The 72,089-nt window shown below is 44.1% G+C and overlaps 1 protein-coding gene across 1 annotated transcript; it reads right to left on the bottom strand.

Annotated features, from left to right (window-relative positions):
* Positions 1 to 15,022: 15,022 nt before the first annotated feature.
* Positions 15,023 to 52,751, bottom strand: RPAP1 (RNA polymerase II associated protein 1). The gene is made up of 24 exons (XM_086462409.1): positions 52,536 to 52,751; positions 51,406 to 51,554; positions 50,742 to 50,834; positions 49,197 to 49,377; positions 47,018 to 47,194; positions 43,818 to 44,024; positions 40,124 to 40,239; positions 39,597 to 39,695; positions 39,006 to 39,107; positions 38,039 to 38,206; positions 35,547 to 35,729; positions 33,687 to 33,821; positions 33,327 to 33,506; positions 31,160 to 31,317; positions 29,654 to 29,833; positions 28,677 to 28,878; positions 26,622 to 26,731; positions 24,625 to 24,820; positions 23,539 to 23,688; positions 22,867 to 23,009; positions 20,812 to 21,616; positions 18,544 to 18,720; positions 17,802 to 17,858; positions 15,023 to 17,028 (listed from the first exon to the last, which is right to left on the bottom strand). Exons 1-24 carry the CDS (start codon positions 52,723 to 52,725, stop codon positions 16,876 to 16,878), a joined length of 4,311 nt encoding a protein of 1,436 aa, XP_086318535.1. The 5' UTR covers positions 52,726 to 52,751; the 3' UTR covers positions 15,023 to 16,875.
* Between the last annotated feature and the right edge of the window lie 19,338 nt (positions 52,752 to 72,089).

Below are 72,089 nucleotides of genomic sequence, written 5' to 3'. Positions count from 1 at the left end.
ACGCAGATTGTAACGATGAACTCTTCCCCGGGCCCTGTGCTCTGGCATTGAGAGCGCACACAGAAACAGCCAGGGAACAGGACTTACTGCTCTCATGGGACAACCAAGTTATCACACAGGGGAGTGCTGAGGAGCAAGCCCTTGATCTCAGCACTGTCAGTTATTTGTGAATTTAGGCCTTTCAAACAACAAATCTAGCAAAACCCACTGGCAAATTCAGACAAGCCAACTAATGAAGATATTGTGAGAACTGCATACCTTTTTCCCATTGATTCATTATTCGCAACAAGATTCCACACAGTTGAACTCAGATCTTGGTTTATCATATACTTTCTCTCTCCTGTTCATTTTCCCTTTTGTTTTGCCTAGACCACAAGCTCTTCAGAACAAAACCCGCCTCTTCCCAGCCTTCTCCATTGTACTACATGCATTCACCACAGTTAACCCAGAATCCTGATTCTGACAAGAGGCCCCAGGCACCTCTCTAATTGAAGTAACTTTGTCAAAGCCACAGAAATTAAAAGGAAAAAAAAACAACCCCCAATCAGGCTGCAGAGGTTTGAAGACACTGAAAGAATAGATCAGAAAGATACAAAGGTGTCAAAATTCCTGTAGCAGAATGGATTCTGTGATTGCCTCTTACAATTTATATGTAAACTTCAGGTTTAATAGAAAAAGCATGGATGGGAAGCACTGCATAAGCATAAGGTTCCTTTCAAGCGTATAGGAAAGGGACAACCCTGCAACCCTGACCAGGGTTGCCCTAAGCTCAGGTGGCATTTGGAAGTGGCACACCCAGGGGATGCCTCCACTGAGTACAGCTGGCAGATGTTCAGCTCATTTTTACCTGTACTCTAAGACATTCCAAAAATCTTATAACTGCATTAGTGCAGCACTGACCTTGAATTAATTACCACAATTCTGGCTTTTAATTCAGGTTTTGCTTGGCAATACAGGAAACCTGAATTTTGGATTCCTCATGGCAGGTTAGTACTGGCACAACTACTTTTGCATAATGCAAAACACTGAGTGGTATGATATCATTCTGCTGGTTCACATTTTATACTGCTGAGACCCAGCAGGGTAGGAGGCATAGACTACTTGGTAGGGAACCACAGATTCAGGCTTATAACTGACTAACAGAGATACAATTCATTCATCTTAAAGCACAAGCAGCATGTGCTCATTTTAGTCCAAATGCTGTACAGATATTTTCCAAAGTAGCAAAATGCCTATCCTGCTTGCACTGGAAAACTTTCCTCTGCCTGGCAGGACAGTGGAACCATCCTTACAGCATCTAATGAAACTAAGAAGGGAAGGCTCCTGGCAGGAGAAAGGATTGCAAAGTCTAATCTGCAGTAATGGATTAATGCTGTCCTGAAAAAACACCCTGGGCTGAGCTTTCAGACCCTTTCCTCTTAAATATCTAGGACAGTGTTGAAAAATGCATGTGCCACCATCGCTGAGAAATGGACAACTTCTTTCCATTCCTCTTCCATTTGCCGGGTAAACAGGCCAATCGCAGAGTCAGCAGACATGGCAATTTCTGAATCAATATTTATCAAGCCCTTCTCCAACTGCTATTTCATGCCTCATTGGTCAGAGAGCATCCTCTCCAAGTAAGCCAGAAAATCCTGACCTTGCAAATGACAGGCGAGCTGCTTGAGGATCACAAAGTAGAGCAGCTCCTCTAGATTTAAAAAAAACAAAATAAATTAAAAATTTTTTTAAAAAAAATCACTGTTCATGTGAGCACCCTCATGGCATTACATTCTTCTTCTACCCCTTTTCTTTGTCCCACTCCTTTCAGTGGCAACCCTTGAAGATAAAGCTTCATTTAAGAGCCCTAAAAAACCAGCTTGTTCATTAGCAAAAATCAAGCTACGTGTAAAGGACATTAAAAGCCATGGATACCCGCAAGGGAATCTGTTTTGGAGTGGTTTTTTTATCTGTACTTTTAATAACGTAGAAGATTGATTTATTCCTGCCCCTCCCCTAGGCAAAGTAAATGAGTACACAATTATTCCATCGGACAAAAAAAAATGCAACAATTAGAGGGAAGAGTCTGACAGACAGGAAGATATTTGGGGGCACAGAGGTGCTATCTTCCATCCTAGCATTCCACAGAGGAGACTACAGAGGGCAGAGAAACCTGAGTGAGGCCGAGTGCTGTAAGATCACCTCTGGAAAACAGATTGCCAAAAATCAACCGACAGCTCAGGGGCATTTGAAAGGAAAGAAAGCATTGCCCCTCTTAGTGAAAGAAAATAACTTGTTATAAAACCAAATATGTTTATGATTCTTTGAAAAGATGAAGTGGGGTTACTTACCTCTGAAGTCTGTGGATTGCCTCCAGGAGCCATTCAGACAAATTAGCATTAACTGTGCACTTTAGTCCGGAAAGTATTCACAGTGCTGCACATCTGGTACCACAGCATGGTCCTCTGCTGCAGCTTGACATGCTTGAGGTTTTCTGGGAAAACACATGTGTACCTGAACACCCTGTCAAAATATACACTGAAGGCTGAAGATAAGGAATTGTTCCTGCCAGAAAGAGACTGAAAACAGTAAAAGCGTAAATGTGAATGATCAGAGAGGAGTCTGATCATACTTTTTTCTCAAGCAGAAGAGGAGGATGCCTCTAAACACCCAAGGAAACTGTATCTTCAAGTTTCCTCTGAGGCCCAAGCTAAGCAGAGAGTTTCTGGATCTGTGATCACTGTAGTGTAGATGCCTTAGGCCTTCTCTGTACAAGTTCATTATTCAAAACAAAACAACAAATAATAGGGATGATCTCTGAGCACATTTTCCTCCTATTAATCCCCATTACTCTTCTGGGAACACTTCTCCCAAAACAGTTTCTCTCTTTACTACTTCTCCCCCTCTTTTGCTTACAAGCTAATACAAAGCTGCTCTTTTTATTTTCATTATTTTTTGTAGGGTCTAGCAGTGACCTGCTTTGCTCTTCTCAGCTTTCCTCAACAGGTCCTCCCAATTCTTCAGTCTCCAACTCTTTTGTGAGCTCTAGTCAAAAGATTACATCACCACATGTCAAATATTACAGTGCACTCCACATTTGAAGCACACTCTACTCATTCAGAGAGTAGTCTTGTTCAGGGGAGTTTCACCATGGAAAGTCACTTGGATGTCAACTCCAAATTACATAAAATGATACAGCTTATCACCACCTTGATCCCTGGGAAGAGGCTGCTGTCTGTGCACACCCAAGCCCAATGACTCCAATTGATGCTTTGCTCCTAAGGAGCCCGAGCTGACCTCTCTCAACCCCTTTTGTACAGGTTTATTTCTCCAGTTAAGCCATGTTTCATATGATTTCCTCTGTGTGAATTCTGCTGTATTGACTTCTGTCCAGATTTCAAGGCTTTTAATTGCCTTTGTATTTATCTGGTACTCACAACACTTTCCACATTAGCAGCATCAGTGAACTAATGGGCTATTTGTTATTTCCCAGATCATTAGTCAAGGCCTTGAACAGAACAAGCCCTTCAGCAATACTCGTCTCTGCCCAGGACGCTGCTCCTCAGCTTTGCTGCCATTTATCATTTCCTCACATATACAGCCCGCCTGCTCACACACAGATCATGTGATAGCATGCGTACCCATGCAAATGCATTTTTCATCACTTCTGCTGTGTACAAAATGCTTTAATAGAATCTCAAGTGTTTGGGGTTCTTTCTTTCTGTATTTCTGCCAGACAATCAATTAGCACCATGTTTTCCTTGATATATATATATGCCACAGATATAGCAGTTACTGCAATGGAAAGAAATAATAATCAAAAAAATCTTATTCCAGAAAGAGTGGGATGGAGGAAGTCCAGTTTCTTATGCATTATCTCCTGCTACATTCTCATCCACATCTCCTAAACCTGACTTAGTAGTTTCAGGCTCCTGTGCCTTTCCCTGTTTTACAGAGTGGCACGCCAGAAGGGCAGGATGCTCCATGGCCAGTCTGGATCCACAGAGCTACTGAACAGCCTGCCAGTAGGTATGTGTTAACTGGCCAGCTGGCTCCTACCAGACTGTGCAGACATGGGCAGAAATAGCTGAGCTGTTCTCTCAGCAGAGGCATTAACAGATGGCAGCTACTCTTCTACTCAGCCACTGGTTCCCGAAAAACACACAAGGACTTGATATATTTGCTTTCTGTTCTGTTACATTGGTTTCAAACTGACCTGTGGGTTAACATGCTATCAGAGAAGGTCTGAAGGGCAGCAGGATTCCCCAGACCTCATTCCAGAAGGAACCAGCCTAAAAACATACTTGTGTTGGCCTGCACATGTGCAGACTTGCAGCAACAGTCATTTGGGAATCAGTAACGGTGCAGATGCACCTCATCAGGATCCTAAAGGCTCAGCAAGAGCAGACCCTGCCATCAAGCTCCATGCAAGGTCAGGGACCAAAGTTTGAAATTGCACTGGATAAACAATATATTTTAAAAGTTGAATGTTTGTTGAGGTGAGGTGGTACCAAAAGATCTTATTCAGGCTTCCCAGCCTGACAGTCACTGGCAATCCCAAATGCTGTGAAGTCTGAACCTCCACAAAAGCAGTGAGGGGGACTTGGTAACAGGAGAGGAAAACAGGGAAAGGCTTGCACAGGGATTACTCTCCCTCTGTCATGTACTTCCAAGTGAGACCTTGGGCAACTACCTTAGTGGCCTGCACTATATTTTCCCATCTGTAAAAGTGAGAAAGAAACAGACCATTTCAAGCAGTCATCAGGCTGCTTAGTGCATTAGTGTTTACAGGCTACTTTGAGATATACTGATGGGGGGAAAAAAAGCCCAAAAACTAGGGTTGGGGTGGGGGGCAAGCAAGTTGAGGATCAAATTTTGAGGCATTAACTTTAAAGGTGTTCCTCAGGGTTCAATTCTAGGGCCAGGGCTTTTAAATATACATATCAACGATCTGGATGCAGGACTTGAATGCACCATTGGCAAGTTTGCTGATGATACCAAACTGGGAGGTCCTGTTGACTCTCTTGAGGGACAGGAGGCCTTGCAGAGGGATCTGGACAGATTGGAGCATTGGGCTGTGATTAATGGGATGAAATTTAACAAGTTGAAATGCCAGATTCTGCACCTAGGGTGGAGCAGTGCCAGGCACAAGTATAAACTGGGAGAAGAGCAGCTGGAGAGCAGCCCTGCAGCAAAGGATCTGGGGGACTGGTCGGCAGCAGGCTCAGTAGGAGTCAGCAGTGTGCCCTGACAGGCAAGAGGGCAAACCCAATCCTGGGGTGCATTGAACACAGGACAACCAGCCGGCCGAGAGGCGATTATCCCGCTGTATCCAGCATTGGTGCGGCCTCACCTTGAGCACTGTGTGTAGTTCTGGCCCCCACAATTTAAGGATGTGAAGGTCCTTGACTGCATCCAGAGGAGAGCACAAAGCTGGTGAAAGGGCTGGAAGGAATGTCCTGTGAGGAGCAGCTGAGGACTTTGGGCTTGTCTAGTTTGGAGAAAAGGAGGCTGAGGGGCAACCTGAGGAGACAGGGAGAGGGAGGTGCTGAGCTCTTCTCCTTGGGATCTAGTGATAGGATGCATGGGAATGGTTCAAAGCTGCACCAGGGGAGGTTTAGACTGGACATTAGGAAGCATTTTTTTACTGAGAGGCTGGTCGAACACTGGAACAGTCTTCCTAGAGAGGTGGTCAATGCCCCAAGACTGTCAGGGTTTGGACAAAGCCCTTAATAACATGTTTTAACTTTGTCAGCCCTGACTCGATCAGGCAGTTGGACTAGATGATCGTTGTAGGTCCCTTCCAACTAGTCTAATCTAGTCTATTCTAACAGCAGAGTGCACAGGCAACAAAAGCATGAAGCAAGCCTTTCAAGTTTTCTGTGCCAGCTCAGAGCTCTGGGACAAGAATTTTCCTCTAGACAAGTAGGCCTTGCTGACTTTCCTTCCCCAGATGATTCAGAAACTCTGACTGATGTACAATACCACCAGTGATATTTTTGCTTTTTGTACTTGGCTTCCTTCTCCATCCACCTCTCAGAAAGGACTGATTTGGTCCTATATTTCACTACAAGCTCACACATCCCTTTTCACTGCTGGTGCCAACAAGTCCCTCAAACAAGGCTGTTGTATTTGACCTTCAGAGTCTGTGAGTCAAACAGTATGGTGTGACCACTCATGGGCACGTCAGTGACGAGGTTACTCAGACTGCCAGCCAACCATGTGACTGCAGCATCCTAACTAGCTTCCAAATCAAACCAAGGGTAATAATGTATTGGTGACTCAAGAGAGAAAAGCCTTTTGTCTCTGAACAAATTCATTTCTCTCTGAAGTTAAGACCTTCTGATTTCAATTTCATCTCCTCTGTTGCTGTTGAAATGAAGCCGCTAAAAGCACAGATGACATGTGGCAACACCCTCTTTGGGCTAAACAAAACTTCATAATAAACAGATAGAAGGACTTGGCACAGCTCGTTCCTTGGGCACCCTGAAATAGGAGAGCGTTTTCCTTTGGTCATTTTCTCCCATCTCAGATAATATCTGGCTCAGCTAGGGAGTTCTTACTGCAGAGACATGTTTCCTTGCTGCAGGCCAAACAGGCCCTTGACAGGAACCACTTGAACGCACACTTTCGTGCTATCAAACAACACTGCATCAAGTGTGCTTTTGTGGGCAACATGGAAATCATAACGGCCACATACGAACATGTGTGCAAGAGGGTAGAAATCAGATGGACACACCATATAAACAATGAATTTGTGAGCTAGGTCCATGCTCTATACCTCTGCTACAAAGAAAAACACTTGCTAAGTTACATATATGTGCTAAGAACAGTTGGGAGGGAAAGCTCCTCTAATTTCCTCACACATACCTTCTCAGAGTGGAGATACTGTACCAGAAAGGCTTTGTTTATACAATTCCTAGAGGTTTTGTAGCACGCACACACAAAACAGTTAACTGTGAAATACTTAAACCAAGACTGGTGTGGTATCAGCACCTGCTACATTTATGCAGTTTGCTATGGCTACAGTTTTACAGTAAGAGGCAGTGAGGGGCCTTACAGTGACCATGTAGACAGAAAGATGAGCTCACCCAGAAAAAGCATTGGGAACTGGATACCCTCCTGAACAACCCAGGAATTAATTGATTTTCAGGCCTAGATCAGTAAGCAGTTCTGTGCATAGCAGCAAATGACAGACAAACTGGAAAATATTCTTTGCAGTCTCCCTTTGGCCTGCTGTGAAAAGGGAAAAACAAATCAAAAAGATACATCATAACAAAAACTTGTTAGAAACCTCCTCAGGCAAGGAATATGGTAAGGACTAAAGGCTTTGATGGCATTTAGACTCTTGGCTCCACAAATCTTCTAAAACAAAGCAGTCTCTAGAATAGATAGTCAGATCAGACAATGACAGATCAGTAGTTATAAGTTCATGATCTTTCAGATGAGACACAAAACCAGGTCCTGACCTTGTGTGATCATTAAAGATCTCATAACGCTTTTTGCAAAAAGAGGGTTGTTAATCCCACTGGTCTGGAAACAATCCAATTTAGGTAACTACCTAAATCAATCTTACAGATTCAACTAAATACAGTACTCTCTTCTGTTCTCCAGGCTAAAATACTGTGTGGCATTTCTGTGTGCTGTAATACATGACTAAAAGAGTCCTCCCTATCTCCGCATTAGGCGAAGCAATCTTTGTATATGCACTCACTGCCACTCCTACCAGGGGGTTATGAACCTTAACGTCTGCTAAGGAACCTGGAGATATGTGGTACAATGGATAAGAAATTTATTATGATGTTCAACATGGTTCAGTTTTCATGAAACTCTTTCCATGCTAGAGTAGCTAGAAATTAGAGCTTCCCAAATTTTTAGGGCTAAGAGATAAACTACAAATGCAGAAGAGTAGAATGCTTATGCCTTTGCCACTGAATTTGCCACTGTCAGACAATATTCAAAGAGAGACAGGAACAAGATCAGGACAGTCCAATATTGCTCGAATTCTGGCTGCTGAACACATCAATGGTCAGCAGGTGAAACTATAGATGGTTCAAATCAGTAAATTTTCAAAACATAAGGATAGGGCTCTTTGATAGGCGGTAAAGAAAAACACACAGGTTCATCCTAAGTGCAACTTCCAGCTTCCACCCAGGATGACTCGTAAGCATGTCTCATTTTAAAAACTTCTTTACAAATAGCATCGCCAGGGCTCCCAAAACTACTTGGAGTTCATTCAGTATGGAAATCCATAGGAATGGATGAGAGACCAAAGTCAAACAACAGAAGCGTCAACTGCGCTATTCAGTAAGGAGTTAGTATCCCAACGTACTCAATTATCTCTTAGAGCAATAAAGCAGCAATAAAATCCTGAAGGCACACACAGCTTGAGCTACAGAAGACATGAAATACAGATGTAGTAAAACAGTGTGGAATTTTTACTCATAAAAATGTAAGAGGACAATCACATCTATCACCAGAAATGTTAAGCTTTGAGAGACATAGTGTCTTAACACAAGCATGCCTGCACACACATAAAAGAACGCCTGAGCCAGGGTGTGCCTCTGGATACTGACAGTGAAGGCTGACTTTGAGCTCCCCATTCACAACTATCTGTCAAGGCAAGTATGTTATTATTTTGCAGCTAGATGATAAGGAGAGCTTGTTATCAAAGCAGCACTCAGTTATGGTTACTTACAGCACTTGCCTCTTGTGATCCTTTGGCCTTACTAAACAGAGGCCGTGATTCCATTCCCATTGAAATCTAAGAATAGATTCCCTGGGGAAAAGATCAAAGCTAATCTGCAGATGATTTCAGAGAGGTTCTCACCTGCATCTTCCCAAAGCAGAACATCCAAGTTTTCTTCACCAGGAAAGTCTATTAGGTTACCATTTTCCTGCTCTTCACTATCCATTTACCTCAACAGTCACTACCTAACCAAAAGCCAAACGCTACTTATGAAAGAGGATCCAAGAACAAGTTGTTTCTCATGGTGAATCTTGCTGCTTTGTTGTGCCTGCAGAATACGAGCACAGGACAGCCTTTTGAATGCACGCAACTTCCTAGCAAAACATCATGTGCTGAAGTCAAGAGAGCGCAACCCCAGTAGGACACTCGAGCTCACGCTTTCCTGTTCCTCTCACGCTGGGAACAACACCGGCAAGCCAAAAAGGCACCAAGTGAAGTTTAGCTTACAGTATGCAGTAAGGAGACTGTGGGAACATTTTCCAGTTACTGGTTTAGTACAATTTGTTGGAACAATATGTGTTTACCAAAAAAAGAAGCCTGAACTAAACCGCAAACTACATTTACCACACCCTAAGAACCTTTTTTCCTATTACAATTAATTCTTCATAAATAGTCTGTTGAGGATGAATGGGAAAACAAGAATTCCATTTTAGGTATAACTTTGACACCATCATTTAAGTTCCCTGTAGCATGAGAAGTGGAAACATCAGAAAATTGGGAAAAACCTTTCACATTGGAGCAGCTGCTAGCTCAGTAACTGGAGTTTCCCACATCACAAAAGATTACCCTATCCTCAGGCTATTGGCTTTTCTGGGCTGTATCATATTTTCTCTCTAGCTTAGACCAGAAACTGCATTCTGGAAAATGTTCCTGGCAAATGTTTAGTATGACTATAAAACTGCATTTTCTGTTTAAATAAAAGCCAAGAATTCCATGCTAGCTGTGGGCTTATCGTTTCTTCCTTCCATCTGCAGCTAGCCGTATGAATTACCAAAATGAATAATGACAGAAAGCAGTAAGGAAAGATTGCTGGCTCAAAGGGAAAGTTAGATTGCAAAACTGAGAATAGTCTCTTAATCTTAAGACTATCTTGGTAGCAGAGGAGACTTGCAACTCATTGTCCCCAAGACAATATTGGCAATTACATACTAATTGTAGAGGAGCTCTGCAAAATGCACACGGGCACACCTGCTAAATTTTCCAACAGTGCAATGCTTGGCTTTTGTGGTACCAGTGCACACTGAGAATGACACAGTTTGACTTGTGATGCACAGACATAAGAGCAGTTATTCACTGTCACTGCTGAATACAAACACCCAAAGTTCCACACCCTATTTTTAACTCGCAAATGGTAGTGTTACAAAAATAAGCCCCACCCCCCCAATATTTGAGCTTCAGGGATGGCTATAAAATATAAAGCTTGCTGATAAGAGCTTATTGAAAAGAAGCATGGTCTGCCAGCCCGCACACTCCTCCATAAACATTTCAAGTTCACAAAACAGTACCAAAGAGTGAGGGAAAGACAGTAAAAAGTCTATTTTACAACCCCCTTCCTCCTACTCCTTTTTACAATGGGCAGACAGGAGAAGAGCAATGGCAGCTCCTGCCCAAATAATTTCATCAATCCAAACCTGATCAATCTTACAGCAGACAGTACCAAGAAGAACAAAAATGAGCCACCATCTGTGGCATCTTCTGGGTGGCAGCACAACTAACATTTTGTGAGCGAGCTGACATTCATGTCAGAGACAACAGATTCATGATGCTTTAGCAGAAACTTCTGTATCACTCTAAATTTATTTTTGATAATCTATATTGATATATTGATGCCAGGAGCAGCAAGCTGCTTTTTTTGTGAAGGATGCTAACAACATACCTTCACAGTTGCACGGCACACTTGTGTGCCTGTCGTTGTATCATTGTGGTGTGACACAAACCAACCCCTTTCCAAAACTACAACTCACTACTAGCAATGCGATACCTGAAGTTAATTCAGAGCTCTTTGCACTTCCTGATGCTCTGAAGAGATCAAAGGACCACTCTGAATGTGCATTGGGATAGAAGCTGGTAACAAAAGCCCACATGCGCTGAGGAAGCCTGGAACATTGTTTTGGAGATGTCCTCATTCATTTTGTGAGGCAAAAAACTTAACCGTGGTGGAAGCAATAACAGTGAAGAAAAGTCACTTGATACACAAGCGCCAGTCTTCCTTTCAGCAGACAGATCCGATAGATTAATTGCTAAAGTGTCGTCAAATATTTGACAGATCAGACCCAAACAGCATGGTGTGCTTACACCACCTACGCAGCAGGCAATCAGAGTCTTAAAAGTAAAGTTACAGCCTTCTTTGCTGTAAGGTTTCTAAATGGGCATGTTGTGCCTGTTATTCATGGACATCTGCCCAGACCTTCAGATGAACACCCCAAGAGACATGAGCTTCCACCTCAAACTCAGCAGCAGCATCTCAGTTCTCCAGTTTAACTATAGAATTACTGATTGCTTCTGCAAATAGTCAAAAGAGTGAAAAAAGCCAGAGATGAACTAAAAGTTACTATGATGGGGAAAATTCTAAATAGAAAAGCAGAGAAGGGGAGGGAAGGAGAGCTTAGTGACAGGGACACAAAAGGAAACACAAGGGGAGTACTGGGGCAAGGGGACACTGTGGAGAGAGAAGGGGGAGACTGCAAACCACACCTCAACGTGAGAGACCCAGAAACAATAGCACCCGAAAGCTGAGCCACACTCCGTGCTCAATCAGCTCGCTCAATCCCTCCCCATGTCCCTTCCCAAAGCCTCAGAGTGGTCACTATGGTCAGGGAGCTAGGCTGCACTGTTGCAGGACCTCCAGCACCTGCTTTTCTGATCCCCCATCCCCTCAGTTACTGCCAGGATTGGGCTTCTCCTGCCTCCACATCAAGTGGCCGAGGAGCCCAGAGCCTCCCAGTGCCCCCTCAGCGCAACCCAGGGCCCCACAAACCACCCCAAAGCAAGGCCTCAGCACAAGGCTGAGGACTCCAGCAATCCTCCCTCCTTCCCTGGGGGAAGCGTGAGGCAACCAAAACCACAGCAATAACCTCAGCTCAGCAGCCCTCAGGACAGGCTCCCAGCACCCAGATTGTTCCAGAAAACCTCCTTCCACCCTTAGCAATCAACTAATGCACCAACCTCAGATTTTAACACACACAGTGCTGCATGTGGCTGCACTTTGACATTAGTAGTATTTCTAGGTCACACCAACCCTCCTTCTGTTGTGGCCCGAACAAGCTGTTGCTTCATAACAAGCATGAACATCAGTGGTCTGGTTTGTCATCCATGCCAGACTGGGGCAGAGGGACACAGAAGGTAGATGCCCCTGGCCTTCCTCATATACCTTAGACTTTGTTATGATGTCCATATACCATCCTTTCTGGAAATATCCATCACCCAGATCGGACTTATGAGCTGGTTGCTTAATAGACAACTGCAGAAAAGTTGCGCAGCAGCAGGATAAAGGATACTGCTCTGGTCTTTGGAGCCACAGGTGTCTGCTGGTATCCGCTAGTTATGCCCCAGCAGAAAATAAAGAATTGGACCCAGCGATGGGTCAGGTGTCAGATGTTTAAGACATCCTTTGTTTGTTGGTGACCTGCACCAGGCTATTGCTCGGGGCCAGGGTTGGCTAGAGGCTCACCGCAACACTGCTGGTGCAGCTTCTCATCCTTTTGCACAATATGACCTTGTCTGGGTTGAATTGAAGCTCTTTGTGCTCTTCTTCAGGCCAGCCAGCAGTCCATATATAGCATTTTTGCAATAGCTGATTTGAGACTGACTTTTTACCACAAAAGAAGGGAGGGAGGGGAGCACACAGCAGCCATTTTACCCCTGCATACAAACACCACTGCAAAACAGCAACAGTTCTGATAACATGTCTTCACTGCACATTCTCCACTCAAAGGCAAGCGGCGGGGAAGCCAGTTTTTAAAAACTAGGGCAAAGGCCAGTAAACTACCATCAAGTTATTTACACAAGGGATATCAGAGGGCCAGCTTTGTGAATGGAGAGCTTCTATGAGCTTCTGTAAGCTGAAAGAAAACACGTTCAGCCCTGAAATTTGATTATCAGCTGGAGGCAGCACCACTTCATTGATGGGATATTTCCAAGGAGAACTTTGCAGAACTAGGAAGGAAAAAGTGAGGATTAACATGCCTTTCCGCTCTACTTTCAGTCTGGCACCAAAAGAAACACATTTGTCTGACCCATAGTATATTTATACACCCACATCTTATGGCTTATTCCATCTGTCCATGACTTCATCGGCAAACAGTATTTAGGGTTTTCCTGATATTAAGCGGCCAGACAGAATGCATTAGTCTAGAAATGGATTATTAAATTCCACTGTCAAACTAAAGTAGTCAATAAATACAGTGGAATGCAAGTGCTTCAATCATACAATGCTTCATGTGTACTTTACTGTTAAAAAGTTCCCAAACAGTGGGGTTTCATACCTATTTTGACTTCTTCCTTGCCTAACTCTTTCTCTGCCACTCTCTCAGTGTGTAGTACGGCCAGCTACTCAGCTGCTACATCTTTTTTGGAAACTGCCCCTGCTCAGCAAAGTAGGCCAAGTCACCACACAGGGAACCCTAAACCCAGGGAATTCAAACCACTCACACAGTCAAAGGAACACCAATCAACTCCATTTCTTCTCAGCAGAAAAGGACATGCTTCCAAGCTGATGGGAATACTCTCTCTCCCCTTTTAAAATGCAAAGAAAGATTCAGTAGAATGCAGAAAACTGCTGCCATTAAAGTTACAGGATGCAAAACTACGACAGCCCCACCATCTCACCTTCCAACTCAACAGCAATACTAGAAGAATTGTCCTCAACTCATGTCCAGTCCAATCAACCACTTGTTTTTAAAACCACATTGTTACTGCCTTCCAGCACAGCCCCTGCAGAATTTGTCCCAGTACAGATTCCCACCATTCCTACATGGGATAACCTGGATGAAACCAAGCATTTCCTAGCCACAAACGACAAGATGGATTTTTTTTTTTTTTTCATTCTAAGAATTAAAAGACAGCATCTGTGGGGATTTTTTTTTATTTGGTTGTTGTTGGTATTTTGTCTTCTGACCAGTTATCAGACACCATACACTGTTCTGAGTTAGGACCACTTCAACCCCAGAAACCTATTTGAGGGTCTTATTTCAGCAGAATTATTTTCTTCTCAAAGAAATTTTAAGCTTTTGAGAAGGAGTGAAGAAGTCACATCAATTTTGGGGATAATTTTACTTTTCTTCATCTCCTCACTTACTCTGATCAGGATTAAACTGGATTAACAGAACTGGCACACTTCAGTCCTGCTTCAGACTGCATTCAGTTTAAGTTTTAACCTTCCATTCACTCTACCAGGATTTTTCCAAAATGCTCCTGCTGGCAAAGCACTGAATGATTCCTAGCAACCAATCACATCAAAAAGCCGTTAATTCTCCACACTTTCTCCAAAAGTATACACAAAAATAAGAAAAAATAATGCAGAAAATTCAAACCAGGTTTAAGGCTTGGTTGTTTGGTTTGGTTTTGTTTGAAGTCCCAATTGCACTGAAGCAGAGACAGTTTGCATTTAAACTAGATACAGCAACGCCCTCTAGCGTTCTGCAGAGAAATCTGGTACAAGGCTGCCTAAAGCCTTACAAAATTCAAGTTTAGGATTGCTGTACCGTCTCAAGTGACAGCCAAAGTTTTGAAAGGTTACAGCTCACGTGCAGCAGGATGTTCTGCACCCAATTGTGGCCTGCAGAATGATCTGGGATCCTTTCCTTCCCTCCACTGCTGATGCTTGCATCAGAATTTCATGTCCAAAGATGTAGGTATTTTCTGGGCATACACCGATGGCTTGAGAAACACCTGGGAACAAGAGGGGCTTTTGAGAATCAGCTAAAAGCCTGATCCTTTCCTTTGCAGAGTTCTCAAAATAAATGAAATGCACCTCCTCTCTCATCACCTACAAATACCATCCATGGACAGTTCTTTTACTGTCTTCCCACCTGTGGCACGTGACAAATCACATAATACCCATCCTGCGCCTTCCCCAAGCATTTGGTGCCTGTGTTACTCATCACTACGCAAGCAGGATGATGCCTTTGGCTTGCAGAGCTCTCTTACAGAGCTCCAAAGCTTAGTAATTTCCCCACAGCAGTAGCATTTCCAAGATATTAATAAATTGCAAACAGAACTATCCAGATTCAAGAAAGACTTAAATAAAGGAGAGCACTCATAGTTCCAAAAAAAAAAAACACCCCCAAACCCCTGCAGAGCTATCAAAATATTTATTTACATCTTGTACACATTACAAAACTCAACCTTGTATCGCATAAAGGACTAGAAGAGTTTTTATAACTGGAGGTCTGAAAAGCAAAAGGCAAAGTCCTTGATGAAGGCTGCTCTTAAACAGGCAGCTGGGAGTCCTTAAATTTTACTGTCCATTGCTCTTGAAAGACAACTGCTGGGCTCTCACCGTCTGGACAGAATAGAAACTTGAATGCCTTTGATTAAACTTTTAATCACATCAAGTACTTTTAAAATAATTAACAACAGCAGAAAAAAAACCACAAAACATCTGCAGCAGAGAGAAACCACAGATCAAAACTGCAATAGAAAAAAAAAAAAGATTAAAATGAAACATCAGTTCCACTCATGATCCTATCTGAAATAAGGGCGAAAAAGATGAAACAGTGTATTTTCTGGCAACCTAAGGGGGACTGGTACACTTACAAAACTGCCAATGCAAAGCTAGTACCACAGCCATAAAGCTGCTAGCTGGAGTCTGTTTCTTGCCTGGAACAATGTCAACAGTTACAAGGTGGCCTATTAACAGTGTTTCACACTCCCACTAGGGCATTCACTGGAGCAAGGTTAGTCCAGGCATGGTTTCTATGGAAGGAAGCTAGCTTGGCCTGTTTGATAGGTAAAGAAAGAAGCTCAGGTCTTCAGGCTGGGCATCACCCCACACCTTCCAGGGGAATTGATTCATAAGAACAAAACAAGAGACATAATTTCAACAAATTTTGTTCATAAAAGTTCTCCAAAAACAAACAAAAAAAAAAGCCTACCAGAGTGACCGTAGCTCTGCAAAAATTACTGGATATAAACGAAAGATCCAGTGAGATCACACCTAGGGTAAATTCTGGACTTGACTTGGCACTTGCGATAAGCCTTTTAGGGCACTATATTTGTAGCCCTCATGTCTCAGGCTGCAATCAGAATTTGGATGTAGAAGTGGGATCAAATTAGGAATTTAAGCTTAGGAACTCCACTATAAGATTTGAAATAGGTTCATCTCTTCTCAGAGGGCAACCAATACATAACCTACTTAAACTAGCAGATACTATTTTTTTCCTCTAATGGGGAATGGTTACAGGCAAGCATCCTGACCTGCAAAGAAATAATTTTTGATCTTGTTATACATGTAACCAAATTAATGGAGAAAAGAAAGCAGTTTAGAGACTATCCAAAAGACAGTCAAGGCAGGATATCCAGTGTTCATACCACTGCACTAGAAACTATTCTTTCTTAGAGGTCTGACACAGCACGTCTGTGTGACCGATTGTCTGCACAGAACACTGTCCTGGAGAAATGGCTTGTATATGTATTTTTTAAAAAAAGCTCTCAGGATCAGCTTCTTCCCTGTTGTATTGTCATTTTATTTGCAAGGGATAGTGTGGGGAAAGGACTATTAAAAATTCAGGGTACAAAAAAAAGCAAGAGAAAGATCTGAGGAAGACAGACATCATCTTGAGAACCCACAGTCTCCAGGCCTTACTGAACAAAACAGCTTTTCCACTTCCTTCAGTTTATATAACAGTCCAGTGTGTTTCAGACACATTCCCACCTTCTCCAGGGAGCAGAACAACCTGAAAGACAATCCAAGAAAACGCTCCAGCATTCGTCATGGATAGGCCACGCACACATATTGTTGTATCTTGAGAAGACGTGTATTGTTCTGCAGGGCTGGCAGCATTGTACTAGTGCTTCACTTTGTGAAGAAGCCAAGAGTGTCCAGGCAGGACACTGAAACTGTTTGACGTGCACGTAGTTTCATCACTGAAGCATAAACTGAGCTCCTCCATTCTTCATCTTGGCCCTCTTCTTGCACAAGTGTTTTGCTATGAGACTAGCACTGGTGCATTCTCCTTTTCTTTCTGTGTCACCATCTGCAGGTACTTCAGTCGCATGGGAGGGAGCTGCTCATAAAGGTCAAATCCCAAAGGGCTCTCTGCATTCAGTAGTCTGTAGTACAGTAGGTGCTTTTTCAAGGTCTGAAGAAAGAAACAGCAGCCATTAAGCATGTCTGAAGAGAATCTCATCTTTTCCACCCAGTCTCCAACACAACATAGCAACCTGACAGACAGTACAATCCCATTGTGCCCAACACATTTAATTGCATTATCTTCAACAGAAGAGCTATAAAAGGTGAGTCTCTTGCAAGAAAATTCACTTTTGGTTTGCAGGAGATTTCCTCTTCTGAACACAACTCCATTGTCTCCTCAACAACCCCTCAGAACGACTTCTTGCCAGCAGCCCAAATGGGTTTCGAGTGGAATCTAACCATTTACCCTGGATGCTAAACATAAAGGGCCAAATGACCCAGCTCTGTCACACAAGGGATAGACTTTGGCAATCTCCCTGAGAAAAACAGAAACCTTATACTTGTTTTGTTCCTTCCAGGGGAAGCATCCAACTAAGAGTTAAGGGAAATCACTGCTGGCCACCTATTCATAGCCAGGCTAGGATCATCCCTCTAGGGCCTCTCACTATCCAAGTGTAATGCTGCTTGGGCAAGAGGCATGGAAATACAGTACAGGAGATTCAACTACGTTCCAATGGGCTCAGTGTTCCAAGTTTAATTACAAGAACTGGATAACAGTATTTATAGCCATCACAGGTCAAAATCCTGCTGCTAGTCTCCTCTCATTCTCAAATTAGCAAGGTAGTTAAACACAAATTTCAAAAGCCAAAGGTAAATCTGTAAGAGCACAGTGTCTGAAAAATTTAAGTCCCAGTGACACAAACTGAACCTTACAGATCCTACCTCATCCACCAACAGCCATGTCTTCCGCAGCATGCTTTTCCGAGCAGCATCAGTCTCCTGGGAACAAAGCACATACTTCGCTTACTATGGTGCAATGCTACCTTTGCCCACGGGCATACAGCACTCCAGGAGGCTGCCGCTTTGCTCATTATGATGATGCTCCAAACAGCAGCTTGTTCCAGTAGAAAGGGCTTGAGATGGCTATCGTTCAGATCCTCCCTCTCTCCTCCTTCCCTTACCTCAAACTCAGCTGAGTTCTCAACTTTCAGGTAGAACTGTAGATCAGAGGTGAAGTGTTAGCACAAGTAACCATTGCTAAAAGCCCCAAGGCCATGGGAAGGCTTCTGCTTGGTTATTCCAGCAAAGTGAAAGGAAAGAGTACTCTGCACCTTAAGATTGCCCCAGGCAGAGGCTAAATCTATTAAAAGCTCACTCCGCCTGATCAGCTCCCTCTTCCTCTCTGCTTCATTCCTCCCCCCTGCTCCATAGCCCACATAGGTGCTGACTTCAAAGGTTTATGTAGGATTGGCTACCATTAATGTAAGTGCTTTAGGGTATAATGAACAAGAGCTGCTGTCCCGGTGCATTCTCAAAAAGCTGACCAGTCCTCAAAACACTTGCTTACAATTTTCTTTTTCAAGCCCAGGGTCAGTGATTCACCCCAAGCCACAATGGATGCTCAGGAATAGCAGATGCAAAACCCAAAGCTTCCAGCCCTGAGGCTCTGCTATCCATTACCTACCTGCGTGGTGCTGTCTTGGGAGAAAATAAAGCTGTTCACATGAGCCACAGCCACCGCATAAAGAACAGGGCACCAGGTGTGGCGCAGTGCACCAGTGACCAGTGTTCGGAAGTAGAGTCGCAGGAGGTTCAGGTTACCCTCAGGAGGGGAAGTGTATCGCTCCAGAGGCACAGGAAACTGCAACAAATCCACCCAGAGGCAACATTACAATTTTTGTCAGGGTCTAGGCAGTGAGGGGAAGTTCATGACTTTAGGGTGCCCTTCCCCAGATGTTTGCGCATGCACTCCTATATAACACGATGTACCTCGGTGGCAGGACCCCCATTTGGAGCACAGCTGTTACTGCCCACACTGACTAATGTGAAATGCCTTTGACAAAACACCCTCAAGACCTCTTCAGCTTTATGGAGAGATGTTTTACTGGTTAAATCACTGCAGTTGCTTTTTGGCACAGGTAAGAAGAGGAGTTTCAAAGTGAGAAGACAGAGTGCTTCCAACAGTACCACATTCTGCAAAGGTACCAGAGGGGTTTACACTGACCTATGCATTTAGCCAGAAACATGTGCCAGAGTTAATGTTGTTAAGTGAAGTTTACAACATTTTCTGACTTCAGTGTCTAGCTTTAAAAAAATAGGTTAGGAAAGCTTTTAGTAACAATTAGGTTTTGTTTGCTTTTCCCTCTTTCCAGAAGTCCAATTTTTATTATTCTCTATTTTGAGAGATAAGTTCTCTAGAGCTAAAATTATGCATTTTCACTTTGGAGCATCTTCTTTGCACCATTAAAGACAATAATTGATTTTACTCAATTCAAAAAGCAGTCTTCCCACTAGGGTACTCCTACTGCCCACTAGGGTATTTTTAATTTGAGACAAAAAGGGAAAAAACCCAAACAAACACCACCTCCTCAAGTGGTCTTGCTCAAATTTTCCAACACATAGTTTGTTTTCAAGCAACATGGCAATGAAAACATTGTGCAAAACTATCTGGCATTTAAAAAATTTCTAAGCACATGAAAACAATCTGCTTTAAAATGTTCTCCATTGTAACATATGCCACAATCTGACAATACTGAGGGACCAAGACAAGATAAAGCACAAGATGTAGAATCAAGGCTTTCATCTCGAATACAGTGTTCAGCTCTGTTCCTACGTGTATTTGTGGAACTGGAGTAGAGATAGGGAAGGGCTACTGGGAACATCAAGAGAACAGAGAGCTCACCATATGAAGCGGCTCAGAATATCTTGGCTTACCTGGCTTAAGAAACAAAGGCTCATCTGGCCATAACGATACAGAAAAATGGCTGCAGGGCTACTACAACCAGAGCAAAAGCACTGCAACCACACAACAGAAAGCACTGATCTCACATAAACTGATGGTTCACAGTTGTTCCGAAAAAAAATTCTGAAATGTTATCTTTATATTAGCAAACTTAGGCTAGATCGGGTATTGTCTGTCAACTGACATAGAACTTAAAGCCAGCTAAATTCCATCTCTTGTGCTCTGCTCATTCAAAAGAAATACAGTCTTGCACTTGACAGATCAAGTTTTCTTGCCAAGCTACCCTGCTAAGCACAACTCCAGTATAACTAAATGTGGAAACTCAGTTGAGAGGGAAAGTGACTGTTTGCCCACGCATTGGGCAATGAAAAGATTCTCACCAAGATGAGAAAAGACTTATTTAAAGGAAATGTAATTGCTGGCAGAAGAACATGGGGTGCAGACTAGCCCTTCACACATACAGGCTATAAATTAGAAGGAGGTTCTCAACCATTAGACCAAGCAGGGTGTGGGACAGTTTCCACTGAAGACCAAACAATTTCACAGCTGCTGCTCTCCACATTTACACACCATCTGCTCTCAAAACAAAGTTCAACAGGTTTCTGAAAATGATTATGTGTCAAGGGCCTGCACCTACAAGGGCTGGACTCTGTTATTCAGACCTACAATCAATCAAACTGTTTTAAAAAAAAAAAAAGAGAAATAACAACTACCAAAAAACCCCAAAAAAGTATACACTGCAGTCACCTGCAATCAAAAGAACACTGCTCTCCATTCCTATTCTATTTTACATTCCATGCATTGGACTTTCTTCAGAGAGAATGAAAAGCTTCTAAGCAAAGAAAGCATGATTATTCTACTGGACAAGGAGGGATGAAGAAGAAGGGGAGGCACTGGGAGGATGCTCCAATCAAGGTTGGAGAAACACAGGCAAGAACCCAGTAACCCAGAAATACGCAGTGACAGTCAACTACCATAAGCCAGGATTACCTGCTGCAGTGGCACTCCCAGTGCCTTCAGGATACTTGTGTGCTCCCCAAAAACAGAGAGACGCAGATGAACACTGAAACGCTTCTGCAGAGGTAGAAGAACAAAGACTCCAAAGAGTGGATCTCCAAAGGAGACACCTTCAAACTGCTCCAGGAGACTTATATAGAGATCGTGGAAGGATGCCAAACCAGGGAGAGGAGCATCCAAGTTCAGGGAGTCCAATGCCTTGGGTTGGCAATACACAGAGAGAAGGGCAGCTGTGTAGTGGTGGACCTGTGCTTCTAGAAAGAGGTCACTGCCTGTGAGGAAGACACACATAAGCCGTGCAAGTTTGGCAGCAGTAGGGATGCTCTGAAGGGTTTTAGCACGCCAGGTTTCTAGCAACAAGACCCACTGCAGGTTCCAGGTCACAGTGTTGACGAGATCAAGTGGGAGAGAGTTCAGCACAGCCCCACGTGTCTCTGCATTAGTCACTTTGTTGTAGAGGTTGATAAGCGGAAAGAACGGCCAGTCTGAAGGCAGGATGGGCCCTTTGACCTCAGGAAGCAGCATTGATTGGATGAGGTAATTCTGTCCTTGGTAGGATGCCTTGGAACGTCTAAGGGTAGGCTGCAAGTGGACAAAGTGAGAAAGGTAGCAGGAGCGGATGAAAGGCAGATTTTGGTACGATTCTCTCAGCAGGGCACCACGAGTAGCCTTTGAAGAAAATGCTGCTGCAGAGCCAGGCTGTGCCAGTTTGGCACTGGTACCCAGATGCAGGATATCAGAGAAGTCAGCTGCTTCTGGCCCTCCAGCTTTCCCTTCACTGCAAGGTAAAGACAAACATCAGTTTAAGAAACAAAAAAACCAACACACCAAACGAACAAAACACCACAGAAATTTGTCTCTACAATCTTCCTGGATGAGGGAGAGTAGTATATGCACAGCATCTGCAACACTTTCTACAGCATTCAGCTATGACAGTACTGAGTGCCTGTAAAGCATCAGCTATCTTGGTATTTACAGGGAGTTCAGAGAACCACATTTGGAGTTAGTAACACTAAAGCCTTGCCATGAAAAACCTCCACACAATGCCAGCAGTCTGGTATGGAAGCTGCAAGCCCTTATCCAGCTAGGCAGTCTACTTACCAACACAGCTGTCAGGGTGCTGAGATGAAATACCGCATATCACATAAGGCCTACATGAATCAGTAAGAAAATTCTTGAAATAGTAGCTTTGCAGCTGGCAGTGGCAAGGTCAGGGGAACCATACAGACCAGTAGTTAGAAGTTCAGGATGGGGGGGATGTTTGTCAAATCCACATGCCATGATCTCAGAAGAGAGACTGACCATGGTCTCAGATGACTTGCCAAATTCTCACAAAACGTGAGAACTAGCATTACCTCTATAGCACGTATTTGTGAAAAAACAAACAAACATCCCAAACATCCCAAAAACCAACAAACCACTCACCCACCCATGCATAAACTTTACTTCTTTCTGGTCCAGCCTCCTACAGGGATGCACCATGGCAAATTTCAAAGAGATTGTGATGAACAAGATGAACTGCTACTATTTTCTTAGCCAGACATGGAAGGCTTCACATTTGAGATACTCATGATTTCTTCCAGTGCAAGGTAGAAGACATCACAGTTGTCAAATCAGCAAAAATTTGTGTAATAACTTGTATAATAAGGGTTGGAGGAAGATTTAATAAGCTTTTCAGGCTATGTCAAATTCCCATGTATTTTCTAGACTCACTGCTTTCAGGAGATGCGGGGCCTTAGTGGGAATCAGTTGTATCAGAAATCACAGGACTCTTGCACAGAGGAGATCAAAAGAAACTAGTCACACCTCTCAACAATGGTACATGGGAGAGAAATCTGCAACCACACTGCTGGTCTGATTAGAAGGCTCCATGACTGGAGAACACACCATTGAGCAACTCAAATTTGAATACAGGACCTATTAAAGGCCAAACACTATGACAAAATTGGAATACCAACATGTGCTTTTTCAATTTTTCCAAGTTTTCCCATGTACTAAATTACAGAAAGGAAAAAGTGCAAAGCTTACGGAAGAAACTCTGGATTAAAGGCAAGATCCAGTAGGACCTCATAAGCCAGATGCTCACTCCCTGGCAACAGACGGCTTAGCAATGCCAGGGCAACAGAGTGATGGAGTGAGGCATGCTGGGCATAATCCGGACAAGTGCCTGCCTGTACAGGAAACAAAACAACAGACAAAAACACTACATCATTTGTGGACAAGGCAATCAACAAGAACAGGAGGGTCAACAGAGACATAGCTCTTGCTGTAAAGTGAGAGATTGAGGCAGACTGCAAGAACTGTGAGCATTCATGCTGAAATCTTTCTGCTTCCCCTGATTGTCTTAGTCAGATATCTTTCTTATCAGCACACTTGAAAACTTTGTTCTCACTCTAGTCCAAAGACAAGAAAAACACCATTTTGCTATCCAAAGTACTTTGGATCTAAATCCCCACATCAGTAACTGTAAAGATATCATTTGCTAATGGAGCACAAAGGACAGCTGAAAAGTCACCAGACCTAAGTCAGATATGATCTTTGAAGTCCCTTCCAACCCAAACCATTCTATTATATGATATGATCTTATAGGAGAAAGAACATAGATGCAAAGACCAGTTGCCAGTCTGACACACTGAGTTGGAGAGGCTAGGGTGAAGTCAATTCCTCAGGTGAAAGAAATGACAGGATTAATAACGATACCATTCTCCGAGCCAACGCTAACACAAAGTACTGCAGATGATATTCATGGCGCAGGATCCACACAGACGAGGGAGTTACAGAGGGAGGTCCAGCCTGCCAGCTTTGCTGCAGATAATCCTTCAAGCCTCTGAAGTCCAGCACAGAGCTGTACTATAAAGGAATCAGAATTGGATACAAACACTACTAAGACAGTTCGTGCTTGGAGGAAAGGAAAACATAGGCCTCTCCAAGGCCTACCCCCTACCTTCTCACATAAGAATTGCTGTTGGTTATTCCAAGAGGGATATTTTAAAACAGCCTGATAAGTATCTGCTTTTCTGCCTCAGGGCTCACCTGCCTCTATCGTGACCATTCCCACTGCAGGTAACCAACAGTCACTGCCTACATTTTCCATGGTGCTTTGTAAGGCAGAAGTCTGGCCAGTGGCTTAAGATGTTTTTTTCTCCTCTGGCCATATATTCCTATTAGTATCGGTCAGCTAATTCAACACAAGGTGACAGAGGAAGGCTTTAAGAAGGCTCATGCTATATACTCCATCTCTCTAGGGCTCTGCCATTTCCTCTTCAGAGACTGCAATCTTCCATGACTCCCTCATTCTAAAAATTCCAGACAACCAAAAGTGGGAGGAAATCTCTTCAGTCACAGTAGCACTCATTCTCTTGTTTAATTTTACCCTGTTTTTCTTTTGTTATATACGCTTCAACCATCCCTTTCCTCTTCTGACACTCTGCTATTTATTTTGCTTAGCCAAACTACAGTTATTTAACCCTTCTCAATGTTCTTAAATCCATCCTTTAAGCAGCATCATCATTTATCACTTGCTCTATAATTCAGCTTCCCAGTGTCAACTGGATACTGGAATTCACAGACAGAAGATATTTTTCAGATACTCGTCCCACCTGTTCTGAAAATGGGGGTATTTGTACTCTATAGTACTTTGGTATTTTTAAAATATAAATACATAACAATTCTTCCTTAATAGTCCTATTAACATCACTCTTAAGCCTGGGAAGGTAGAAATACTAACCTCCCCCATAAGTGTATCATTATTCACCTAGAACTTACAGTGAAAAAGTCTATTCTCACCTTGCTGGTCAGGCCCTTGTGAACGTGAGTGATGCTATTGATGAGAAACAGGAGGGCAGTAAGGAAGGGGAAAGGTGACTTGGAGCCAACCAGGCTCAAAGGAAGTTTGCCTCCAGTACAGCTCAGAGATGCAATGCTGAAGACAGATTCTGGTGCTGGGGAACAGGAGAGAGGGTTGCACAAAGCAGAACATGGCCTGTGTGAACAGATAAAGAGAGAGGGGTCAGGTCAAAAGCACTCATATTGCTGAAGAATTATCTTACAGGAATGTTACTATTTGAATTGTGCCACATATCATAGTAAAGATCGTGCAAGAAAAAAAAAATCTAGTATCACGGTTGGTCAAGTAAGCACTATCACTATACAAACTCATGCCAGTGAGCCATCACAAATTCTAATCTTCAGCTAAATTGTTCATGATATGCAGAAATACTGATGCAGTGATGCATCTCTGATGTCAAACATTTGAAAACATCGAGCCTTTGATTAAAAGAAAATACACATTTCCCCACATGTACACACGTAAACCAGGCTAATAAAGCTGCCCGCCCACTCAAGACGTTTCAATAATAAACTGGCCGGCAAAGCCAAAAACCCAGCTTATATCTAAAACTGACATGGCAAAAATGCTGCCCTTTATGTACTCATGAAATGCATATTTTTAAAGTCTGTTCAGAAAGAATCTAGCTTTAATGTACGTGAACATGACCATGCATACTGTTCTTGGTGTGAGAGCTCACTCTCCGTGGGTGAAACTAGAGCTTTTTGTACCAGCAGTGCTTGTGGGCCCCACACTAGACATACCGTGTCTGTACAAGCAAGACCTCCACAAGGAAGAGTGACCACAAGCATGCTGCTCAACAGAAATGGGGCAATAGGGCAAATCCTGTCAAAGATCCATATCATTACTCTCTGACAGACAACAATTCTTCAAATGCATTGCTCTTCCTTCCACTGGCATTACCATGCAGGAGATGTGTGAACACATCTGGGGCTCACAGAGTACCCTGAACTCCTGCCCCTAATCTGCCCAGAACATTTAGACATTATTCTCAATGTTATGGCAGAGATTAGCTGACCGTTCATTTTTACCAGCCAGCATTAAGAAGAGCCTAGAAGAATTCTTGCTGACAGGCTTTTACGGCCTGACCAAACCCATTGTTTTCAGATGTCAAGGACAGGCAGGAAAGGGTCTAATGAATGCCCTTGTGTGGGAAGCTTTGGTGCTAAAAGCCTCAGACCTCACTTCTCAGTCATGAAAGAACATGGGCCAAACTGTTTGGCAACCATTTAAATACCACTTAAAACCAAAGATTTCAAGTGCCCCTTATATCAAACATTCCCAGAAGCAGCCGGATGTCTCCTTGACTACAAGTTAGGCCTTTTAGGTTCCCTGACTCCAGAGGACTGATCACAGGCTAGTAGAGAGGCTCCCTCTACAGCAGAAAGACAGAATATCTGCAGTGCTTAACAGTTCCCAGAGACAGAGACAAAGCTTACATTATCCAAATGTCTGAAAGTACAGTTTGGTATCTGGCCTTTCACTTTCCTGCAGGGGCTTTCAAAGCCTTAGTGAAGCTCAGCAAGAGCTTAAAGACAACAGTCTAGTTTAAATTATTTTATATAAGCAGCATCACACAGAACAAGTGAATGGTACATGCACACACACACTGACATCCCTGGTATAAGAGGGACTCAAACTGATGTTACTTTCTTTGTTTCTTAAAGCAGTGAAACCAAAGAATCAAAGCCAAGAGTGACTAAAATCAATCTGAAATTGATATAAAAAGCACAGCTACATGGAAGGGAGAGATGCAGACCTTGCAGCAGCACCAGTGGGAAAGGAGGAACTGGAGAGCCTCTGTGGCCTTCACACTTTTCGCTGTGAGGGGAGACAGGACAAAGCAGGGCATAGACAGAGCCCTACTGCACTCTAATTCACACATAAGGCTTCCTTAGCTTCTGGGAACAGCATCTCAGCAATGACGTGATTTTACCTGAGCAAGTCCCACATGCTGTCTATGGCTGGCTCGCTGAGAAGGGGCTGCAGCACCTCAGACGTCAAACGTTCCAGTTCCTCTAAGCAGTCAATTGGATTGACGGATGGCTGCAGAAGACATGGAAAAAAACAGGAAAAGATGGTGAACGAAGGCATTCTGGTGAGGACAAAGAGACCTACTGATTTAATTGCTTTCTCTGTGTTCGTTATCTTTTTGACAGATCACATCATCTACACAGTGGTATTACTGTAGGTTAAAGCTGGCCTCACAGCTGGTAGTGTGGAAGCTAGGAGCTGGCACCTCAAGGTGCTCTTGCACTCAAGTATTGCATTTTAAGATTTCTTAATTGGCTGGAAGTAAGGTATGGGATCCTTGGGATCAAGATTCCCTAAATGAAAACTTGCCCTAAGTGGCTAACCCCCCCCTCCCTGTACCATCTACATTCTGATCTTTCCATTTAACTTGAAGATGACATAAAAGTCATCAGAACCACCTCGAGAAAGAGCCATGAGGGTCCTAAAAAAAATTATTTTTAAAAAATAATCAACTGTATAAAGTGCAATTGACCTACCCATCAAAGTATGACTGTGGATTAACACTGCACAGAGGATCTGTGGCTTTTATAGAACGATCCAAATTCTTCCGACCCTAGTAAGCAATATTCCAGGTTGGCAGATTTTAGTGTTCTTTCCCTTCATTAGAATGCTGCTTCAGGATACAGAAATACTCATTTCCATAACACAAAATCTAGTTTTTCCCCAGGTGAAATCTCCCTCCAGAAACCAGTAAAATCTACATGAAGATGTTAACCTTAGTTCTTAGTAGTCTAACAAAAATATTCCAAGAAGGTCCCAGTACACACTAACCTAGTCACTACACAAGTCAATTATTTTTCTTTTTGCACTAGTCCATTCAAACACGCTACCTGCAATTTTTTTTTTTTTTTTAAATCAGATTAGCTAACCACAGGTAGTCGATTCAACTCATATTTTTAAGTGGAAATAAAAAAAAAGTCTTATGTCATAGTTCAAGGACTTAAGAAATCATTTAGTCAGCCACTCTTCTGGGATATCTGTAAAGGTTAAAAAGGAATATTAACCTCCTGTTTTATCCTGATTCTCTAATGCTCAGGACCTAATGACAGTATATGAAGGGTACTACCAACCTTTGGGGCACCGAAGACATCTTTGAAAGATACTGGCAGTTTCCACCCCAGACACAACTAATACACTCAGTTGCTTTGGGCAAGTTGCAGAGGAGTTGCAGAAGTGTGAATAACTACAGTCACTAAATTACCCCCACACCGTGAAGACAGCTCTCACAGTCAGAACTGGGGCATGTCAATTGGGCAGTAAAGAGGAAAATTGCTTTTATCTTTAGATAAAATAGGTATCTTTAAAATATGAATCTTCAAGGTAGGTAAAGTACAAAACATTATTCTTCAATAGCACCACACTGATGTGTCACCTTCAGAAAACTCACTTTAAAAGACTGTCACATACTACAACTGTAACTGGGTCACAGAATTTGACCTTGAATGTCAGTGGGGCAGCAAATAAATTTATCTTTATTGTTTCCTATCCAAAGTTCATATGGCATGACCCTCAGCGCTCACTCTTCCAACCACATTATTGCAGTGTACCTGTCCACATGTAAGCTCTCAGGCCACAGCAAATGCAAAACTGTGCAACTCGATTTAGGCCACAGGGAGAAAGGACTGCCAAGCTAAATTAGGTCATATTTGCTTCATGCTTTGGATCTCTGCAGTAAATCAGCACAGTCACAGCACTACCACATACCTCAATTGAGACTCCAAGTCCAATGGAAGGAAGGCAGTGATATTTGGCACTGCTAAGGTGAAGGATCAGCAGACTTATCTGACCCTAAATGCCAGATAGCCTAGATATGAGCTGTGATAAACAAAATCTAGTCCTCAGCTAGATGCCTCAGCATCTGTCTTCTTCAGCATTGCCTGTAAGTTCAGGTTTTCAGAGGTAATACACAAGCTGATGCTGGCGAGATGAAAAGACAACCTGTATTTTCAGGCCTTACCTGTTGGCTACAAGCACTGTAATAAACTCCCAAGTAGATCACATAAGTTGTGGTCAGAGGCTGGAGAGTTTGCCAAGTTTCTGTCTGGGATATCTCCTGGAGGAATTTTTTCAGACTGGTCTCAAGGAAGGGCTGTAAGCCTGACACTTGATTCCATGCTACTGGAGGAGGTGGAATCTGTTCACTATCTTCTGAGCTGTTACTGAAACACAACAGAAGAAGGACACAGATAGCAAACATGTCTCCAAAACAATTGTCTCTCCAAATCACCATTTTTAATAGCAAGATTTCCCATTGCATGTGATCTGGAAGGTGATACCTGACAAGAGCCACAAGGGGAAAAAAGTCTTTGCCATTCCCATGGACCAGATGAAATAAATTTAGGCAGAAAGGACGAATGCAGAATCTACTCATATAAGCTGAAGTTTCTTCACCTGCACTACTCTGTCCTTGAGCTATGCCTTAGTTTTACTAGACACACTACCTCAGTATCCAGGTTTAGTTAAACAGTTTCTTGCTTTTCACCAAAAAAAGTACCTGTGCGTTCAGCAAATCCTACTGCTTTGATGTCTATAAAATCAACAACCTCTTAATCCTGATCCATCTCAGTCTCTGCAGAGGGGTTCTTTCCTCCAAACCTCAGGGAGGTTACTTTATTTTCCCCAAAGGAAGGTCAAAGGAGCTTCCTAGCTCCCTTTCAGCAGGGCATTTGGCTATCACTGCCCTTCTGCCACATAGCTGAATGCAGATTTTTACTCCGACCTCTTACCAGGCTAGCAGACATACACCTGTCAGACGAGCTATCACTTCTGACCTTGTGTCAGAGGGCATACACCCCACCATGCAGGGATTCACATGTGGGACAGTAAATCATCCAAAATGAAGGAAGAAAGGCAATAGCCAGGTCTCTAAACCAAAGAGAGGGAAGGCAGGATGCCAGCTACTCAGATACACCAAACCGGTGACAGAGGGCCCACCTGCTCAGCTTGGCCTGCAGCTCCGCCGCGTAGCCTGCTGTTTGCGTCACACATATCAGCAGAGTAACAACTGCCGTAGCTCGCTGGACATACAACTCAACCATAGGGCTCTTTCCACGGCAAGTGCTGAGCAGCTCAGGCAGGGATTGCAGTATCCTCACCAGCACAGGGTAGAGATCCCTATAGCATGAATCACAGAACAGATGAGGTTGCAAAGGGTCTCTGGAGATCATCTATAGTTCACCTGCCTGCTCAAGCCAGGTCAGCTAGAGCAAGCTTGCCCAGGAACACGTCCAGTCGGACTTTGAGTATCTTCAAGGATGGACAGTCTATAATCTTCCTGTGCAACCTGCTCCAGTGTTTCATCGCCTTCACAGTAAAAAAAAATTCCATACACTTAAATGAAATTTCCTGTTTCCATTTGTGCCCATTGCTTCTTGTACTTCATACCACTGGAAGAACTTGGCTCTATCATCTTTATATCCTCCCATCACATATTTATAAAGATTGATAAAATGAGATTATGAGAACGATTACCACCACCAAAATAAACAGACATGGAAAAAAGATGACAAAGGAAGAATACTGTCATTCCAAATTCATCTGAAGGGGACATACCTAATACTCTGCTTCCAAGCATTCACATAATCTCTTGGAAAAACTACTTCTATTTTATTCTTGTTTCCCTAGTTCTCAAATACTCAGCCAAAGACCCACAGTTATAATCATACAAATTTAAGGAATCTTCTGCTGTTTCTCTTTCCTCAACATTATTTACAGTGCCAAAAAATTGTATATAGTTTTAACTCTTTATTAACCAATACACCTGATGGGGCTGGAGAACACAAAATGCTGTGGCGGAGAGAGAATCTCCCTTCTGAAACTTAATACTGGCCTCCCTTTCACTCCTTTTCAGAGCAACGCCACAGCCATCTCCATGCTTCCAAGTCAGTGCAATTACAGGAAGAAGATTCAACGCTTGAGGCAGCTCAGACTTATCCCAGTGCAGACCTTGACACTCAAGTAGAAGAAGTTGTACTGAACCGAATCAAGACGATGCAGCATGCAGTTTGTCTACATCAGTCTGCTTCACTCATCAGCATACATGCTGGTGACTGCTGCCCACAGACTGCTTTCACATCATCAGATTCTATCCTAGGTGTGCTGCAAACTATGTGTCTTGATGTCACACAAGCACAGATTATTCATGCCTGCAAGGGGAAAAAGATACAGCCCTAAAAAGTTAGGGTGATCTCCCATAGTATAGAGGAGAAACAGGAACATACCAGTGCTGAAACACAGGAGATAACCAGAAAAAGGCATTACTCAACACAAATACCTTTAGAAACTGTGAGTTTTACTGCAGGAGCCCAGAGAAAGGGAGATAAGGCTCCCTAAAGTGAGTAGGGACTGAGCCTGGAGATACCTATATCTGTCCCTCTGGAACAGGATGTCCATTTTCTCTGTTGTGCCCTCCACCCCCTCTTCTCGAGTTTTGGATTGTACCTGTAGAGATCACAGGCCTGACCATAGCCAGCAGCCACAGCCCACAGCCGGAAGGCTTCAGTGCTTAGCCTGATGGCTTCTTCCCTTGGCAGGAGCAGATCCAGCGGGTCTTCAGCTATAAATCGACTTAACCGACTTTTCATTTCAAATTTGTTAAGCTGTAAAACAAACAAACAAAAAAAGAACAAACCACAACAAAGACAAATGGATAAGAGACATCAGATGCATGCATCATTACCTCATTACCTCTGTCACATCAAAAAAGCTGCAGATTTCAATTCAGCTCATTCTAAACTCCTCTTGCACCGTTCAAATCTGTTTTTACCTTGTGTATTCTTGAGGAGCATACCACAAGTGATCAATAAATGGTCAATGGCTATTAAGAGAGAAGTATTCCTGGAAGGGATGCCTAGGTGTTACACCTAACCCATTCCTAACACAAACCAACTACATCTTAATCATTTCTGACGGAGATTTGTCTAGCCTACACACACTCTTGTTTTTGTCACTCTCCGCAGCATTTAACTGATTTTTTAAAAAACTATATAATTATCCTTCTTTGAGTAGTCATAAACAGCTCTATTAGTCAAGATTACATATAAAGATATATCCTATGAAAAACAATGTATACAAAATACCGAATTGGTGCCAATACTCTTTTTGGGAAGTCACATTAAATGGCTTTCAGAGGTCCTACAACCCAAATCTTTCTATCATTCCATGTTTATTTTATACAAAGGGTACCTCATGCCTATTACTTCTATAAGATTACAGAATTTTGATGCCTTGGAGGTTATTTTAGTACTTAATTAAGCATGACACGACTCATTCACAGTTCTTTAGAAATAATTTTTATCCTCCCCCACAACTGGGTATTTTTGCTTAACCATAAAAAAGAGCTTCTCTTTCCCTCTCCCACACATACAAAAGCTTGTGTGTCCTCTGTCTAAACAAATAAGATAACAATGTCTTTTTCACAACACAAGGACATATTATAGATAATTTAAAATTTAAATGCTTTAGAGTCATCTTGGAGGGAAATCAGTGCACACCAGCAAGAAAGCAAAGGAGCTGATGAATCAAACTATCAATTCTGACACCCGCTTACAGAACAGAGGGCAAAGTCAAATTTACTTCCAGAGGAGGAAGATGGAAGAATTTTGTTGTTAGCTAAAATAAATTCCTACATTGATGATTTTGATTTAATTTTTTTATTATCTTCCATTCCTATGTTTAAGTGACTGTAAAAGCCATATGAGAGCACAACAGAAACAAAGCCTGAGTGGCAGGAACGTTGTAAGCAATTTTTTCATGTCTTGAAACACCTGGAGTACACAAAGTCTGAAACTGAAAGAGTAAAATTCACAGATTTTCTATCGCGTTCCTAGCACCACTTACAGCCTTTAAATATCCCACTATCCATTATCAGCACATTATTCTATGTATTTTATAGCACAGACTGGTGATGTTCTGCTGATGTTAGCAATTTCGTGGACGGCAATTTATTAGATGCTGTTAGCGTTAACAATACTGAACCAAAAACCCCAAGAGGTGCTCACTGCTGTAATGGGTGCTGCTCTTGGTAGGTGTCATGCATTTATAGCACCAGTGTGATGACCTACATGAGTGAATGCGATTATCTCTGAAGTGGAAAACCTGTCCAGAAGCAGGTAAGAGGAGTCGGAAATACTGACAGATAACCTCAGAGTTATTAAGTCAAATTAACAGCAGGAAAATTCAACCAGGGTTGTAAAACACAAGGATACCAACTCAAACTCTGGTTTATACAGTCCTAAGCTGCCTGCCACTGGAACACAGGAGAGTACAGAGCATCACACCCCTATGTGTGCTCTGAACATCTGCTATTGGTCAGTATCACTGAGCTGTCCTATGCTATTTGGCACAACTGCACTATGTAAAACAAACAAAAAAAAAAAAGGCAGAGAAAAGCTTGAGACAGCTCTTCTAGTGGTACACAGCAGAAGGCATCATTATTACGACACTGTCAACAATTCCTTCAAAACACACATATGCACCTTCTTCACAATGATCATTTCAGCTTCAGCTCAGAGTCCCCTCCAATTACTCCTCTATCTTTACTTTAAAAGTAAAGCATACAGAACAAAGGTTCTCTGCAATTGGAAAAGCTCTTCTGAAAATCACTCACCAGCCTGGCTGTTGCATTTCGGCCTCCAGACGCCAACACTCTGATGAACTTCATAGCAGTGGCACAAGCAACTCCATGGAGACTGGTGAGTAAACACCCCGGTTCAGCCACTTGGGGATCCCATTGAGTAGGGAGAAATTCCCTGACAATGGTCTCAATCAACCGAGGACAGTCAAGCAGCTGCAGAGAAACAGCAGTCAGCACAAATAACCAAAGGTATGCAATTACACAGACATGCAGAAGACGGGCAAAACACACAAGTTTGTCTTATCTCCTTGCCATAACTTTACCTGCTTCTGTCTTCCCCTTTTTCAAACCTTTCTCTACCATTCCTGAGCTCCTGTAGAATGGGAGATTTACCTGGCTGCATGCTTCGGAGGAGTGCCTTGCTATGTGGGTGAGGATGTGCAGTATATCCAGGACTACTGTTGGAACAGGTCGTACCACCTCCAGGATGTACCTCAGCCGGTGCTGGATCCGTGTCTTCAAAAGTCCCTGGAATAAAAAAAAAAATCCATTATGCTCTTAACAATTGCTCTCTGAACTGGAAGACAAAAGCAGATTCAATTACAACTTCTGCAGAGTGACAGTTTTAAAACTACCAGTGGGGAAACAAAGAAGTCAGTTTCTGCAGATTTACCAGTACAGTAGCAAATAAGCAAGAGTTAGCTCAAGAGAGCAGGAAAAACTGAACTTCTGCTCCAAATTGGACAACTGGTGGGGGTTGGATACTTGTGTTTTCCTGAATATGAAACTGTAAGTAACAGGGAATAGAAAAATAACCTTCCTTATAAAGGATTACTAAAACCTAATGTGGCTGAAAAGGGTTCTCATGCTCCTTGAATCACTTTGGCTAGACACCACCTCCAGCTAACGCAGCACTCCACCTGATAGTACCTGTTATGTCAGTGAAAACTGATAGAATCAGAGAACAGACACAAATTCCTGTTTTGCAGTAGGAAAAGAAAGATGCAGAGAGATTATGTGATTTTTATTTTACGGTTCACAGAGCGGATCATAATCAGTGGCAGTGCCAGCAAACAAATCTTCAGTTTAACTGACAGCGTTATTTATTCCTAGTTCTGGGAAAAGGCAACTCCACGACACCCGAGTTCATAGTACCAATACTTTTATAAAGTTGCAGACAAGCAAGGTTGTAGTTCTAGGCCTGACTGAGTTCCGCTGCTAGTTTAAAAACTCCTTTTCCAACTGTGTGGAGTAATTGGGTTGTAATAGACAATAAGCAGATGTGAAATAGAATTTCACAAGAACTAGAACAGTGGAGAATTTTATCCCAAATATCTTCTGAGTTTGGGCCACTTGGAACATGTTAAAATCCATTATGCTGAACCATGCAACCGTTTCCAGAATTACAAACTGATCTCATGTCTTCCCTCTACAACTGTTTTGTTAAGCTTTTTAAACAGTGTCACCTAGTAGACTACATCTGAAATCATGAAGCCTCTAAACAAGACCAGATGCCCAAGTGCAGTAATTCATTTGCCCGGTGAAGCTTTTAACCAAGTGCCGTTCGAACACAGGCTCAAGCACATGGCCTAAGTGATGTGATCACAAGTTCTAAGGACTGCAGCAGGCAAGAGAGTTGCCTCAGCTCCACCAAGATCGAGTTCGAGATGATAAAAATTGCTATTTTTAGATCTCATATTAGGAATACGGAGGAACTCCTTCCAAATGTTGTAACTCTTTATCTGAGAAATGCAAACATGAAGAATGACATTGGGGAAATGATAAGTAGCCACCTTATGTCAAATACAAAAAGAGAATGTCACGGTACAAATCTAACAAGTTCTGAACTATCTAGCTGTAACGCTCATGTTTAACTTTACAAAAGTGCATATGGACACTTTAATAATGGCTTGAATCTTCACTTTTAGCTCAAGTAAGCGAGCTTGAAAATCATGTCCCTATGCAGTCTTTCAGCAAGTCTTACAAATCAGTGTGCTCATTGCCAGTTTCCCTAGAGGAAGCTAAGAGATAAGTAATGATAGTGAAATCATGCAGATCAAGTCTCAATATTTTTAGAGGTCAATAGAATTACCCTCCTGCTAACATATGACAGAAACACACGGCCACGGAAGAGTTCGATTTCTTCAGAATATTGTTAATAGCATACACAGGAAGGTAGATGCCTCAACAGCACACAGCTACTGTGCAGAGCCTATTTTCCTAAAAAGCCTTCAGGTCTAGCTCTGTGTTTACCTTTACAACATCATATCGGGCCACATCTGGATCTGGCTTATTTACATCCTTTAATTTTTTATCTTGAGGCTTCTCTGTTCCATTTAATTCTTCCTCTTCACCCTCCTCTTCCTCCTCATTGCTGGGGACAAAGGGGAATGCAGCCATCCCTTGGTACCATGAGAAAGTCCAATCAAGGTATTTCTATAAGGAAAGTTAAAAGCACATAAAATAAAATTCTCAAAAAGAAATCACGGAAGACAAACATTTTTCAAGGATGCTTTTGATTATAGAATGCTTTGTTGATTCCCACCTAATCCCAGGAAAACAGGAACACAATAAAGGCTATTCTAAACATGTACAGGCAGAATGCAATGCTTTTGCAGGGAAATGATTTTTAACCTATGACACACACACACTTGGGAAACCAGGAAAAGAAATTACTGTGAGGTGACTTAAATTCACGACACAGGTAACAGAAATGCAGCTTAACTGGAAAATGTTTAAGATAAAAATAAACAAACAAACCACCAAGGATCTAGAAGTTAAACTGGAATTTGGCATTTATTGGCTCTACTCCCATTTCTGGACCTGTGTGGAACTTAAGTCACAAACAATACAGAATGGTCATGTAAAAATTGCTATGTTAAAATAAAGACTGACTGGTGTATTTGTTCATGCTTGTTTGGCTTTTGTTTGAACAGCCTTCAGCTTCAGCAAATAAAAAAAACCAATCTTTTTTGTTCACAGCTAATGACAGCATCAGACATCCTCAAGTTCTAGGGCAATAGGGCAATAAGTGAGCTTTCAACTCTTCAGAGAGGAGATTGCTCCCATAGCAGACCTACTTTCCCCAGAATATGAAAGACAGTCAAATCAAATGCTTGCACTACTTAGAAATTGCTTTAAATTTCCATTTTCTGAACTGGCAATCAGAACTACCTACCACATTAGTCAGAAAAAAAGTGGTGGATTCCAACTAAACCCTGAGGTGTTTTGAAAAATTTCAAATGCAAGGAAACACAAGTTATTCTCAAACATTTAAAAAAAAAAAAAGCGATATTAAACAAAGTTGGTGAGTGAATGAATGATATGGTGAGAAGAGGTCTGACTTTAGAGGATGAAGCTATGAGCCCATCTGGAATACACAGCCTGGGACTACAGTCCTCCTTCCACCAAGAGGCGGAAAAGCACAAGACAGTATCTGGGTCTTGGAAGGAAACAAAGTGCAAGGTGCTTTCCTTCCCATAGCCATTGATGAACTAACAGAACCTTCAGAAAGCATGACTTTTATGCGTGTTGATCTTTGGTGTTTACAGTGGGGATGAATCCTGTTTGTCTTACAAATCCTGGAGCAAAAGTCCATACTTTCAGCTCTGTCCCTTCCTCAGAGACCTTCTAAAACTCATCAGCATGAGACTCTAGGAAAGACTCTCCAAATGAAAGAACATACCGACAAGCACTCACAGCACTGCTTTTGGCATTGAGAGGGTCAGCAAATCCCTGCTTACACAAGACATCACACCACAAGCTTTCATCTAAGAATCAGAGCACTGGATTAAGTTATAAACCAAGGTAGTACCAGAAGAAAAAAGCAGCTTAAGAAGCTGATTCATAGCATTAATTACCTACCATGGGTGGGCAGGACTCCTCTAGCAGAACACTATTAGGCTCATAGCTTAGAAAAGGAGCAAGATGTGGAGAAAGCTACTAGTCTTCATTTCTCTTGCCTCCCTACAAGGAATAGCTCTAAAGGCCTAGGAGAAATTGCAGGGGGCTTCTTGAGATCTACCCACTCTTCTCTATCACCGGCCCATTTGCAGTCTGACACAGTAGCAACTCTCATGGAAGGAACTTGAAACACAGCCCACAGCACGCTTTGCCATAACGGACTGCTGCTGTCCAACCAGGAAGACATCTTAATCTTGCTGTTCAGGGGTCTCTAGTACCTCTGAATAGCCAAAAGAAGTTTCAACCTTCTAACAGGAGAAAAAGCATCAAGGACAAAATACAACACATGAGAAGGTGAAAATAGGTATTTGTCAGTGTAAGAAAAGCACATGAGAACAGCAGAAAATGGACAATGAGAGAAAAAGAGAACAGCATCACTGTGAGGCACAAGAGAAAGCAGCGAGAATATTTAGCCTGTTCAGAAGCAGGAAAACTATAAAACAAGTAGCCAACAACATAAGAGGTCATATAAAAAAACTGAATTGTACATACACATTAGTAGTGGCGTGACCTATATTGTAAAACATGTCAAAAGGAAGAGAAACTTAGCAGCCTGCACTGAATTAATCACGGAGCAGAGCTAATTCAAACAGGAGAAAAGATGTCTGAATCTCTCAAACTAAGATAACACACTCCCTTGTCTGCCCCAAAGCATAGCAATGGACAATTAAGCTAACCCATCCAGCAAGTCTTTGTTCAAGCTACTTACCACATCTTCTCATTCTGATTTCCATAAACAGCTCAGCATGAAATTAAACCCAGGCATTTAATGATTGTCTCACCTCATCATCAAGTGACACCAGCAGAGCCCGGAGAGCACCAACAGATGCTGCCATGACATTATCCACTGTATCATCCAGCGAGAAGCGCAGCAAGAAGAGAAACCCAGCATCAAGCAGCAGACACAGAATGCTGCCCTTCAAGGAGGAAGTAAACTCTCCAGCCCTGGCCTGAAATATATGCCACACAGAGCCAGTGTTAAACCTGTCTCATCTTGACTGGCTACATCTCAACACTCTGCATGTTTGTCTCTTCCCATTCCTACAGTAAAGCAGCTGAACTGTGTACAGGTTGTTTGTTTGTTTTTTTCCCTTATTTTCTCCTCCTCTCATTCTACAGACACAAGCAACTCCAGTCCCTTAATTCAGGAAACCTTTCTTTCTGAAGTCTGGACCCATCTTCTGACTTCACCCTGTTCTGCCCCATCATTCTTCTCGAAACCACAGCATTTCTTCTCTGTCTCCACTGCCATTGGAAGGAAGGTTAGCACTTCCCCTAAGAGTTGGGTGGAAATGTGCACGGGCGTAAATATTCATTCTGCTTCATGCTATTGGCATATCGCTCTATGAGTAGGCTGATTCATTCTCACCTCCTACAGAAAAAGCACATCATGAAGCTGGCTCAGAAGACAGGAGTGAAAGGGCCACTGCCAAGGATAGGCGTGTCACAAAAGTAACACCATAAAAAACCACTTGTGTCTAAAGCAATAACAGAACTGAAGTTGCAGCACTGCTGCTGAACAACACTTGGAAGCACCTCGCTTCGGAGAAACCTGAAACGCAGTTTGTTATGTTCCGACACTTAACTTTTCTAACGGTAAGGAGATCCTCAGTGAAAAAGAATGCCCTGCTGGTGATTTTTCTCACCTTCATTGAATAGTAGAAAGCAAACAACTAGTACCAGAGAATCTGGACCCTGATCCACCAGAAACTTGAATTACAGGGAGGAATTCCATAGAAAGTGACTCACCTTTTGAACAATACGACCCAAGACCTGTAGAGCCAGTGTCCTCTGTTGAATAACTTGGCTGCGAGACAAATGAAAGAGCTCTTGGAGAGAATAACCAGCCCTCTAATGGGGGGGGGGGGGGAAAACAAACAATCAACACAAAAAACAAACAACCAACCAAACAACACAAAAACCCCTGCCCTCAGCTATAGTTTTAAAAAGGCACCTTTTTTTAAGATTAACTGTAAATACTGCATTACGGGAGCTAAACTGCAATGCAATGTCATTTGCTCTTTGTGGCAGTTGCAAAAGAGAGTCTAATCATTGATGCAGCAGAAGAAACTGAACTTCTTAACAAAAGCATGTATGTGTAGTTTTTTCCAACAGCACAGATCCTTAAAGGCATTAAAGAGAAAAAGCATTAATGGAGTTTTCTGAAAGTACAGCAGTTAACACATGACCCAACTTCTCCTCGGGAGCTTGTTTCAAAAAAATGACCCACCTACACTTTCCTAAGGTTTTTGTCACTAAAAAGCCTTGAAACAAAATGAATTTGCCAAATCCACCACAGAAAACAGAACTGGGTGTGACCTTTTACTATATTACACCTACCTCTGCCTCTTCTCCATGGTGATGAAGGCCTAGATGTGTCGGTAAATCAGCATCTGCAGGAATCAATTCTCCTTTTAAACTGAATCGAGCTTGCATTCCCTACAACAAAAGGGTGGAGGGAGAAAAATATTAATTTTTATTGCCTTCCACTCCATTCATCACTTAAAATACCACTTCTTACATCATCTGATGGAAAGTGACAGTTCAAAAAACTCCCCAGGTCAGGCCTCGAATTCTTAAAAATATTTACTCCCCTCTTTCCTTTTTTGTTAGCTTTCAGACCCGTTTCATCCCAGATTACAGCTGACAGACTCTCACCTCCTAGCTCTGTTGAGCACTACCAACTGAATTGACCACGTTATCATCCCACCCTGTGGAAGAAACCGGGGAATCTCTCGGCCTGGTGAAATCTTACAAGTGAGTAACCAGAGGACTAGTTTTTGAAGCCTTCAAAACAGTTACCACACACATACTGAGAAGCATGATCCAGACACAAACATGAAAAATACCGGTTTCTGCTTTCAAACCTTTCTGGTTTTCTTCTGCCGGGGTGAGGGCAAATCTTTCGTCCATTCCAGCTTCTCAAACTCCACATTGTCCATGTGAATCCATTCCTTCTTAGGCTTCACAGGCAGATCATCATCTTTGCAGGGGATGGGGGGGGGAAATGTCAGTCTTACCTTCCAAGGCAGAGAGGAAGACAATACTATTCCCCCCTTACCAACCTACTTGGCTTAAAGACTGCATCAAATACACGATTCATGTAAAATAAGAAGAAAACAATTTTCAAACTGACTGTTGGCTGATGCATAAACATCAAAGATTTAAAGCTGTTTTTATCTTTCATGAGAGCTAGAAGAGGAAGTAAACAGCACTGTAATGAAATTCACAAACAAGGCCAATTTGGGAGAAGTTGAACAGAAGTCACGACACAAATAAGGCAAAGTGATCAGAACCAGAGCAGAAAAATAATATCAGCCCTACTTTTGAGAAAGCAAACTAATACCATCTGGGGGGGTGGTGCTAGGGGAGATGTGAAATGATTCATAAGTATTAATACGGAGAGGTCCAGGCAAATTATTGGAAGCCAGTGTGATTTCAGCCTAGATACACTGGAGAGAGCACAAACACTACTATCTGTGCTTTTGCCGCATTTGTGGTGCTGCTCTTCATTCTGTGTCCCCCTCTAAAGACTTAAGGAGATCTGCTTGGGAAGAAAAAAACAAAACAGCTGAAAATTCACACAGCTTGCCTGAGAAACAGCTCAGTGGGGAAACTGGACAGCTGAACGAGAATTTCAAAGGCGCAGGTACTAAAGAAAGAAATGACTGATGTAACTTTATAAAGAGCTTTGACTACAAGAATTTGAGAAACAAGACATTTATGACTGACATCACAAGAGTTGCCTTAGGAAAGAGACAGATCAGCTTCTGGAAGAACCTCACAAGTGAAGGGACAGGAGAGATGTAACTTTAAATGATCTGAACACTACAAAAGGTAATGTTTTGCTACTAGGATAACATCCCATACCAGCATGGGAAAAGATGAGCTATGAAGTCATTGCTATCTCAAGAGAAATCACAGATAAGGACAGGAATAGGCAAGTCTGAGGGAATGCAAAGCAGCAGCACCACTCCTGCTGAGGCAGCCCAGCACTCATTTGCATTGCAGCTATTAATCCTAGTGCTCTGTTTTTCTCTTGCAAGGAACAATGAGTCCCACTGAGATGCTCTTCTTTCATCAGATCTTTTCCTGCTGATAACTGGCCTGAAATCTAACCTTTTACTTTCCTCCAATTAGTAGATAAACTTTCAGGAAGGGCATTCATCCTTTCTAGGATGAAGCTTCACCCTTATGTGATCAATGCGGTATCGAGTCAGGCAAGGAACCAAGCACAGAGTTATCTTCCTCAGCCAGAAAGCTGTTCTGCAGAATTTCAGCAAAAGGCTCAGCACACATTTTAATAGAAGAGAAGGAAAAAGCATCCAAAATGTAAGAAAGTGGAACATTTGTGGGTAGTAGGTGCAAAACTAGAGGAAATAAAATCAGCAGAAAACCGAAATCTATTGACATTTGTAATTAAATTGTTTTCTCCATTATTTACTAAATTGATAGGGTTGATTTAATCATCCTATGAACCGGATTACACATATTACCACCAGCCCTTAATATTATGATCTTGTCAACAAGACAAGACTGATATATGTTCTAAGGCATCAGCAGATTGATCAGTTACTGAGAAATCCCTTTACAGCAACACAAGCTGGCGATATGAACGCAACATTTGCACTGAACTTTTTCAGACTTGGGTTATACTAAAGGCTACCACTCAACCTCTTCCCTTTCTGCTTCGCTTCCCCTTTCGTCTCAGTGCCAGAATTTACTTTTCCATTTGATAAGATTACAAGTTGCTGGATAAAGTCTTCACCATCTTGTTTATTAGAAACAGTTCCCTTTTATCTCATTATAGAGACAGGATTGACTTTTGAGCAATCCCATTGCTTTGTGTCATCATCCTTTCCCTGGGGAAATTCAGAACAAGCATTTCTGCTGGGCTACTCATGATGAGTTTACTTCTGAGCACAATCAGATGCAAAATCCCAACACTAAGTGCTAATGTCAAATTAGTATTTTACATCTCCTGTTGGCCAAGATGGGCTGCAGGCATAAACTCAGGTGCTGGAAAGGCTTCCCTTGGTTTCATAACTGTGCTCCAGCTCATCCTCTCTTTGTTATTTCAAGTATCTTGGGAAAACTCCTCTTCTCCTTTCCTGTGCAGTCTTCCATGGGAAGCAAAAGCTGTCAGCACACAACGCTCTGAACACTGAGCTATTCCCAAGAGCACTACTACAACGTTGCTCAGCCTTTACAGGCTGAACAACCTGCTTCTATTGCTCCCAGGGGAGTAAAAGAACATCACTTAACCTGGGGCTACTTGTGCACTCGATTGTTCTGGAACTACAAAGAACTAAAAATAGTCTTTTTGATTAAGACAGATTTGGGGAGAAACAGCGGAAGTACTGTTCAGTGAAGTGTTTTCCTCAATAAGAGTTAATCAGCTTTCCTTCTCCTGCACGTGTACACACACATACACTCACAGACTCATCCATCTCATCAAGAAAATGGTAAACAGTTGTTATCTCTCACAAACACCAAGCTGAAATCCAGGAGCGATTCAGAGACCTCTTTAATCAGTCTGCACGTTGCACTGGGATACAAAGAATGCATCAGAAGAGAGGATCAAGAGGTAGGCAGGCAAAAATTGGCATGAAATTGGGGGAGAAGCATGCTAACGAGGGAGAAAGACGGGTGACAAAAGTGTGAGGAAGATAAGAATGGAGCCTAAAATCACAACAGAAAAAAAATGGCTAAAGGAAAAACAGCAGTGAGGAAGGCAACAATAAAAGCAGAAGATTAATGGGAAAACCCTTCTTTTCTCTGCCATGAGAATATATGGGTTGCTCTAGCTGCTGAGGATAAAGCAGCTTTCTCCTCATACGGGCATATATCGAGTATTAAAGAGCTCTGTCGTAACAGGCAACAGCTCTGTACAATTCTTCCAAAAAAGCAAAACAACACTCTACACCTTAATACTTCCCTCCATCCACAGCACGAAGAAAAAAACCTGTAGCTTGTGGAAATCACCACATGGGCTCTGAGATACAAGCCACAGAGCTGGGCCACCAGGAGCAGTGTCATGACAAAATATGTATGCGCTATACAAGCAATTTCCCCGAAGCAAGACTGACTGTCATCTCCATGCTATCCTGTGAGCAAATCACTAGCTCTTACCTACCCAACATCCTCTTGTCCCCAACCGGTCCCAGTTAAAAGAATTTATTCAAGCAGCAGCTGAATCCCACTTTCACACTCTTCTGCTTCCCCATTCACACAACTGAACAGAAGAGCAATGGTGCGTAGTTTAAAACACATTTTCCTTTCTGAAACTTCAGAACAAATTTCAAAAACAAAGCAAGACCTCCCACTGAATAGCTCACCTCCGCTACACAGTGTATCACCCTTCTAATCTACGGAGTCCAACTAGAAATAACAGAGATGTTCTTTCTTGAATCCAAAATATATATCTTTTAAATATCATGACAAAATTCAGGGTTGGATAACTAACAAAGTGCCACACCAATCCAATCTGAATTGATGCAAACACCATACAAACCTTACATTTATGTTCAGAACATTAACAACATGCACTTTGTTTCTTACCTGTGATTTCCACCTTCATACTTTCTTCCTTCCTTACAGATTCTTCCAGACCCGGCTCCTGCACGGAAAGACACGATCCTACACCATGCTGAGCCACAGGCAGAGATTCCACAAACTCCTCCAGTCTGTTCTGTTCCATTTTAAATTCCTTTTTCTGGCCTTCATTGCCACCACGTCGTGACTTTAAGAAAGCAACTAAACTGGAATCTGCAAGTATTGACAAAGAGACAGACAGAGAAGTGACAGAAAGTCTCAAAATACTTGATATGCCTATAGCTCCTGCTATTTATGTTTTAGTCTTTTCATTCCCATCCCACATGCCCTCTTCTTCTGTACCAACTGTCACTTATTTTCAAACTGAGGCACTTAACTGCTTTATGACCTCTTGAGCACATAAGCTGGGTATAACTGACCGGCGAGGTGACACCAGAGAAAGAGCTGATAAATGTCTTTCAAGGTAAAGCAACCACAAAAACTCTAGTTATTCTCCCAGCTTACAAATAAGGAGATAATTGTTTCTTTCCCCCTCACTGCCACTGAAAAGGCACATCCAAACGAGACTATTTATTGTGGAGAGAATTCTGGTCTGTGGTTTATGGCAGGAACACAGGTCTGACAGTTTGCCTACCCTGCCTGTGGACCGCTCAGTGGCATCAGTATGAACGCTACGAGAATACATGGAACAGACACCGCAAAAAGAATTACCTGTGCTTTATTGAATTGCACCAGAGCTGCAGTGCATGGTCTAGATATTATGTTAGAAGATCTTGTTTGCTCTGAACTGACTCCCCATCCCGAGAGTCAATTATGGTCTGACAACATCCAGAGAACAGACACACAAACATGGCCGTTCTCTTCATGCTTTGGAGGTGAAGAGGAACATTTTGGAGGTAAGGGTATTTTGAAGGACAGATAATATTCCTATGGCTCTAAACAGGAAAATGTCAGAAGACCATCATTTTACTCTGATCTGCTACAGCTATCCCACATCACTTTTGATAGAGCACTTTCTCTCTGAACACTCTTCATCTATAAGATGGTATTGGGATGCTCATGCCAGAGGTGAACAGCCTGTGCATTGTGCTTCTAAAAGGTACAGCGATACTTCACTAAGCAGTGTCAGAGAGGTATAAAGTATCAGAGTATAGCACCTGCATTGGTTATTTATTCTTTGGAGGACAAAGGACAAGCAATTCAGAAATGCTCTATACTTGAAAGAAGTCATCCCAAAAAGGAAACAACTCGCATGTCTCTGAAACAGTTCAAAGAGGACGCAGCGATCTATCCCACACTTGTGATTGCTGCACACTCTTTCTCATGATGCAGTTTCAATGTCTCTTGGCAAAGGAGAGGCACTCAGCCCAGTCTCATTAAAGCATGCATAGTTTTTCCTGAGTGCAAGAAGATCTCTCACTTTCTCCCACTTCACTGTATGCAACAAGGAAAAGACTGTATTCATTACTTCATCATTTCACACAAACAGCGACAAACTAGTCCCTGATTATGTCAATCTGAGCACAGTATGTCAGAAAGTAAGCCTACTTCTGCCCAGAGACTCCAAGGGCAAAACCAGAACAGTGTCAACAATAAGCGCCTGAAGACACTGCCCAGCGTGGAACTGCCTACCCATCCTCATACTCCACACTATGGAGCCTCATCTGCTTCATAACTAAGAGGTTAATTCAGAGACTGGACAGCATTAAACACCCACAAATTATTCACACTCCTGAATATGGAGAAAAAGCCTCTTTAATCCACATCTCTGTGCCTGTCCAGCTCCCAGGCTCTGTAAGCCAGAAATTTAGTTTAGGAGTTGCTTCATCATGCGTAATTCCCTAACCACAGAAATTTTTGGAATGCCAAAATTACTCCCAGTTTCCTTAAAGCCTTAAAGACTGAAACATCTAAAATTTCAACCCACAGGGCATATAAACAAATACATTGCTCTAAAAAATATTGTTCAAAAATACTTAAAATACATCCTAACCTTTCTAAACTCCCTAATAGTCACTTCACTAATATCCCAAAGGATGGAGTGGTGGAGACAAGGAGCGAGGATCACAAATCAGTGCATAAACAGGATATTTTTCATATATGTGCCATTGTTATAAGCAGTGAAGTCAAAAAAATACTTTTTTTTTTTTTTTTTTTTTTTTCCATTTTAGGTACTTTAGATAGAGCTCAGCTCTCCAAATGAAGGATGTACCTAAACATTCTGCCTGCAGTTATTTTGCACAGTTCCTTTGCTACCTTTCCACTTATACCCATGCTGCTTGCAATGAAGTCAAGATCATTAATATAATCTTTAAACTACACCCACAAGAGACCTATGCATCTAATATGCCACTCACCTAAATTTGATGCTAGAGAATCTGAAATTGTAAGAATTTCAAAAACCCTTGTCTGCCACCTACATCCGTACGTCTGCTCTTCTTGAGCATACAAAATCATCAAAACCAATGCCAACAGGTTTTACAGTGCCCTAGATCACACAAAGTCTTATCAAACATACCACACTCAGCGTTCTCCCCCATCTTGTCGCAGCTGTGACTGGCATTCCCAGAGCACCACTGTGGACAGGGCTCCAAACCAGAGACCAGACTCCTGCCAGAATGCCTGGACCCAACAGCCAGATAATTAAAACAATTTTTCAAGAAGTTCAAGAAGCAGTTCTAAGCTTTTCTGCTCTATCAAGCACAGATTTGAACTGAAGTCTCCCACAGGCCCACACGTTTCCTCTATTCGAGTATTGACAGACCTGGCTCAAGTCTCATATACCTTGGAGTGGAAGACCAAGAGCACTATCTCACCTCAGCACTGCTACAGCCACCTAAGAATAGCTTTGCTTTCTTATCTGCTTCAGAGAATCACATTTCAGGACCTCAATACATGTATATGTAACCAGCTATTTGGTGTGCAAAGTAACAGAGTGCATGGCTCATCTTACCCCACAGCAAGGGGGAGACAAGACAGACTTAAGCTAAGCTCCCTCTCACCAAGGAGTAAGTGCTCTTCAATTCCTTCACATCTAATTCTTACTCATAAGCTACTGACATGACATGGAAGCTAGATTATCCACAAACACAATAAGCAGGAATCCCAAGCTCCCATCTTTGATCTGTGAATGTGGTAAGACTTCAGGACACCTACACATTCAGTAAACATCCATTTGTCTGGAATTCGTCCTGGGAAGCACATACCCAGCTGAGCCAGAAGCCTTTCCTGCTCCTGGAGGATCTCTTCCTCAGACATGGACTGCAGCTTCTCCAAGTTCTCTCTGTGAATCGCTTGAGCTTCCTGCTCACTCTTTTGGCTTCCAAGACCCTCTCCCGTTATAAGACAAGGCCGCTGAGAGGTCAAAACGTCACCAGCTTTATCTATAAGATCCAGCAGAGAAAGCAATTAGTGATTTAAATGTCTACAGCATTATGAATACATCTCAATTTTGTCATTACTAGGCACACATTTCTTACCTTTTTTTTTTTTTAACCTTGATAGCCAAGTTAACATAAGAGTAAGTAAGTTTAGTTTAACTTCAAACAAAACTAAAATACTTGGGCTGTCATCCCAAGTCACAACAAAATTTCATTTCCACCTTGTTTCTTCAGGAGTTTGGGAACGGATGGGAGGGAAAGGAATCTTGTTTTTTAATGCAAAGCAACAGCAAGAAAAGGTAAACTGGAGCATAATTCACAATTGATGAGTCAAAGCATTCTTCCAAGTTAGTGAATACTAGATTCTTTCTCTGCCCAAGAACAGCTGACCCATGATCTAGTAAATGCCTGTTGAGTGAGACAGAGAATTAAAATCATTAGGTAAACCAGTTTCCAGCGTGATATAGGATCCATTCTCAACATAGGCATGTTGGCTTCTAACAAGGTCCTGTATTCACCTTTGATGGTTAAAGATACTAGAAGTTCCAGCAGGAGGACATTTTTCCTACCCCGAACAAAATCAAGTCTCCTTTATCACCCAATCTAAATCCTTTTTAAAGGCTCATTTTGTTTAACTCTAGCAGCAGGGTAACACGCTCCTTTGGTCACAGTAAGACCTTCCAGCTGTCCTGTAGTCCATTATACATGGACCTGACTTAGTGGCTTTATTCTTTATGTGTTGCTCATATGCTCCATACAGTGATTTGGAACATCCCTATGACCCTAAACCAGCCAACCCTGAAAGCATCAAACCCCTGTGACATTATGACACTCATCATAACATCAGTAAGTTTTGACATCATTTCTACAGCAGTTGTCTTGCATATTGAGCAGAAGGAGATGAGAAAACAGAGTGACCTGGTAAAAGATTCAGTAAGCTTCCCACCATCAGCAACTAAGCTGAGGGTTAGCAGGCACAAACAAGAAATGGAGCTTTCCGCTTCTTCTCTTGCTCCTAGCAATCCTGCTGCAACAATCTTGCTGAGGACACCAAGCTATTTTCTGATTCCTCTGTTGTGCTACTACATTTTAGAAGCGTTCTACTTCAAGAGGATCACAGCTATAGGGCTGCTCTATTTCCCTTTGAGATTTCTCAGACAGAAGTACACATGCACAACTGTAACAGGATACACAGTAAGCACAGTAGATTGACCTGGATGGTGGATTTGTGCACGCACAGCACATCTGGGGGGTTCACTTACAATTCTCTGACAGAGGTCAGGGCAGACAGAAACTTTAGCCAAATGGCAACAAACCTCAAATGATACCTGGCCTCTATTTCAATGTGAAAAAGAGGGCGTCAGAGAAAAACCTAGACACATGGTGGTCCTAAGCAAATTGGACCACTCAAAAAAAAAAAAAAAAAAAACTGGAGATGCTGGCACCAGTTGAATTGGTTTCATCTTTCCTTGTCACATTGCCGTCAGACAAGCAACTGCTGGAGGTGGCACCGACTCATCAGCGCTGCCTCACAGCATTCCTTATGGAGCAAAGCCACAGTCTGACGGCAGCAGATCTGGTGACGGAAGACTCAGCTTTCAGCTTCTAGGTAGGAGTGAGAACCTGCATCAGTAGCCTCAAACACCTTCATCAGACACAAGAACCACCCTCTTCCTAAAACTGTGGAAATCAATGACGACACAAGAAAAACTTTACATAAAATAAACATAGAGGAAAAGAAGGACAAGAACCTTGAAAAATGAATCTATTTGTCCCTGTGTGAAGCAAAAAGGAAATCAGTGAGAAAGCTAATTCAATTTTTAGAACATTAATTTGGGTCTCAATTTCAAATCCTTGTCAGGCCACAGACATTCCAAGTGACCTTGAGATTCCTAAACCAAGAACAACAGTGCTACCCTAATTCAAAAATAAGGTGCACTGACGCTACGGTTACTAAGGCTATGTAAATATGGTAGGCTGGATAAGCAGAACCTTCTCCACCTACCGTCCCTGATGCCGGAGAGGTGTGTGTCTCCTGCTGATCCCTCAGGATTCAGGGCATCCGGAGCAGCTGATCCTATTTGCACGCACTCGGCAGCAGAGGGAGCCGTTGCTGCCTTTTCAGCAGCTCTTCTCGCTGCCATCTTCTGTGCAAAGATGCTTTTTCTTCCAGATCCCACCTTCACCTGCAAGCAGGGAAGCCATGTGTCACCACTTTCCCCTCCAGACTCCCCCGCACACCTGCCACTAACAAACGTATGGATCTGACTCTAAAGACACCCTCAGATCAGACTTCGGTACGTGACACAGAGAAGCTGCTGGCAGCCACCTGCCCTTTTCCGTGCATGTCCTATTCTTTTTTTAACACACAGTTTAATGCTAGGAAAGAGACAAAGACATGAATGTTTTTGCTACCTAGAGAAGAAAGATGATTAATTATAAGTAAATTCAAGCCAGGCAAGTACACCTAAAAATATCACCAAACACAACAGTTCCAGCTTTCCTGCTGTTTGGAAACTGCACAGCTGAATACTTTGCATTTCTGAGGATAAATGGGGTTGTACTGCACTGTGCTCACCACATGCTTGGAACAGGCTTCTTATAAGGTGATTAGAGAGCAGCAGGGTGAAGAGATTTACGCAGTAAGAAGTAGGCAAATGGTGCTAAAATAATCCTGACTAAATTACTGAGCTGCTTGCCTAAGCAATGGAACGGCAAGGCTCCAAACTGCCTTGCACAGGATGCACAGGAAATCCAAAGCAGACTACGCAAAAAAAAAACCAACCACACCCTCTTGCATGTCCCCAGTCCAGAGCAGAAGCTTAAAAGGCAGTCTGAACATTTGGTAGATGCTTTGTGCACTCCTGTATCAGGTAAACAGAACTGATAGTTTTAAAAGTATTATTCTTTCCTTTCAAAAAAGCTGTCCTTCGAAATAAGCTACACCTTCAAAGCAACCACAGCTATCAATCACGTACCCATTCTGACTCCCACTCAGCTATCAGCTCTTGCTACTACAGCAATGACTGATGATAGCAGCCATAGCTTCCAGTTTTAACAGCCTCAGAAAAAAAATTATTTCAAAATCCAAAAAGCTGCAAAAGATAACGCATGCAACCATAGTCAAATATCATGCCAGGAGATATCAGGTGCAACTTCAGTAAGCACGGACTTAATCAAACATGGTGAACAAATTAACAGATACTGGTCCTCAGAAAAAAACAAACAGAACAGGATCAATTCTATTACAGCAGCGCAGATTTGATCCACCTCACTGAAGTTACCTGAAAGGGATCACCTTTTTCCTAAACCAAAAGGATTCCAACATTATTTAACAGCAGGGTATGGAGTGCCTACTTGATGGTAGCTTGGTACAAGAACTCTCCTACACTAAGGTGGCAATGCCCAGAGATATGGTGAGCTAGCTCATAATCTCCAGCATGCCAAGCCACTTATTTTGAGCCCTACCACCCACCAAGCACTAGGCTTTGTTGTGAGGAAGTTTTAATTGTTAATGAAGGTAGCATAAAACAGCGGCTCCCAATCTTACATCACTTTTTATCTCAGAGCGGTGAAACGTCCTTGGAAACGGGTGCCCTGTGGGCACTGGCATGGTCACTGCTACCGCACTCGTGTCTCGTTCCTGCAGCAAAAAAGAAAAACCCAAACCCTGCAAAAAACATCACAATAGCCAGACAAGTTTATATCACTCGGCTAACAGTGGACTCAAAATCTCTCAGCTCCACAGCTCACAAGCTTTCTGCTACATGACTGTTAGGTTCAAAATACCTTGCGCTTATTTAGAGCCAAAGTGAGGCCATCTTCCAAAAGGCTGGGCTGCCAAATTCCACACACCACTCAAAGAATCAGATAAAGGAAAACCTGGACCAGTGCAGAGCAATGAGAACACCCACCCTACAGAGTCCAGAAACTCACTCAAATCCGCACTGGAGCACGTGTCTGCATGCAAGCAGTGTGACCTGTAGGCAGTCTGGACTGGAGAGCAGATTCAAACACACATTTAACTGACAGTAAAAATTTACCCAAAGAGCTTTTTCTTTCAAGGTGCTCCAGGACACCGGTCTACAGTGCTACAACTGCTTCACTACACTGTAAAAATAAAAAGCAGCAACAGAACCCTTCATCCCTGTCCACTGCTTAGGTCACAGCATTAAAAAAAAAACCCTAGACCATCACATATGAAACAGACATACAATAATTCTGCTGAAAACTGCTGTAATGTGTTGATCATGACTGTCCAGTCTTTCCTCTGGATCTTCATCCTCAAAGTGAACACAGGCACTTTTGATCTTGGACTTTTTTGGAGGAGCTGGAGTTAGAGCTGGGAGAATATCAGGAAAATCTGGGGAGGGGAAATAATAAGAAAAAATAGTCGTCAAGTTACTCATATTTAACTACTGTGCAATAGGTACCAGACCAAAGCTCCCTAACAGCACCTATTATTGCTCTGACGAGAAAAAAAAAAGATGAGGAAGCAATAAGACATTAAGATTCCTCTGTCTCTGACTTGCACTGGGTAGCAGAGAGAAACATGCTCAAGAATTTTATTATTTATGTATTGGCACCAAGGCCTTTTGAAAGAGCTGCACAAGCAGGAAAGGGTGCTCAGGCCTGACTGCAAGTATTAATGAAAGCAGCAAGGCTGTACAGAAACAAATAGCGTCCTTGCAGGCTGTGCTCAGGCACATAAAAGCACATTTGCACTGCCAGCTCTAACAGCGAGTGATTTGTATGATTGTGAGCAAGTCAAGGCCTCCTTTTCACTATCTATAAACTATGATCGTATTTCCTTACCTGGAATGAAGCACTGCAAGATTTAAGTTGTTGCTTTTAAGAAAGCACTTTGAGCTTCTGAGACTATTAAGCACAAGACAGAAGTGTTACAGTTACTACTGATGGAGGAAAGCAAAACCGCAGGAAGGAGGCTTATCAGGCCAGATCTGCTGGCTGAAAGCTGGAGCTGTTAGCAGAGCTAAATCTCAAAGACACTGAGGACAGGGTCTGGATAGACGGCAAAATAAGCAGTGAGCCTCCAATAGGTACAAATCACAGAAAACATCTCTTGCACTGCAGCTGGCAAGGTACCACAGAGAGATAAGTGTGGGCAAAGGCAATGTGTTGGAAAGGTAGTTCTACTGGATGCTAGTAATATCAGACAAGTACATTTTCCAGCAAGGCCAAGAACATACAATACTGCAAGGAGGACACACATGCACGGTAAAAGCACCACTGCGTTGAGGGGAAAGTGAAAAGGCAAGCTCTGAGGAACACTGAAAGGGACAGAGAATCCTAGTAATTCACAGAAGCCCACAAGGAAGATTACCATCCAACATGACTACATCCTTGCTGTCCTGCAGCAGGGGTCTCTCAGCATTTGTGTTCCCTTCTTCCCCCTTCCTCTTGTCTGCTTTCTTCACAATCTTCACTGCAGGTGAAGCTCTGGCTGCCAGGAACTGGTTTTGAAAGTGCAGCAGGTCTGCCTCGGACTCCCCAGGCTTTGGTCTCGACAACATCCGGCCTTCTTGCTCTTGCAGCCCGGCACTGCCTGCTGTTCACATGGAACCTACCGAAGACATGGAACACTGGTTACTGAATTTCCTAGGGACAGGATGGGGACAGCAAGGTAAAACTTCTCCTTTTTGTCCCATCCTGATGTTCCTGTACATACTGCAGCCATCCTAGTTCAGGATCACCCCAGGACACAACTAGTTGTACCGAAGTCCCAGACAAACTGTTTACCTTGTTCTTCGTTGCTCAACAACATGCTACTAGACAAGCCAACACCTGGTCTACCAGCCAGCTGGGAGCAGAATGGCATCCATCCAGCAAAAACCCAACAAGTGCATCACTGACAGAATGCCAACAACACACCCTTGGATTTACAAAGCCCCAGAAGCACCTGGGCCAAGACAACAGATTTTACTTACTCCATTATCAACAGCACCCAAGAACATCAGAGGCACAGTATCATGCAAACCTCCCCCCTCCAGCATACAGTCTTCTCAGGGTCCTAGCATTAGCATCCCTGTCAGGATGCAAGAGCCTGTCCACGTTGATTTGGACAATGCACTCACTCACTGACTCTGTTCGTTCTCCTTCTCACCCAAATCTTCCAAGTAAAAGTTTTTTATTCCTTATCTAGTCCTCCTGCTTTTGTTCTCTCACTCTTTCCTGCCCTCTTATTGGCAGAAGTCCTGCTATGTCCAAGCATTTTCATTCACTGCCCAGGCCAGTTTTGGGTTGAAAGCCAAGGGCTTTATAAGTACAGACTTTTACATCTGTACATATGAGAACGTACTAGGAAGGTGACTATTCCACCTCCCATCTAGTGGGCATGAAAGTGTTTGTGAGTGTTCCTTCCCACTTCATATTCCTAGAGCCTGGGACAAGCAGCAAGTAAAGAATTTGCAAATACATTTCACACTAATTGAATCACTGATCAGCACTAATGCTACAGACTTGACACCCTCTCACACTTGGTATGTTGAAATATTTTGTATATGGTCAATCTCTTCCACTTTTAAAAGCCCATCAGGACTCAATGATGATTTATTGTGAACATGGAAAGGAAAGTGGATCCAGATTCTTAAAAGTGCAATTATCAGTCACATGGGTAGGCTGTACGCATGAGAAAATGCAAAGCTTGGATGTGAATCTTAACCTCAGACCAAAAGAAAGTTCAATCATTGTGCAGGCACAGTCACTGCCCTGAAGCCAATGCCTTGTCTTATGTTATAATCATACTTTATCATAAAATATGTGGGGAGATACCTTACAGGAAGGATGCTAACAGACACAAGAATTACTTCATGCCGTATTTATGACCTGCACTTGGAATATTTATACTATTTTCAGGGATCTTATTCTTGACCAAGGTTGGTCAGATGTGACGCTGCCGGTTCCAATAGCACAAAGAGGTCGAGGGAGTTTTGCATTTGGTTGTTGGTTTGTGTTTTCTTTTTAAACCAAGGCCTTAGTGTAAAACCACCAATCACATAAGACTCGCTGAAATTCTTTGTCCTGCCCCTCCTTTTGTGGAAAAGCTGGACTAAACCCATTCAAGACTTAAAAAAGAGTTTCGTGTACCAAAATAAAGAGGATTTTCAGAAATTTAAGGTTTCCAGGGACTCCATTCACTTCAGCACTTCATGACTGAGGAACCAGACCTCTTCATCTAATGCCAACATCACAAGTTGTCAGTTGCTCGATTTTAGACATCTCAAAACAGTAACTTTAATGAACTCTGTCAGCTCCATTTACACCAAGCCTACATATAGCACAAACAGCAGCAACAGGAACTTCCCTGTATCCTCTGAACAATAAAACCCTCCTCCAGCATGCATGGAAAACGCCCAACTTCACCAATGCTGCCAAGGACATCTGTGGAAAAAGACCACTAGCAAAGGTTACTTCAGGACAGGAAGGGAGCACCCTGCCATGGTGCCCTGCTGCTGTTGGAGAAGGACTTAACACAAAAACACCTGGGATGTCATTACAGTTCTGACTGATGCTGAGAGCGCAGAAACACTCCCTTTCAGCTCAGTTCCCTTGCAACTGCACACCAAAAACTCCAACTTCTGCAGACAGCTCCTTTTTTTGTACACTCCTAGCCATAAGCACACACCTACTTGCTCTTTATTTATGGAGCTTTCTGCCACAACAGGGGCTCCAACAGTCATACTTCAGTTGATAGGCCTCTCTTTGATATGCAGAAGTAGCACCACATGCATCAGAAGCCAAGTGTTTCATGCCCTATCATCACAAGCTTCAAAGCCCAAATGAGGATGATGCTAGGATTAACAGACACAGAACACTCAGTTATAAGCAAAGTGTGCTGCTAATCTTTCTGCAGTAAGTTTCTTCCACACAGGGATGTACAGATACTTGTCCAAGTCTCTGTGTATTAAAAAAGCTAATCAAAAAGTAGAGCAGGCCTTGAAACCACCTTCATTTGTCTGGGTAATTGTCAGACACAAGCAGCCAGCTATGCAGTCATTGTCTAAAGAGGTTAGAGGTCACTCCTGGAACCATTTCCTCAAAGTCATCTCTTCCTCCATATGGATATAGAGGACACCCAAAGGTAAAGAGTTACAAGACTGTAATACAGAAGTGGGCATTAGTTTGGTGCAAAAACAGATAAAAGCTTTAAATGTGTTCTTTCCATGTTCTAACTAGGCCTAGAAATTGAATACAACCAAGGCCTTTGACTTGGTCCTTCCGCAGTCCAACGAGCTAGAAATCGGTTAAATACATATGGGACTTGCAGACAGACAGAATGTAGTAAAAACAGTTTGTTTTCCAACAGCACCTTTTTCCATTCCTCCTGGAAGCCACCTAAGCACATCAGCAACACTCTCCTGGTCATCATAAGGAGTAATTCTTATCCACAAGAATTCAGAGAGAACATGCAAGAAAAATAACACACTACTGATCGTCAGCACTAACCCCAGCATCCTATGGTCTGGTTATCTCCAATCTTGCAACTGGTTACTTAAAAGTTAACCACACACAAACTGTTTGCCTAGAGGGACCACCATCGAGCTGACATACACAACCTGCTGACGATATTGTCCTAGGAACACATATAAGGGATCAGAAATGCTGTGAAAGGACCACAAGTACCTATACACACCAGAACATAGCGATTATTATGTGAAATCCACTATCACCTGCTGTTGTATCCCATCTGCACTGAAAGTATCAATAAAGTCTTCTGTCACGCTCTGGGCTTTCCATGGATACGGTCTGAAAAGACGGTTGGTGCTGCAGGAAGTTTTACAAAAACGCAGCTGGGACCAGTGGTCTAAGTCAGACTAAAACAAGACACAAAAGCACAGAAGGCAATAAAGCCACAGATTGCTTCAAGTGCCAAGATACACCTTTGGAGTAGCCAACTTCAGCTCAAGTGTAAGACTGAGAAGGAAGGCCAGTTCAGACAGTAAGGAACCCTAATAATCAACTAACGCCGCACTAGTGTGTCACAGAGAATGGCATTTACTTTACAGAGAAACTGGTGTCTACAATATTCTTCCAATGCTTTCCAGAATCAGCATTTAAGCCTCTGAGGCACACATTACCAACCTCTGCCACTACTCTTAGTAGACATAAAACAATGTAAGACTCAGGCACAGCATTTGTTTGAGACAAATACCAGTCCACTCCTGTCCACGGTTTTTACAGGTGCCATCAGGCTATTAAAAAACCATGTATTTACTTGACACAATCCAATACCGTTATTATTTTATTTTATTCTAGCACACCTGCATTGACAACGCATTTTTCTTCCACAGCAGCAGAGCCCTATAGCCCATAGCAGGCACATACAATTCAAGAGCAGCCATGAACTAGACAGAGTTAAAAGATAAAAGGCAGCAAGTACATGTAAAAGCAAAGAAATTTCTCAGACTCCTACTGATCTCTGAACCCCATCATGTTTTTTTCCCCATCCTCAAGTCTACAACTTTGCATTCTTTTGCTAAAGTTATCAGATTTGGGTCAAAGAATGCAAGGTCCTGCTGTCATAATCAGTGCCACAAATTAACGTATTTCTTCAGACCTTGTTGATTGACATAAGGAATTTAAAAGCAAAAGCAAAGAGTCACTTCTCAGCCTCTCCCAAGGTAGCTCAGCAGTCAATAGAAGGGTACAATTTCTCCACTCCAGATGAGCAGTCAGTGAAAGCCTCACTCAGGATTCTTGACTACTTTGCAAAATGGTGATGTGCAAGTTTGCTCCATCACAAAACACCTTCTGCACACGTCTAGCTCTGGAGCCCTCAATACAAGAAGGACATGGACCTGTTGGAGCAGGTCCAGAGGAGGGTCATGAAAATGATCAGGGGGCTGGAGCACCTCCCCTGTCAAGACAGGCTGAGAGAGTTGGGGTTGTTCAGCCTGGAGAAGACTTCGGAGAGACCTTCTAGCAGCCTTCCAGCACCTCAGGGTGGCCTACAGGAAAGCTGGGGAGGGACTGTTTACAAGGGCATGCAGTGATAGGATGAGGGGCAATGGTTTTAAATTAGAAATGTGTAGATTTAGATTGAATATTAGGAAGAAGTTCTTTATTATAAGGGTGGTAAAGTGGAACAGTTTGCCCAGAGAGGTGGTGGAGGCCCCATCCCTGGAGACATTCAAGATCAGGCTTGATGGGGCTCTGGGCAACCTCATCTAGCTAAAGATGTCCCTGCTCACTGCAAGGGGGTTGGACTAGCTGACCTTTGTGGTCCCTTCCAGCCCAATGCATTCTATGATTCTAACACATCAAGGCTTGGCAAGACAGGCAGCAACTTTTATCTGCTGTAGAGAAGGCAGATACCCGTAAAGACCCTACCCTCCGAACGAAAACCCCAGTCAAAAGCTGCAAGAGCATCTCCTCAAAGAGGCTCCACATCTCACCCTGGTCACCCAAGACTCAGTGACTGTTCCTTTGCCTGTCAGGCACATATCATAAGCACGCACACAGCACCCAGCCTTGCCAGAAACGCTGCTGTGCCCAGCTTGCCTGAAGAGTCTCTGCAATAAAGAGGTACCAGCACAGCACTAAATAAAAGCAACGAGCTGCTATTAACAAACTGAACAGCTAATGCATCCCGACGCTTCCATTGCGTTCACGGCCCTGACGGGCTTTCCCTAAACGAGTCTGAACCGAAGTATTAAACACGCAAACGCAGGCGAGGCCCGGAGGCCTCACGGGGAACTGCTCGGGGGAGGGACCCGGCCATGAGGGCCCCGCAGCACAGACCGGCCGGGGGGCACGGCCGCTGCCCCACGGGCCGCACGGCGCCTGCAGCCGCGCTCCTCTTTACGCCACAGTAAAGGCGAAGCCCTGGGGCCCCGCCGGCTGCCCGAGCGAGGCCGGGCCCGGCCCGCTGCCCCGGGACCCCGCATCACCAAGACGGGGCAGGCCCCGCCGCCCCTCCAGCGCGGGCTGTCACCCACCTGCGCTCGGACCACGCCGCTCAGCCGCCAGCACTTCCGCTCTCTCCCACGGCAGCGACTTCCGCCCGGCAGGCGTCACTTCCGCCCGCGCATGCCACCACCTCTCCGCCGGCGGAGGCGGGGCGGTGCCGTTTTCCCTCCCCTAGGGGCTTTCACCCGCGGTGTCCCCAAGGCTTCCCTGTGGGGTGTGTACGTGGGGCGGCGCTGCAGGCGCGGTCCCTCCGGGGCAGGTCCCATGCGGGCTCCCCCGCTGGCCGGGGAGGAGGTGTGGGGAGGCTGGCCGCCGCTGCTGGCCGCCTGGTGCTCGGGAAAGAAAGTCCCGCCGCTGAGCCGCCTCTCCGAGCTCGCTCTTGGCTTGTGCAGTCCCAAGTGCAGGTTCTCCCAGCCGTTTTCGTTGGGTCTAAGTGTAGGGCACCTGTATCCAACAGCGCGTGTCCGCACATATAGAAATACGTGTATGTAAATAGGGGGGATATGCCTTTTCATTATTGAAGGGTGTTGATGTGCCTCAGATGGGGGATTTCAGGACATCAGATACATAAGGATATGTAAACATGGCTGTAATTTATTATTCATGTCTGATTATTCATTTATTATATATGCCAAGCTTTAGTAAAAACTACTGAAAAGCTCTCAGAACTTGCAGAAGCATTGATTTTAATATTGGTCATTAGTTTTAGTGCTTGGTTGCCTTTCAGCCTTTTTACCTGGGAGATGAACAGGCATAGGTTCTCATTTGGCCTTGAACTGGGCCAGGTGGGCCCGCTGTTTGGGAGGGTCTCACCCCAAGCAACCTGATGACGTTAGAAATGCAGCAATTTCTAGTCTACCAGATCTCACTGGAGTTTTTTTATTCCTTCATAAAGCTGTGATACTACAGCAAAATTATGGCCAGAAACTGACTTTATCTGTTAGGAGCATTGAAAGTAATTAAAATCTGTAGAAATTAAGATAAACCTTCATCCTGCCAAGAGACAGCCAGTCTTAACCGCAATGTCAGGGAACTAGGGCCATGATGAACTCGTACAAAATTGAAATTCTCAGTGAAAATGCTGGGCAGAAAACATCTCCCTCAGCTGTGCACCTTCTGATGAGCAACCGCGTTCCTGAGGTGGTGAAGTTGACAACTGCACTATTTTAGGTTGTTGAGCACTTCTTGAAGTAGGAACCACCAAAATCACTTCAAGATGCCCCATTAGACCAACTGACTAAGTAGCCAAGAGTGACCCTGGTTCTCAGCTTATGAGCAGACATTTTCCACCACTCAGTTCTGGCACAGGTGTTTGAGCAGTTACTACTGTTCCATCTGGTACTTATAGGAGCCCGTAGCAGGAGGAATAAATAGAGCTGCTCTAATTACGTTTGATGATTCTCAGAATCACAGAACAGTAGGGGTTGGAAGGGACCTCGGAAGATCATCTAGTCCAACCCCTCTGCCAGAGAAGGACCACCTAGAGTAGGTCACACAGGAAAGCGTCCAGGCGGGTTTTGAATGTCTCCAGAGAAGGAGACTCCACAACCTCTCTGGGCAGCCTGTTCCAAGGGAGCCTCAAGAGTGTTTAGAGTGTTTCTCTGATGCTGCCCCACCAGACTACAGTTCGTAATTGGTGGAGCTCTGCTTTGCTCTCCATAAAGGAACTGGAATCAAATTAAAGTCAAACCTGGTTCAGGAACAGCAGTGACTGCTGAAACCTGTGATGTCCTATTCTCTATTTCACTGAAATCAACTGTTACCCTACCACCACCATCTGCCACTTAATTTTGTCATTCCCCATTTCTGCTGGTTTGGGATGCAAGAAACACATTGAAATAATTATTCAGGTTTCTCTCAGTTAAACCCCAAGAGCAGCAGTTTCTAGTCTCTGTGGAACCACCCGACGTGGCTGGTGGCTCCAGGACTCTGTTGCTACCACAGGCCTGGCTGACCGAAGTGGGAAGTTTAATGTTCCCTTTGGTGTCTTGTTGGCTTTTGTGTGTCATTGCTTCATGGTCAGTGAAGGTCATGTAGGGCTGCTCCAAAATCTATTGAAATCAATGGATTGTGCCTCCACTTGAGGAAAAAGGTGGAACTAGGACCTTAGGTTTTTGCACCATTCATCTTCAGACCGGACAAGAGAGCACCACTGATGTTTCAAAAGGGTTAGGCAGATGCACTGGTGTGAGTAGAAGACCTCTTGCACTTCAAGGCTTTGCTGCTGCTGAACTTATGAACGACTTTCCGTGGACCCTGATGAAGACATTTGGGTGCTTTTACCTGGCCAGTAAGGCAGGGGAAGGCCTTGGCAGTGGTTGTGTTGAAACGTGTTTGGCTTCTGTGTTGGGACTGTTTAGACTGTCTGACAACCACTTATGAGGTTGAGCTGTTCTGACTCCAGGGAATTTAATAACTAGTTCTAAGGTCACTTTGACCTTACTGATGTTGTTAGTATGGGAAATTATGTAAATGAACGACTAGTCATCCGGTGAAAAAAGATACCCTAAAGGTGTTACAGGATATTTGACCCTATGCATCTTTAACTGAGCCACTTCTGTAAACTCGATGGCCTGAGTCATGAAAGGGCCTGTTTGAGTTACAGTTCTTTGGGGTGGTTCGCCTGTCGTCTTTTGATCTTAAACCCAGGAGAGGTGCCTGTGGAGACATAACCAATTGCTAGCTGAATTGTGCTTTGCTTGAGGAGTCCTCTGATTCTAATCATAAGAAATGTTAACTTTGTCTCTGGCTTTCTGCTGACATAAGCCTGTACCTTTGTGAAATACTTCTCATGCAAATGGTCAGCATTGGACTTTGCAAAAATAACATGTGTTATTTGAGTTATATCTGATCTGAAACAAATCTGAGAGTCAACCAGGCAGAACTGGTCAATACCCACAGACGGTAATCCTATCCTGAGTGCAAGGTGGCATTCAAGCCTGGCAGCCATAAGCATTTTCCCTCCCTGATTTCTTCCACGCTGGCTGCACAGGTTCTGTGGCCACACGCAGTGTCTCTTAGCATGCATGTGAAGTGGGCACACAATCTTTTTTGTCAGAAAGATATAAAAACATACTCAGAATATATTCAGTTTTAATTACTGCAAGACAGGAATGCTTCCCATCAAAACTGCCAGAGTTTTATGTATCTTTCTTCAGTCTATTAATTATTTACCTTCAGTTTTAATAATACAGTTAAGGGCACTATATATAGCTTATGCTTTATTAATAAATCATGCTTGTGCGTCTTCATATTTATCCTATAAATTATAAGTACCAACACACTTGCGTGGATCTGCTAAGCAATTCTAGCAAAGAAATTCCCACCAGAGCATCTCTAAGAGTCTTTGGAGGTGAACTCAAACATTCCTCACTTAAGGAGAGCTATTTAATGAGATTTTAAAAGGTTTCCAGTCTTCTCACAAGCCCCGACAATCTCCCTCATACCCTTCTTCTAGCCTGCCACAAGCAAATAGTTTCACATGTCTTTCTGGAGGATGGTTTTGGTCTTCCAAAGCAGAGAAGCACGAGAGCCTACAGCCAAATGCTTTCTTGCTGCATTATAACAGGGAAGGGATCAGAACGACGAAGACAATATGGCGGTGGCCTTGGTGGAATTAGAAAGGGTAAATCTGTGTATGCAACAGTATTATCTGTGCTGCAGAGATGATAAACATTAGGATGAGTTGTCTAAGAAGCAGGTGACCAAGGAGACAGATAGTCCTAGTGGTTTGTTGCCAGAAGACAGAAACTGAAGTCAAGAACAAAGTAGCTGGAGAGCAGTGTGGTGGGCAGCATGCACATCTGCTTGGGAATGGAGGACAGGTGATAATAAGGAATTGGTCTGTCTTGGTTTGAAAGACAGGTGTCTGCGGAGGAAGGCAGGAGCCTCCCTTGAAATGGAAAGTGCAACCCCCTTCCCTCCAAATTATTATAATTTTGAAATTAACGGGCCTTCAGGCGAAGATATGGGGAATAGGAATAACAGTTCTTTACTAATATATATATATATATAAAACACAAGGCAGGGAAAAAACAAACAACCCACTGGTTTACACTGACAGAGTCAGAAATACAACCTGACACCCTGTTAGGGTGGCAGTAGCAGTCCGATAAGATGATGGCTGCAGTCCTCTTGAAGCGATGGGTGTAGTTCTGTTGAAGCAGCAATCAGGTAAAAGAGTCTGGTCTTCCTCCGAAGGTCCAGTGGTAGGTAGGTAGCTCTTGTCCTCTGGAACTCCAGTGGGGGGAAAAGCTCCTCTGGGAATCCAGTGGAAGAAGGCTGCTAGGGTGTTCGAAATCTCAGTTTTTATTTGGCATGGACTGCTTGGCTCCTTCCCCCCGGGCGGAGCATCTCACAATGGGATGGGGAGTCGTGAGGCAGTTCCTTGATGGGCCATTAACAGGAGATAGTCCAGGAGGGAGTTATCGATGGGTCAGGCGATAAGGCATTGTTGTGCCCTTAACAGAAAATAGTCCAGAGGGGGGAGGCAGGGAGCACCGCCCCACCTGGTCTCAACAGCTCCTGAAGATGGTAATAGAATATTTTTTTTTCCTTTTGGCACATTTTACACTGTAACCTAGGACATGGTCCTAGATACAAGCCCTTCCTTGTGTTCCCTTGCAAAAAAGAGTTGAGTGTGGCAGGACAAAATGTTAAGTAGTAAGTTGTCACCTGTGCTAAAGGTTCGATTCCTCAAGGGATTAAGCACTGAACTCAGAAGGAATAGTGATATATCCTGCCTCAAAGGGGTGGCTGCACTACCCATCAACACTGACGTCTGCAGGAATCCATCTGGAGGAGGGAGAGGCCTGAGCCGGCAGAGCAAGGACTTGCACACAGCGGTGGCATGCGCAGCACACCAGGACTCTCTCTGGTAGTAAAAAAACTACACATGTTCTTACAGGACTATGCGCGCGTGAGAGCAGAATCGGATTGTGACCAATCAGTGGCGGCTTTCTTGCTGGTGGGAGAACATGACAGGTGAGGAGACACGGGCTGTGTGTGTCCGAATATCCTCAGAGATCCACCCACAGAGCCTTGAGTAGCTTTTTCTGCAGCTCTGGTCTACTTTTAGGGTGGAACCCTGGGACTCCTCACTGAGCGAAGGCTGCTGGGCATCCCTGGGACTAGGTGAAGCGGGGATATTTCAAATCAAACCTCTACTTGCTCCCCAATAAAAAACATGCATCCATGCCCAATGTGAATTGATTTAACCGTGTAAGTGAGGGAGAAGGGTTGTGTATTTTAAAAGCCCAAAACAGCAGAGTATTTACTCATCTCTAGCAATACATCTGCCAAACATTATATTGGCTTTTGACAGTGAGCATGGTATTTCCTTGTTGTTGTTGTTATCTTATCAATTGTATCTATAGAAATGCCATTTTTGTCAGACTAAATGAAAATATCCTGAAACAACGCACATCTTTAGCAAACAGATGTTTCTTGTTCAGCCTGTATAACGTATCCCTATCACACTGGGTTTTCCTCTCCTCATTACAACATCGAAATAAAACCCAGCTAAAAGCGAGCTGCCGTACAGCTGAGACTCCAGAGAACGGACTGCTGTGGAAATTAGAAGGGGCAGTCAAGCAAATGGGTTTCTCAAGACAGGTCATTCAAACACTGCCTCTGAAGAGTACCGCAGGTGAAAATGGGTGTTTGCACAGATGGTGAATGCGTAGTCATTGACAGTCACTGCTTCACAGAAGGCTTAAAGGAAAATCGTCTCTGAGCTGACCCTGCCTGACAACGCCCTCTGCCCCTGCTATCACTGAGGAAAGCAACGTTTTGGAAATTCAGCTTCTCTGGGCTGAGGACAGTGTCTCTCATGGCTGCTGCTGCAGGATCCGTCTGCCAAAATCTGAGCAATGTAGTGGATGCATTCAAGTCTACTGTCATAGATTTTAAAGGAAGCCTATCAAAGTGCCTAAGCCTGATATTTCACGCAATTTAAGACAGTTCAAAGAACTGGATAGGCTCAGATGATTATGCTCTGTGGCAAATGTCCCAAAGAATTGGGTGTTTTGTTGGCAATTCAGGATTTGTTCTTTTCTTTTATTCAAATTTTTTACTTTTGTATCATGGGGAAAACCTTACACTTCTGCACCTGAACAGGATGAGAGTGATGCACACCTGCTTCATCCAAATCCCATCTGTACTAGCCAGAATATATACTGAGAGGAGCGCCATGGGAAGCTCTCACCTCTCCCAGGCTCCAACTCTCGCATCCTGGGGACGGGAAGCGTGGGCTCCACAATGCACTCACTTTAGGGAACTCAGTATTCAGGGTAGGTGCATGCACAGCAGCTTGCTTGTACCGCCAGTGGACCCGAGCCTGAAGTACTTAAATCTAAATAGCTGTGCTAATGCTGCTAGGCCTGCCAAGAGTTTTTAACAGTGATGATCGTGATGTCCTGATTATTTAAGTGCTCTGGCAAAACTAACTACAGTCACACAGAATTAGGTTTTTGCCTTCATCTTTGGAAACGTTAAGGGCTGCGGTGGGTAGCTGTGCATCGTCTTTGTGAGTACTTGCCCGTGGAGTCTTATGAGGCCAGAGCTGGTTTCCCATCTCCTTGGGAGTGACATGAACAGCTGTGGGTTCCCAGAGGAGCGTGCTGCTGGTGTGCATTTCTGCTTCTCAAGTAGCAACACACACTGCTTCCCCTAACCTTCTGGGTGGGGACAGACAAGCAGCCTAATGAGAAACAACTGTCTAAAATGACCCTCCAGCAAGGTGGGAGAGACACTTGGAAAAGAGGTATTCTAAGGAAACTGCCAGACCTGTATTGTTATCACATGGGATACAATACCTGGATGTGGCACTGGTACGTAGTGCTGAGTCACTTTTGAACTTTGTTGCCACCTCATACACTGAAGAAATGGCTTTGCCAGTCTCCCGCAGGGTAGGAACTTGCACCCTGTTTTTCCAGAGGCTCAGTGCTTGTGAAGTTTGGTGTATGACTGGCACCAGGACAGGACTATTCCCTCACTGGTGGTACTTGGTGATGGAAGTGAAGTCATCAGAAAGCTTTGGCGGTACACACTTCTCTGCCACATTGATGTGAAAGCATCTTTCTAGAGTACTCTCTTAGACTGATTATTTGCCTGACAACAAGTTCTCTTCAGCGTTGTTTTTCTTTTTTTTATTTTCAGAGGTATTTATAGCTATTGTGATCACTCATGACAGTTGCCTACGTCAGGAGCAGAGAAGTTGACAGTGGCCAAAGGAAAGCTCACAGGCAGAGAGCCCCTCTACTGTTAGTGGCAAGCAGTACCACTAGCAACACCAGCATTTAAAAGCCTGTTTCTTCAGTAGCGCAGTTACAGGGGAAACAGCAGAGATCACTCCAGTGCTTGCTCAGGGTCACCATGTGGGAGTATTGATCGCTCAGATGTGTGTGTGCCCCTTTTCATTTTGGTTTGTCACTGAGGGCCATGCATTGTAAAAGTCTGTTTGGCACTGGACAACAGCCCTGAGCGCTGGCAGGCTGCCTTCTAGAGACATACAGCAGCAGCCACTGCCCAGCCTTCTTCCCATAGGAAAATGTTGGGAACTCTCCAAATTATCGACTTGGCTCTGGAATGGCACTGTCCAGATGGCTGTCCTGCATCAGAATTTGTGAGCCGTGGAGGTCAATGGATAGATTTGGGCTTCCGAGTTTAACTTGGGAAAGAAGCTGGCCAAGCCCCACGATTGGTGTTTTCTGCTGAGGACCAGAGGTATTTGCTCTTCTTCCAGCCATACACGCCATATTTTGGGGCTTGGAGCTGCTGGTAATTTGCCTGGCCTAGGATGCTCCTCTGGTCAGCGACTGTGTCTAAGGACCTCTCTTTCCAATTTAAGATAACAAAATGTTGTGAACAGGTTCTTCCGTTGCTACTCCCTTTGATTTACAAAGCTCCTCAATGCTGAGAGAATCTGGAGACTCAAATTCCTCATCATTGCCCATAGCACCCCATTAAAATTGAGATGCCTTTACAATATTTGTGAAAAGACTTTTGTCCCCATTTGCTCCAAAGCAGTTTGTGGACTGAACCTGGCTAGTGTTAAGCTGAGCTACCAAGTCCCACTGCAAAGCAGGGAACATCAGCTCAGGCTTGGAACAACATGAACAGCAGCAGCCATGTCAGAGGGTGCTGGTGGACTATTGTAGGCATGACTTTGCTGCTGCCCGTCTCTCAGAGCATCTGTCCAGTTTTGTGCAGGTATGTTCAGCATGCATGGAATAGGAGGTGTCAGCACCTGCAAAAACCAAAACCCCTGTGCACAGAGAAGGGCAGAGGCGGCTCTAGGTCCCTCATGCTGCCCATGGCCCTTCATTTCCTACCTGGAGCTGAGAGGACAGTATCTGTTCTGTCTCTGTCAGTGGGGGTTGGAGGTGTCCTCCCTTACCAGCAGACTCACAAAGGAAGAGCAACAGTATGAAGAATCAGAAAAAAGAGAGGTTGGATTCTGTTCCAATACAGTTAGCAGAGGAATAGCCTTCGCTTATTCCTAAGTGCTTCTTGGGAATGACTCAGGAGAATGCTGTAAGGGGAGAGGAGCTCTTGGTGATGGTGATAGTGACAGAACTAGGAAAGGTTTCTCAGGACTTATGGGTTGAAAAAGTTGGGAAATAAGAAATAGTGGGGGATGGTGATTGTTCAGGTATTGGAAATAGCACATCAGAAGGAGCAAGGTAAGGGAAAGATAGAAGTAGGAGACAGGTGCCAATTTGAAAGGCACAAGCCAGAAGAATAGATGGGAAGGGAGAACATTTCATTCTGAAAGTGCAAATGTCAGTGCAAATTCTGGCATATCTGTGCAGCATGGCAGTAACATTACTAAGCCTAGAGCTTGAGCATGGGCATCAGTGCCACCAGGAAATATATGGCAGGAGGCAGAGCAGGGACATCTAAGAGAATGGGAGCGAGACAATATGGAAGCAAAAAGCCTAGAGTGTAGAGATGGGTTGAGAAATAAAGAGAAGACAATGAGCAGTGCCAGGAGATGACGATGGCAGGAGGTGACAAGGACTGAGGAGCACTTCACCCCTCTAGAGATGGCCCTTGTCTTGGGGCTCACATCCGTGTGGGTGTCACCCGTGCTTTCCAGCCACATCGAGTCCCCAGAGGTTTTGTTGGTAAGGCATCACATGACAACTGGTGGTTCGTTCCACTGTGGTCCCTGGAGCTATGATCATCATGCTGAGAGTCAAAATGCCCCTCAAAATGAGGCACCCTTTGTCAGCACCAACACATTAGAATATGCAAAGACTTTGCAATCTAAGAGACAATATTGCCTTTGTCCTCTTTTCCTCCAGGAAGGCTGCAAATGACAAGCGCTGGAGGATGTAATCCAAGTGCTAATACATTATTGATGCCTCCCTTCAGCTTTTTACTTACTAAAAGGATACCAAAGCTCATTTTGTGAATGGTCCAGACAGATTCTCTTTTGCTATATCCACAATTTAATTCACAAATATTGCACTAAGCGTTAATATTGAAGCAATGCAGTGTTCTGTCTTTACAGGCCTTGCAAAAGATAATAGGAGTGGATTACAGACTCATAAACAAATGCAATGAAGGAAATTCCACTTGTGACTCCAGTAGACATTTGAATTTGTAATATCAAAATGGCAGAGCTTATTATTAACTCGGAATACACTTCTTTTTTTATATTAAAAGCCTGACTGAAAGCCTGTTGAAATCACTGGACTTGCTCCTTACGGATAGTCTGCATAGTTCTTTGGCAGCTCACACAAGTTGTAGGACAATGTGACTCACTTTATATTTAGCAATAGCTCCTGTCTTCTGATATGTCTATTTGTATAAGTCAACTAACGAACCATCTGTATTAGAAATACTCTTTCCATTACTGTCAGCTTTGGGGCGGCATGTGGCAGTTCCTTAACAGCATATATTAATTTATGCTATTTTTTGGAGCAGCAGAGAAGTAATTTGAAGACATTAGACTGCAATTTCCGTGGTAGGAGTCTGCCCTGCGCAAAAGCCTTCATGTTTCTCTCTCGTTCAGTAAAGTGCTCTGCAAGTTTTGATGGCCAGAAATGCTCAGGATCTTGATAGCTATCTCATCTGACAGACACCAGGCTCCCAGGTATATCTTAAAATGGTACCAGATCTTTGCAAATTTAGGCCAACTGCCATTGTCTCACTAAAGAGCAGAACAAAATTCTGCCTGTTAAATCGGTGCAACGGCCCAGCCGAGATGCAAGAAAGGATTATCAACGTTTTAACAGAGGTACGCTCTGAGTGACAGGGCGCTGATCTTAAACTAACACGAACTGCAGTTCCTGACTGCACCAGTTTCTTCTTGCTCTGAATAGAGGCGGCTGTGCTACAAATACGTGTTGTCTGTGTTCTTTGCTAGCTATTTATTTAGAAAGAGTGAGTGACCAGGCACAAAGCCCAGAAGGGAGAGGTAATTTTTGCAATATGGTATACATATTTTGCAAGCCAGCCTGCAAGCTGCTTATCACATTTTTGGTGCTATATACATAAATATTCATAATTAATCTGTGTTAGAATAGAGGGAAAAGCTTCTAAAGAACAAAAATAACCCCTTCAGGCAGTTCATACCAGTGACACTGATCCTCTGCATTTCTGAAATTAAAAAATGAGCTGCTTTGCATAGATTTTGCAGTACTCTCTGGAATTCAAGCTTCCTTTTTTCCCCTGTTCCTTCAAGTTGTGAAGGCGACCTTCATAACAGAGATTGATACCTCAGATCTGGAGCTAGAGAGGTGGAAATAAAGGCGCCGAGAGAGAGATGACATTTCCAAAGCTGAAATCTCATGGATAGCAACCTTCATTTTCCCTCCTCCGGGTCTCTCATCTCTAGGCTTTTTCCCATGTCTTGGTTTCAGGTACCAGCAGAACGCTGACAGCATGGCAGGGGGGAAGACGTAGATGCCTGTGCCTTTCAGACTGAAAGCTTGAATTCAACTGGGAGCTACGTATCCTCAGAGACAACTTCGTCCCTTAAAGGTGGAAGGGCCAATTAGCCAGTCCTTGGGTGTGCTTGCAGCCATACGCCAAGCAACAGTCAGGATTGGTTTAGATGAAATAAATCAGTATATTCAACATCAAAAGCAGAGTGTCTGTGGAAATGAAAACAAATTAAAACCCTTTAGGAAGCTGTTTGGGCCGCCCCAAAGCCCAGTGGGTATTAGATGTATTTATTAAACAGAGATGACTGTTAGGGCTGAGATGGCAGACAAAGCTGACAGGCTGAGCTCTGCCACATCTTTGGTTTCTGTCCTTGACTGACTCAGCTTTTCAATTTGACCCTCTTACTCCTGGGCTGCTTGGCTTGCCTGGCTGACACCTCCCCAGTGCACAGCCTCTCCCTGCTGTCTGCACAAATGGGGCCCCGACTTCAGAAAACTGCCACCCCTTCTGCCTTACCGAATGGGGTGCTTCTTCACAGCTGCCTTGCGATACACCGAAGCCCATCTTTTCTATCTGCCTTCATGGTGCCTTGAACTGTTGCTTTTTAAGAGTCCCTACAAGTAGAAATTTGGCACAAAAATAACATTCAGCCCAGATTTCTCAGTACGCAGCTCTCTGGCTTGGCACATTTCCCTCTAACCACAGCACTCCATCACACCCCAGCACGGCCACAGACATAGTGTGTATAAGGTCACTGAAACCATCTACACAAACATACATGGGCTGACCAAGCAGAATAGAGTTTTAATTTCCCTCTGCCCCTATAGATCTCGGTGGGTAAGTCATAGGCACTCCTTATGCATTCTTGCAGGCTCCTTCCTGTGTCCCAGATGTGACCTGCTCCCTGCCCATCTACTGGCTATCTTATCCCCAAGAGATCATTTCCCACTGTGACACTTAAGGAAAGGAAATGGCGTATTTTAAATGTGCATTTTCTTGTGGCTAATAAACCTACATTGTCCTGCCTTCCATTACGTGCATCTGGCAGTTCCTCTCCAGGGCTGAGGGGAGCAAGAGCCAGACTGCTTTGCACATATAGATTGGATGCAGCCAAACAAATGCCATTCCTGCCAGGAGGAGATGTCATCAGGGGAGGACAAGGCTCTTGCACTCCAAGGTGGCAGTAGATGCATTGCAGGGTGATCCAGGGCCATGGAAAGCAAAGGGAGTTTGTCAATTGTCACTCACGGACATCCTGCACCTCCACAAATGGGTGGGTTTCTCCACCTGGCATCAGCCAAGACTTGTCTGATGAGATGAATATCCTGAAATCTCATTTAGCAGACCCCAATGCTTCTAGAAAATCCCAGCTTTGGGGCTTTTTACTCTATACATTCACACACCAAGCACTGTTCCCTGCTCTACAGTCCTTCTAACCGACCTCTTATGCAGCCTGAGTGCCTTAAAACTGGAGTGGAGTTTTCTGGAGCAGCATGCCTGAAAAGCAGCAAGCATGTTGTGGCAGGAGTTGAGGTGCGAATATTAAATTGAAGGTTGATGCTCACTTGCCTGTTTGCGAGATTTTATGAAGCATTTAAAATATATACTGCTGTAGGGCACAGAGAGAGGAAACGGATCAAATGAGACAAGCCTCAAAAGGCAGAGTGTAATGAAACATGAAGCAAACATGCCGAGATAAGATGGTGCACTATACCAGTCCTGGTCAGCGGGAGAGCAGATAATGACTGGATACGCTGAGCGCGGGATGCGGGCGGGCGGAAGAACTATTGACAGTGCGGGGAGTTTGCAGGAGGCTGCGATTGAAGGGGGCAGACCTGTGCTGGAGGCAGATGAAACCGTAGGAAAGGCTCAGGCAGCAGGGCGTGGGGGGGGGGGGGGGAAGGGGCAGGAGAGCAGGGTGCCTCCGTTTCCTCCGCCAGCTGCGCCTCCGGGAGCAAGGGGGTGAAGGCGGGCAGCAAGGCCGGGGTGCTGGGGCAGCTCCCCGGCTGCGCCTGGAGGGGCCGGGACAGCCCCAGGGCTCCGTTCCGGCAGCGTCGCCCTCTGCCCCTGGTGCCAGCGTCCAGCGACCAGGGAGGGCAGCAAGGGGGCCATCGCCAGGCGGCGCCGGGCAAGTTTGGCTGCTCCGTACGGGAGCGCTCCCGCGGGGCAGCCTTCCTCTCCTCCTCCTCCTCCTCCTGCTGTTGCTGCTGCCGGGCCGCGGCCCGCCGGGGGGTGCCGCCGCCAGCCCGAGAGAGGTGCGGGCTCTGGTGAAAGGCGGGAGAAGTGGCCGGGTCTGAGCTGCGGGCGGCGGAGGCGTGAAGATGCGCTGAGAGCGGGTGGCCGGCGGCGGGCGTGCACCCCGGGGAGCGGGGGGAGGGGCGCATCCCGGGGTGGGGGGACTATGCTTACCCCGAGAAGGAGACGGGAGGGCGCACCCTGGGGAGGGGAAGGGGTGCCCTGGGGAGGGTAGGGGTTGGGAGGGCGTCCCCCAGGAGGGGAGGGCGCGCCCCACAGGTCCCAGCATCCCGCAGAGGCGAGCCAGGAGCCGCCAGGCGGTCACCTGCCCACCTTGAGGGGGGCGGGGGGGGGGGGCCGGGAGCGGCAGGGGCACCCCCCTCCGCCTCGTCTTTCTCTCCTCCCCTCCGCCGCCTCCCTCCCTCCCTCCCTGCCCGCCTGCTTGGGATGGTAGAGGGAGCCGGGAGCACCCGGCAGGGCCGCCCTGGGCGCCGGGGGGCGGTTCGCCCCGGCCCCGGAGCGGGGGACGACTCGCGAGGGGCTCCGCCGTTTCGGGGCCCCGCAGCCGCCGCCGCCACCGCCGCCGCCACCGCCGGTGATGGCCAAGGATGTCCTCGGAGGGGGAAGCCGAGGCGGCTGCTGAGAGCGGGCCGGGCAGCACCCCCGCTCCGGGGGCCGCCGCCGCGGTGCGGGAGGAGGTGAGCGGCGGCGGGGGTGCCCGCCCCGGGCCGGGCCGGGGGGAGGCGAGGGACACACGACACCGGGAGGGGCAAAGGCAGCCCCGCCGCAGGGCCAGGGTGCGGGTGCGGGGAGAAAGCGGGGAACCGCGGCGGGAAGA

Source organism: Leptosomus discolor, chromosome 3 (assembly GCF_034619465.1).
Source record: "Leptosomus discolor isolate bLepDis1 chromosome 3, bLepDis1.hap2, whole genome shotgun sequence".
NCBI classification, from domain to species: Eukaryota; Metazoa; Chordata; class Aves; order Leptosomiformes; family Leptosomidae; genus Leptosomus; species Leptosomus discolor.
Note: the sequence above shows the minus strand (reverse complement) of the source record. Positions and strands in the feature narration are given on the sequence as shown.

Coding starts and splice junctions, on each gene's coding strand:
- RPAP1 (XM_086462409.1), bottom strand. CDS start 52,725: ATGTTGTCGAGACCAAAGCCTGGGGAGTCCGAGGCAGACCTGCTGCAC. Junction 33,822..35,546: donor CCCGATATGATGTTGTAAAG/GTAAACACAGAG, acceptor TTTTTATTCCAG/GGACTTTTGAAGACACGGAT. Junction 21,617..22,866: donor TTTAATCCAGAGTTTCTTCC/GTAAGCTTTGCA, acceptor TTTACCTTGCAG/TGAAGGGAAAGCTGGAGGGC.